Below are 63,496 nucleotides of genomic sequence, written 5' to 3' on the forward strand. Positions count from 1 at the left end.
AGATATAAAAACAGAAATAAATTTATGAATATGTCCGACTAATTTTAGTTTCCAAACATTTCTACATCTGGAAACGATCCAAATACAGAAACAAGAACTGCTCCCAAATGGGTAATTCACTGTCCAAGATTTCACATTTCTCACTAGCTTCAATATCTTATAGTATGCATACAAACTAGCAAACATCCAAGAACTAACTAAAATCAGAAATACAAAAGTATAAATAATAGCACAAGTATTTAAAACAGTTTTGTTGTCGGCCCTAGACCAAAAGAAAATGAAGAACCAACCTGTACCCATTTAAGTACATTTGTTTTGTGATACCAAGGTGTCCGGGCCAGCTTACGCACACCTTGACTAATGGAAGGGTAGAACAACCTCTTTCATTACCCTCCACTTAATCTACGTGTATTGAAAGAGAATCAAACCAGAGACAGGGTGGGCCATCTAAGCTACCCTTGGTGTGTATCATGTACAATTATTACTATGTCATCAAGATAGATAATATCATTTGTGATTATAGTGTTAAGTTTGTTATCTAGGAAATTTGTGATTATTATTCAAAACACAGAAAGTTGAAGTTGGCCTTTATACCAATTGGAACAAGTGAAAATCTAAGATCCTAAATGCAACATGGAGGTAAATATTTTTTTGTAAACTGGTAGTATAAAGATACCTGGACAAAAGTACCTCCAGACGTTGGTTGTGTAACTTCCAAACATCAGAACCATATTTTGAAATCAGGTCCAGGTTCTCTAACCTGCAATATGGATCACCCTATATTAAAAAATAATTTGAGGTGTATTCAACAAGATTCAGGAGCAAAAGAAGAAACAAGTCCATTAATAATATAAATCTGAACTGGAAACAAAAGAAAAGGATACAAAGATTAAATCAAAGATTAAAAGACATACATTACAATATATAGTTCCAAAGAATGTAACAACCTAGCAAATTCACACTCGAAGGAGCTTCATATGTTCAAGCTTGTCGATTTATCAATTCAAAATTGTAGAACCAATCTTGATGGAACCTCCTCCGTTTCATTAGGGTCATAAGCGCTTTTATGATTTTTTAAATTATGAATATACAATTGGAATAAAGAGCATATTTTCCCTTGAACTTTATCAAATAATGAGCAGATTTATCTTTAAATTATTTGAAAAGAAAAATTGCCCCATGTATTTAAAAATCAAAACAGTTTATGCTGTTTAAATTGCCCTTGATATATTTTTCCTGGAAATATCAAGAGCATGACAAACAAAATTTCCTGTGGGCTAATTTGCTCCCAATTTCAATAAGTTCAGACTCTTTAAATAGTTCATGGGCAGATCCGCTCTATTTCAAAATGTTCAATTGGAAGTATGCTCTTTAATCTATGTATAATTTTTATTGTATGTTTTATTGTAATAAGATAAAATGAACTTGATAATATAGATTTTAAAGATTATACTCATGATAAATTCATTCAAAGGTATTACACTATTATGGTTAATTTCTTAAGAGGGTAAACTTGCAAGCATATTCGGCTTGTTCAAAAGCTTCAGAAAGGAGTATTGCAGAGTCCAAGCTTTTGATAAAAACCAAGGTCCAACTCTAACAAGGCCTACTTATATATAATTTTCATCAGCAGCCTACTAACAATGTTTTAGAATAGCTTGTACACAAAAATAGTATTCTTAACAATAAATAATTGCCAAGTGAAACAAAAGGCAAATAACAATTGGGAAAACCATGTAGAATATTATTACCTGATTACTTGATGTTGTAGTAAGCGTTGTGCTTTCTGAAGTGCCTGCTTCCAAGCGGTTTCGTCATTCCTCTTATTGACAGATGGTGTCTCGAGTCCATATCGTGACATGTCAAGTGGAACTGGAGGTTTTCCAGCTCTGACACGCTCATATTCTCTAGCAAGCATTGGATGGTTCTGGAATGAAAATAAATAAATCAGACACCTAGGTTTCTAATTAGTCTTATGTGCCTGTAGTATTAAAAGAAAATTAGAGTTCTCCAATAAACTAAAAAGATGAGACACTTCAACTGAAGATTAGGATTTTATAAGGTCACGAGATAAGTTCACTAGGCCATGAAACTATTAAAGACTTATTCCAAGGGTTTATTCCAGCATCATTTATTAACAAGATAATTTACAATAGTTTGACCATGTGCCAACTTTGGATTGCTCCTCTTATACCCTAAAGAATTAGCATTGTGTTCACAACAAGGTTAAAGATGTTAGATAACCTGAAACATGAAACTAAAGCATATACCATGATATTATTTATTCCCCAAATGTTATGCTTCATATTTTCAGCAACAGTTCCAATATACCTACATTTTAACACTTAAATACAGATTTTGAAAAGAAAAAACAAAAGTGTATTCTACCCCTCTGCTCCAGTGTCATATGATAAAACTTTCTTATAAAATGTTGTTAGGATTACTAATGAAGCAAACATGATACATTAAAGCTAACAAATTTGCTGAAAAGAAATGCCAGAACATAAGACCAGAAGATATCAAGACATTACAGCTCTAGAAGTGACATTGGTGTCTTCGATCTAATATTAGCTCATGGAGTTGTGATCTGTGAATATATGAATACCCTAACACCAAGCAGCCAATGGTCTCTCAGGGAGATTAAAACACAGCAATAGTGATGTCAACCAAAAATAGAAGAGACAAGGGCAGCACAAAGCACAAAATAATTCATAAGGAATCTTATGACAATGGTCTCATTGTTTGCGTTTAATCAAAATCTCCAGACGAGGCTACAAGCCTCTTAATTAACCAGTCTCCTTAAAAGAAAGATGATTTAAGCTAAATCTAACTGTTGAGTGAGTTGGTAGTCATAAACTACCAAGAACAGAAAAAGGGGTTGGAGTTAGGAACAAAGAAAGATTTTTAGCAAAGAAACCTAGAGTAGAAAACAAAGAAACCAAAGAAACCTCGAAGTTGGAGTTAGGAAGAGGAGGAAGGTCCTTGAGAAAATCAGAAGGCTTTTTGGAACTACGACGCATCTCTTCCTCAACCAACCTGTCTACTTCATCCTTCACCCTTGGATCGCCATAGTCATCGTCTATGTAAGGCAAAGCGTCCATCATTTCAGCAGCAGCCGACCAAGAAGAGCGCGGCGGCTCGATTGCTGGTGGAGCTTCGAGCATTAGAATGTCTCCATTGTTCACCTTCGACATTCTTTCTCTTGCTAGCTCGCAAGTCGGCCGTGTGGTCGTCGATCAATTCAACAAGGTCTATTAGACCTCACTGGAACGTAGTTATGATTTATTAAATAAAAGAAAATCAAAACCCACTGATTCTGCTTATGCCTCAATAAATAAATAGATGTGATTAAGGTCTATAAATTACTCCATTAATAAATCGAAAATACCTATCACAAAATTTTATTTTTTTTATTATTTATTGATATATTTTTGAGAATTAAAAGAGAATTAGTATGACTTCATACTTTGTAATTTTTTTACTAAGTTAAATCGATTATTATCACGGGTTATCTTGGTAGACAATTATAAATTTACTAATTAAAATTTATCTATTTTATTTTATTATTTTCAATCACTTAATTTATTCAATTAAAATATTAAATATTTTAAATTAAATTTATAAATTTTAAATACAAAATAAGATTATAAATTTTTAACTAATTAAATATCTAAATAATAATTTTTTTTTATTAAAATGAAATTTTTTGATTTTAAGAAGAATGAAGTGTTTGATTGATATGTTTCATTTTAGAACATTGATTTGATTACTAGGAGGAATGAATCTTATTACCTCTACCATAATGTTCATTTTTCTACGTTCTCTCATAATTATAATTAAAATAATAATAAATTTTTTAATTTATTCATTGAAATAAATTATTTAATTATTTAAATAATATTGAGAAATTATTTAAAATAAAATATAATACTTGTAACCAAACATATACTTATTCTCATTCCACACATCTATCAATCTCATTCTTATTCCAATTCCCTTATTTGAACTAAGTGTCCCCTAAATATTTTACACCAAATAAGTTAGAGTCCAATAAAATCTAATAAAATAATTAAATATTTATGCTCCATCATTTATTAATTATGTTAGTTAAATTCCAAATATCATCACAATTTTCAAAAATATTTAATCACAATGTTTAACTAAATGACAAATAAAAATTAATTTTAAATTTTCTAAAACTAAACCTATGGGGGTTATGTTGCATAACAAATATACAAGATCATGCTTCTTTTCAATATTTTATTTTAATTAGTGAACCTTATACTAATCCTACATTACTTATGATAATTATTTTGGAAGGAAATTCTTTAGAATACAAGATGAACTAGAATATTGAAGATGACCTATATTTGACTAATAGTTGGAAATGCAATAACTATTTCTTTGAAAAAAAATCAGGTAGTCTTTGGATAACACAATTAGACCCAACTAATTGTGACTACCAAAAACAAAATACTATTTAATCTACCCAAACTAATCAAGTTGTGTTTGGGTTGAATTTCTGGTATACCCATCATTAGCTCACCCATGCACATATCACAACTAGAAAGATGGCTCTTTTTGAAATAGAGGCAGCCAATATATTTTCTTCAAGAAAATTTCTGCATATCCAAATTGACCTGAAATCTTGCATAGAATAACTCGTCTCATTTCTGATATGTACTTTTGACATGGATACTTTGAGAAACAATGATCATTATACAATATATGTATGTTCTTGCATAAAAATACCTTCCAAGCTTTGCCCGACAAATATTTGGTTAAGGCGCTCACTATGCAACCCATCTCGAAAAATTGTCACCTATACTTCAACTCTATCATATATTTGTGCAACTTGCATAACCAGAAAAGAAAAGAAACAAATACCTAAAGTACTTCATATCCTTACACAAATCAACTCAATGTCTTCTTCTCCTTTTGAGATTTCTCTTATTTCTTGCAATGTCTATAAAACAACCGAGAGTCATATCATCGTCAGCTACACCTTTCATTATTGCATGATGAATTGTTGGCTTTCTTTGACCTATAAAACAAGCGAGAGTCGTATCATCTTCAACTTCACCTTCCATTCCTTCGCCAAAGCAATCATGAGTTGGTGGTTCACTACTATTTCCTTCCATTCCTTGGCCAAAGCAATCATGAGTTGGTGGTTCACTACAATGTTCGGCCACTGCCGGAGAACTTATTAATTTCCTCTTGCGTGAATAGACAATAACGTCCCCCAAATTCTCGATATTTTCCCCAGAAATTTTTGTATCGCCATTATTTACTTGATCGATGTGTTTTGTTACGGTTCGACTACAACGTCTGGTAGGAAGCTTCTCAGGCCTTGTCGAAGCTTTATTAGTCAGCTGGACACATTTGTCTTTCCTTTTCCGTTGTTTAGGAACCTTCAAAGTAATATTTTCCCCGGGAGTTTGTGTCAATGTGGTCTCTAAAGAAGTATTGTCTTCTTCTAAGACACACTTTTCCTTCCTTTGACGTGGTTTACGAGTTCTCTTAGACCCTTTATCTTCTTCGTTAGTTATAGCCAATATACTTGAAGCCTCCCCGGGAGTTTGTGTAGATGTGGTCTCAAAAGAAACACTGCCTTCTTCTAAGACACACTTTTCCTTCCTTTGACGTGGTTTACGAGTTCTCTTAGACCCTTTATCTTCTTCGTTAGTTATAGCCAATATACTTGAGGCCTCCCTGGGAGTTTGTGTAGATGTGGTCTCAAAAGAAACACTGCCTTCTTCTAAGACACATTTTTCTTTCCTTTGTCGTGGTTTACGAGTTCTCTTAGACCCTTTATCTTCTTCGTTAGATATGGACAATATGATTGAGGCTTCACCGGGAGTTTGTGTAGATGTGGTCCCAAAAGAAACATTGCCTTCTTCTAAGACACACGTTTCTTTCCTTTGTCGTGGTTTACGAGTTATCTTAGACCCTTTATCTTCTTCGTTAGTTATAGCCAATATGGTTGAGGCCTCCCCGGGAGTTTGTGTCGATGTGGTCTCTAAAGAAGCATTGTCTTCTTCTAAGACACACTTTTTCTTCCTTGGCTGTGGTTTACAAGTTCTCTTAGACCCTTTATCTTCTTTGTTAGTTATAGCCAATATACTTGAGGCCTCCCACCTGTGGAAGCAAAGACAAAACCATTACGTACCAACTTATTATTTTTTTATATGGATCCTGATTTAAGAAATTTACATATGTTATGGTTTCCTCACAATGCTATAAAAAATAACATGGTTATGATTGGAAAACAAATCTCTATATTAAATGATGCAAAAAAAACACACACTAAAATTTGTATATGATCTAGAAAAGAACTTGTATACCAAATACAGTAACACAAATTACACTATAATCTAAATCCTAATCTAGAGAAATCTTATGCCAAAAAAATCACTTTCAATTTTAACTTTGTCAATTTTTTATTAAGACCGTGATTGTAACAAAATACTAGTTTTCAAATATACTCCATGTGTAACTAACTATCAAGACAAGTTTTGCGCCAAGTCTTGAACCATGGGAAGAAGATATCATTATGGAGAAATATAACCAAGTTGGAAAATATCTGATCTTGTTATATAGGAAAATAAAGATTTTCAACAAGCTATTGTGATGAGGTAAAGTGCTTGTTTGATGTGAGTTATGTAATCTACCATTAAATCATTCAAAATATGAACCAAAATACAACATTACTCTTGCTTAAATGCTTTATAACTTAAAAATATTAAAATAATAAGAGGACATTTTAGCCATTTTACCCAAATAACCAACTTCTTACACCAAACAAGGTTATTTGGAATAACAAGTTGGTTATTCGAATAACCCGAGATCAAACAAGGCCCAAGAGGAATTAAGGGAAATCAGTTGGATCTTAGACCCAAAAGATGAATGGAGTAACACTTAACAATAAATAAAAGGTTTCTCCTTCAAAATAAATGAAGAAAAGCAACCAACATGGGCAAGTCAAGAATATAAGCTAAGGAACTTACTCAGGAAGATTGTTAACAGCATACCTATTTGATATTTTCCTACACAATATCAAATTACGATAAAGAAAATTAGGTACTATCAAATCTATGTAAATTTCTGACAAAAAAATAACTGACCAAAAGAAAGTAAAAGTATTGAAATTGAAGAAATATAAATTTAACTCGCACCTGCTTCTAATTGGCTTTTTGTTCCGAACATTTTCAGGTTGAGAAATAGATTTCATTCCTGATGGTAGAACAAAATCAGTAGGCCCAAGGGCTGGCCTTTCGGATTCACGGTCTACAAAGTTAGAAATTAGGGCTACCTTCTGTATCATTTTGGCTTCTTGGAGTAAAGGCACTTCATGCGGAAGCAATAACTTCCACCTCCTGATCATGAGCAAGAAGGACAAAAATACTATCAGCCTTGTATTGTCACAACCTCAACTGGAAAATTGCCAAAACTAAAATTGGAAGTGATTTTTTTCATTTGGTCTGCAAATTATTTTCTAAATCGAGATCCAAATTACAGTGTAATTTTTTGCTTCATTTGGTATAAAGATTTCTTTCTAGATCATATAGATTATTTTTTCAAATCAATGTGATTTTTATAACAATAACAAATGTATTTTTTTCTGAATCACATAAAAAAAATGTATACAAAAACAGCCCAAAGTTTAGCACATATGAGTCTTGATGGAAATCTTGGCCTAGAAGACATTGCCCCTGTTTGGAAACACTTGGATTCGGAACTGGAGCTGGGTTTGTACAATAAAATGTCGACAAATTTCCTTGAAAAAACTTTTGTCAACTGAATGTTGATTTATATGAGATAATATTCTGGAACATAACAGATAATATTCAGGAACATAACTTATTTATACATCATAAATTTGTTTGACGATCAACTCCCAAGTGTTTCCAAACAGGAAATAATGACAGATAGCATTGAGAAAGCTTCTTACCTACGACACAAACTATCAGTACGTCCTGGCATAGAAGCAGCAACCTTAGACCAACAGTGTCCATGCTCAGACATTGCTGCCAGCAACCTTGAATCTTCTTCTTCATTCCATTTACCCTTATTTAGAGAAGGATCCAAGGAATTGAACCATCTGCTTCCAAAGCAACAATTACCACAATTGCAATCACAGTGAAGAAAATGCTCAAGTTTTTTAGTTTGATTTAAAAATACCTTTCTCTACACTGCACTTGAGTTCTACCACCAACTAATTCGGCAATCCTTTTCCAATTTTTTGGTCCAAAAATCCTCACAGTCACGTCCAGTCGTACATCTTCAACTTCAGTCCAAATTCCTACTCTTTGCCTAGCTGGATGAAGGGTCTTCATCCATCTATACCCATCATGGGTAAAATTGTTGCAAAGTAGTAAACAAATTGTCAAACAACTGTTGCTACAGGCAACATCTAAGGAATAGAGACATAAAAAACAGGATCCTAAGGCAAAGAGAATATCAAACATATTGCTGAGAGAAAACACTTGAGAAACTAAGACCCTTGAGGAACTAGCAGAACAAAATAATGCAAATGAATTACTACACTTATTGAACTGACCTGTTAGAGCATTGTGTTCCAGTCCTCCCTTCAAGAGTGTAGGCAACAGACTGCCAGTTACTCTCACCATAAGTCTCCACAGCAGCTCGGAGTTTTTCATCTTCTTCTTCCGTCCATTCCCTCTTCATTATTGAAGCATTAAGACTTCTTTGATACCGTGTCAAGCACTGAAAAGGAGTTCGATTTGTTCCAAGAGATACAGCAATATCAATCCAGTTACAAACTCCATTTTGTTGAATAATATGTAAGAGCTTTTTGTCTTCAACTGTAGTCCAAGAATGGTTATTGATTAAAGGATCTTCACAGTTCAGCCACCTGCAAGAATTTATATGAAACATTCGTATTTTCATTAATGAATGCCATTAAAGTTTTATATAAATTTCAGAGCATCACAAATCAGTTTGATTATATTAGTTAGCAAATAGTGAATGTCGTTAAAGTTCTTAGGCCTGCGCATTACTTTATTCCATAAGAAGAGTATGGTTTCTCAAATCTTCATCAGAAACTAAAGTTCTTCCATATCCAATTTTCTGATGAGAGGAAATTTAATTTATGATTTAAGACAAGAAAAAATAAAAATAGGCAGATGAGCCAATTTAATTAAAGAAAATAACAGTCATCAAAGGATGCTTTCAGCGGTTACAATAATAAATCAGTTGTGGTCTGAAAAGTGCACAGTTATAAGAAACGCAAAAATAATTAAAACCTGTACTTAGGACCGTTAACTGACCTTGCTTCACATTCTGGCCCAGAACGACGACCTGGAAAATACATAGAAGCTAGTCGCTCCCAATTGACTTTGGGTAGAAATGACCTGATATTCTCGGGGGTAATTTCAAGATCCCTAATTGATGTGATGATACTATCAACATCATTTGAGTCTCCAACATAACTCTGTGAATCACTGTTAAGTGGATGTTGAGGATTATTATATTTCTGCCAAGTAGATATATGCCCATCGAAAATGAAGTGCAAAAAACAATGCAAAAATATAATTACAAAACATCCCTTAAACTCGTATTAGATGGTAAACATACCTTAATAGATCAACTGATTTTTTAAGCAAGAGCTCTTGAAATTGCTGTTTCACTCCTTTTGCAAGATTCTGCCTTTCTTCCTCAGACCACTTTTCTCGACTTAAAGAGGCTGGTAATGCTTCCAATACTTTCCTATATCTGCAAACTTGAGCATTCTCAATAGGGCCACAAATCAAAGGTAATGCTTTTTTCTCTCCCACCTGCCACCAAAAGTGACAGATGAAACTAAGATTTCCTTATTTTGTCAGATAAAATCATTTAATACAGCTTTATGGAGGGTAATATTATCTATAGGAAAAATACAAGCATAATAACATTCAATCTTTAGCCCATTGCTCCAATTTTTTTAGCTCTTAGGGGAGCTTTAGGAAATGATGTGTTTTTTCTTGACTATACAACCCTATCTCTGAATACAAAAAGAATTCATGGGTAACTCATAAGGTGTGATCAATGAGTTTGACATGAACATAACTGTTTTCATGATTTTTTTTATATGAGCAGTTTAGACACTTAGTTTTAAAAAGAGCCGAGGTAACACATAGTAAAATTACCTACTACCCAAGCATATTGAGTAGTAGAAAGCACATCAAGGTGCATCACTATACCTACTACCATCCTCAAACTGGGTATTTGTAGTATTATACCTACTACACATCTGTGAGTGTCAATAGCATTATTCAGTATTCTAATAGGTTCAAGAAAAAATAACAATTCTAACAGTTTGCCATGATGCTAGAAGAAATCAAACAAAGATGCATAATGCATTATGCTTAATCAAATATAAGCAGGTCAAAAGATGGATAAATTTTGTAACTACTATGGATACAAATGATATATTAACAAACAACACTATAGATTTTTACTTCTGATGTTGTGCACCTAATTAGAAACAGACATGTACTGCCTATGGGAATGATTTTATATGCAACAGTATTCATCTTTGTATTCTCATCATCTGCGCAAATTGGTTTTCTTAGAATAAAGGTATGTCAGGACAGTTAGAAAAGGAAACTGATTTGAACTTATGATGAGGCATAATTCAGCTTCAAGCCATATTGAGTAGTAGAAAGCTTATGGTGAAACTAAAACACTAACCTGATTAGGCCTTGGCTTTGGAACTGCAATCAGTTGGATACGAGCATCTTTCTTCTGTGACAAGGCTTTTCCAACTTGTTTTTTGCAGGAAACTTGAAAATCTTTCAAAATTTTAACACGTTCCGACAACTTCCTGTTATTTTCAATTTTCATTTGAATCTGAATGAGCTTGCTACGAAGAAGTTTCTGACAAGCTCTGTTCTTTCTGATAGCAACAACAAATGCATTTGCTTGCTTTGGGAACCCAGACTCACTAGCTGGAAATGTAGCAAAATCTGTTGTCTCTGATTTATGCGACACATCACATAATTCTAAACTCTGAGGCGTTTCATTGATATCTGAAGATTCTACATTACTTTCATATAAGGGCACCTCATTATGTGTTTTGTTGTTGTTATGAGCTTGGTCATGATGTCGGTCTAAATCACTTTCCGCAATGCCTTGTAAGCTGTCTACATCAAAATAAAACAAGATGTGCAAGTAAATAACATGATCCACTCAAAGGGGGTAAGAAATGAGGAAAATAAGGAACTAAGCCGGTGGTTTGAACTTAGACCTTGTTTGATCTTGGGTTATTCGAATAACCAGGTGATTATTTTCAAATAACTTCTGTTTGATGTAGGCTATGAAAAATTAGGTTATTTGAGTAAAAAGGCATTAGGGATATAAATATATAATGAATAAGCATTTTATCTTCAAACAAATCATGTGATAAGTAAATTACTGATGGGATATTAGGTTATTTGAAAATAATCCCAAATAATCCACATCAAACAACAAGGCCTTAGTGATTCTAAAATAAGTTGCTTCTTGTCCATTGTAACAATGAAGAAACTAGCCACATTTATGTACTTTCCATGTAGAACTAACTCTATGGAATAGCTTTTTTTTCCAAACCAAAAACTCACGGTTTTCTGTACTTTTGTGATCTACTGCAGTGCCATCTAATGCATAAAATAAAAATTACATATGCAGTGTGGAGTGTATGCAAATCTTGATTCACACAAGATAATGTCTAGTGTAGGGTTTAACAATTTTTAGGGCTACCCAAGCTTAACAACTAGCTTTGAGGTGCAGTCCATCGGTTAATATACTCCTGTATTACAAAGAACATATAGTAAACCTTTTTTCAAAGAAGCACTTACTCTTATCATAACACTCAAAACGCCTCTGGATTGCTCGAAGGGTCTCGAAATCGTCATCATCCTGGTCCGAAGAAGCAGGTGGAAGCATCATCAGAGGCAATCGCGAGATAGGTGTCTCCCTATTGGCGGATGCCGAGAACCGTTGTTGTATGTTGCGTAGTATTTCAAAGTCGTCCTCCTCATCCTCCTCCACCTCAGGCGTGTCCATGGGAGCGGCGGAGGCACCATCTGGTGCGTGTACATGGGCTTCGACATTAGCGGAGGAAGCAGAACCTAGGAGATTATCAGGATTTGTACCCGTTAGCATACAAGCCCTTCGTAGAGCCTCCATGTCTTCATCAAAACCATCATCGGAATCACTACCGGAGATGTCGCCGTCCTCGGCGACTTTAAAAGGCATTCCGTTGGTTTAATCGAAAGAACGAAAACGGAGATCTTCTGTAGGTATAAAGAAGTACATGGAGGTAGAGGGAATTAAGGGTTTAAAGTCAATTTATAGATTAGAAAAATCATATATTCACCCTAAACTATTGTAATTGGAATAATTTTACTATTTTATTAAATTTAAGACCAATATTACCCTCAAACTATCTTAATTAGTTTTTTTTTTGCTTTTGCAAGTTTTTAGTATACTAATTTTTTTTTAAAGGGATTAAAATTTACATTTGGTTTAGTTTCAAATTATTAGTCCTTTTATTTAATATTCCTTTTGGACAAAATAAAAAATAATAACTAAACATTTTATATTATAATTATATATATATATATAATTATATATATATATATATATAAGAAACAAAGAAGGTAACATCCATTAAAAATTTATATTATTTATCTTAATTTATATATAAAACATTATATTTTTATCTCATTCATATAATATAATATAATATATATATATATATATATATTTATATATATAATTATTATATCTTTAATATAAATATATATATATCCTTTATTCAAATTTATTTTTCAATATAATATTTATATAATATAAATATTATTTCTCCTCGTAATTATATATATATATATTATTCCATATATAATAAAAATAATTATATCTATTTTTATTTATTTCTTAATATATAATATTTATATATTTTTCGTTTCATTATATATTTTTTTTTTATTTATATAATTTTTCTCTTATTTTTTGTTTTCATATCTTTATATATAATACTCAACAGTGCTAGCTAATTTGTTAGTTAATATATTGAGTAATTAGTGGATAAATTTTTTAACATATATATATATATATATTTATAAAGTTAATTTCACACTAACAATACTGTTAAAGTGCTAATATTTTATATTTTTTTTTTTTTCAATTCCAGTTAATGTGAATTTGATATTCAGTATTATAAATATTAAAAAAATGAACGGTATATTTAAGTGCAAAATTGGAGCCACAATTATCTTTTTTTTTTTTTTTTTTTTTTTTTTTTTTTTTTTTTCAAACCTAACCCAAAAATAAATATACATTATGTTGGGCTAAGAACTAACACAATTTTATAATAAATTTTTATATTTATACGAGACCTACTTAGGGCCTCCATGACTTCGTCAAAACCATCATCGGAATCACTATCAGACCGGTGACTTTAAAAGTCATTCTATTTGTGTAATAATCTAAGACTATCTCCAACCGAAAAACTCATTTTTAAACTCATTTTGGTGTAAATGTCACATCAAACAGTAATTTTACTCTAACCGAAAAACTCATTCTCAAACCTAAAAAAATATTCTTATAATATTTTTTTTTACATCAACTTTTATAACTTTTTAATATCACCCATATCTTTTACAAACTTATAAATTACACCACAATATTATAATATTATCCAAATATTTTAAACTTAAATATAAATTAATTATAAATTTTTTTAATTATATTTAATATAATATATATATATATATTAAAGTAATTTTTTTAATATTATTATAATTTTTTTAAATTATATTATAAATTTATGTTATATAAAAAATATTATATAAATTAAATTAATAATTATATAAATAAACTTAATATAAAATATAAGATAAAAATATAAATATAAATAAATAAAACATATAAACAAATTAAAATATAAATAAATTAAAATATAAATAACTTATATAAATAAGTTTAATAAATAAAATTGATGAAATAAAAGTTTAAGGGTTAAAATGTAAAAAAAAATTATGCAATGTGCTACCGGATCAACACAAATATGCATGTTTTGAGGAGGGAAAATGGGATATCCCATTTTTTATTTCCGTTTAACGTTCAATTGGAGCGGTTAATCCCAGGTTTTACTTTACTCTAAAGAACAAAAACGGAGATCTTCTCTAAGTATAAGGAAGTTCATCGATGGAGGTAGATGAAATCATATATTTTCTCTAAAATATCGTAACTGGAATAATTTTACTATTTTATTATATTAATGACCAATATTACTCTAAAACTATCTTAATTAGTATTTTTTTTTCTTTTACAAGTTTCTAATGTAGTATATTTTTTTTTTAAAGGAAATAAAATTTACATTTTCGTTTAGATTCAAATTATTAGTCCTTTTATTTAATACAAAATAACATTATGAAAATAAAAGGCAAGTAAAAAATAATAATTAAAAAAATAGTTAAAATCTTATAATTATAACATTTATTTTAATTTAAAATATTTAAATAAATAAATAAACAAAAAAATGAAAATAAAAATAAAAATTGAAATGTAACTAAACATTTTATATTACACACATGTATATATATAAAACAAAAAAGATAACATCCATTAAAATTAATAGTATTTATTGTAAACTTATATATAAAATATTATATTTTTTCTCTCATCCATAATATATATATATATATATATATATATATATATATATATATATATATATATATATATATATATATATATATATATATATATATATATATATATATATATATATATATATATATATATATATATATATATATATATATATACTTATTTTTATCTATACATAAAAAGTTTATATATATATATATAATAATTTAATATATATATATATATTCTCTATTCAAATTTATTTTTCAATATAATATAAATATTATTTCTTTTCAAAATTATATATATATATATATATATATATATATATATATTATTTTATATATAATAAAAATAATTATATCTATTTTTTTATTTATTTCTTAATATATAATATTTATATATTTTTCGTTTCATTATATATTTTCTTTTACTTTTATACTTTTTCTCTTATTATTTGTTTTCATATCCTTATATATAATATTCAATAGTACTGATTAATTTGTTAGTTAATATATTGAGTAACTAGTGGGTAAAATTCTTACCTAATATATATATATAATTATAAATTTAATTTCAAAATAAAAATACTGTTAAAGTGCTAATATTTTATATTTTAAATTTTTGACCAATTCCATTTAATTTCGTGAATTTGATATTGGGTATTATAAATATTAAAAAAATAATGAGTGGCATATTTAGGTGCAAAATTGGAAAGAAAATTATCTTCTTTTGTTTAAGACCTAACCCAAAAATAATATACATTGTGTTGGTGCTAAGAACTAACACAATTTTATAATAAATTTTTATATATTTATAAACCATCTTTCTCCTAATTTATTTATATATATATATATATATAATAACATTATAAATTATATAAAAAAAACTTTTATATATACATATTTTATTATATAATATATAATGATTTTTTTATTTATAATTTTTTTTATTAACTCACCATATTTAATATAAAATATATAACTTATCTTCTTTTATATATTTATATATTAATTTTTGATTTTTTAATTATTTTTATTTATACTTAAAATTTTTTTATAAAAATAAAATAAATATTAGATAAAATATGAAATAGTTTATAAAAGCTTTTTATATATATGAAATAATTTATAAAAGCTCTAGATTGATCTGCTTTTCCGCACTTACAAATCAGTTTTGTCCTAATTTGTTCCTCCACATCAAAATAACCTACCCTCATTGAGGGTTAATTCTCCAACTAACCAAGAACTGACAAAGGTCAAATAACTGAACTACGGCTGGGAATAATAATAAAATTTAAAATCTCCTTTTGTTTTCTTTTTTATCTTTATACCCCTTTTGTTTTTCTTTAACCGTCATTCTTTCAACGGGTTGACTCAGCCAAGGTTTTAACCCAATGAATCCAAAATTGTTATGTGGATTGACAACTCGATGATTTTGAACTCTCTTTTTGAATCAGCCCAAATGTGCACCCTACCCCGAGTTACGATTTTTTGAAGTTCACTCTTTGTTTGGCTGTCGATATTCTCATAGTTTCTTCGTCTGAGACTTTAAACATCCATAACTTTTGGCTTGAGTCTCCTCAAGGAATGAACGAGTATGCATTGAAAGTCCTGAGACTTGCCTATAGCTCCCACATTTTGAGTTTTGACAAATAGAGTTTGTATCGCCAAGGAAAACGACTATACTGTGACTAATCTCCACATGCACCAATCTTGTTACGGGCAACCTAGTGTGAACTACACGATGAACCACGAGGCCTACTTGGTACCATTGGAAAAACGACTCAAAGATCTTTTCAATGATAGTTCATTCACCCAAAATGGTCGAATAAATTGAAAGATATGCATTTTTAAAGTGAACCATGCCTTAAGTTAGCTCCTAGAACTCGAATCTAGAGCATATGTTCACTTGCATCAACTTGGAAGGTGACCTAAACGTCGAACCATGGCTCCTGTGTACACTTTTCGAAGCCCATTTTCTTCAAACTTTTGTCCAACTTTAGATTCCACGCACGAGGAGCTTGCCTTAGGCCATACAATGCCTTTTTTAATTTAAGCACCATATTCTCCTTCCCTGTTGCCTTGAATCCTTCCGGTTGAGTTACTTACACTTCCTCTTCCAGTTCTCCATTGAGAAAAGCTGACTTTACATCGAGATGATAAATTTTCCAACCACAATTGGCTGCCAAGGCAAGAATGACTCGAATTGTGTCCATTCGAGCAACTGGAGCGAATGTTTCTTCGAAGTCAATGCCTTGTCGTTGCACATATCCCTTTGCAACTAACCGAGCTTTGTGTTGGATCACCTCACTATCTGAGTTTTTCTTGAGCTTAAATACCCATTTGAGTCCAATTACCTTGTGTCCGACTGGCAATGGGACGAGAGACCACGTCTCATTCTTCTCGATGACTTCAATTTCTTTAGTCATTGCTTCTTCCCATTGTGGTTGTCCAACCGCTTCATTGTAGCAAGAAGGTTCCTCCATCTGTGCTAACATCAAGTCTTCAAAATCAAGTGTCACTCGAGGTGTTTCTTCCAAGATATCGGTCATGTTCTTGTATCGAACAGGTCCTTCATCACTCCCAATGTGTCCACCTGACCATGGAGTGGGTAAACCATCGCCTTGGTCTATTTGTTCAGTCACTTGCTCGAGCTGTGGAGGATTCGAGACAGCCTCTTGGAACATTTCTGAAGTATACTGTCCTCTTGTCGATCCACTCTCAAATGGGATCGTTCGAATTCCATCATGCTCGTGATTAACCTCTTCGTAAACTTTGAAGGGTTGATCACTCTTTTCATTTTGCCAATCCCATGCTGCACTTTCTTCGAACACAACGTCACGACTCACATGGATCTTGTCATTTTGTGGTTCGAGCAACCTGTGTGCCTTACTTCCTTCTTCGACACCTAAATAGACAAACGACTGACTTCTGTCGTCTAACTTTTTTAGATGGGGAGTGGTCACCTTGGCATGCGCAGTACACCCAAAAACACGAAGGTGCGCTAGGTGTGGCTTCATTCCAGTCCACATCTCAAATGGAGTTTTGTCTCGAACAGCTTTGGTTGGAACTCAGTTGAGAAGATAGACTGCATGACGAACTGCCTCCCCCCAATACTTGCTCGGGACTGCCATGCTTTTGAGCAACGACCTAGCCATGGCCATCACTGTTCGATTACGCCTCTCCACCACACCATTTGGTATCAGAGCATCAGGTGAATGCCCAAAATCATCCGGTGGGATCAAATGTCGAAGGGTGCAGGATCATCAGGAGCGCAGCAAAACAATGGCATATTCCACTATCCGCAGCTAACACACACGAACTACATCAGTTGGGTGATTCGTGTACAGGCTATGATGGAGGACCAAGGAGTATGGGAGGCAGTCGAGTCAGTAGAAGGCACAGAGATTGACGTCCGACTTGATAAAAAGGCGAGATCACATCTTCTACAAGCACTTCCGGAGGATCTTCTAATGCAGGTGGCAAATAAGAAGACGGCGAAGGAAGTGTGGGATTGTCTCAAGACGAGGTTCGTCGGCGCAGACCGAGTGAAGAATGCACGATTACAGACATTGAAGAGTGAGTTTGATAGGATGCATATGAACGATAGTGAGTCGCTCGATCAATATGCTGGTCGACTCACATCCATATCAGTCAGGTACTCAAGCCTTGGAGAAACACTAAATGATATTGCGATAGTAAAGAAGCTCTTCGACACCGTGCCAGAAAGGTTTATCAGTGTGGTAGCCGGCATCGAGCAGTTTTACAACCTCGAGACGTTAACATTTGAGGAAGCTGTTGGAAGGCTGAAGGTCTTCGAGGAGCGTACGCGCAAGAAAAACACAAACTTTGGAGGAAACGAAGGACAAGTGCTACTCACTCAGGAGGAGTGGAAAGCACGGTTTAAAAAGGACGAGGAAGACTCATTGAACCAGTGGAAAAAGGATTCCACAGATAGTGGGACCCGTGGTCAAGGAGGTAGAACCCGAGGTAGAGGCCAAGGGAGAGGAGGCCGAGGAGCACCATCTCGGAAAGACAAAGAAGGTGGTTCAGGTGGTCGAGGAGCTCCTCGAGACAAGAGTCACATTCGTTGTTTTAATTGCAACGAGATGGGACATTACTCAACACAATGTCGAGCAAAGAAGAACGAGGTATCACACCTTACCCACGCAGACAACGTCGAACCAACATTACTTATGGTAATCTCGGAGGAGATTCCTCCAATCAATGTGGTCATGCTGAATGAAATGAAGCTGACTCCAGAAATTCTAGAAGCTAAGAACGATGAGACATCAAGAGATGCTTGGTTCTTGGACAATGGCGCTAGCAATCACATGACTGGCGATAAAGAGAAGTTCTTTGAACTAGACGAGGCAGTCACTGGAAAGGTGAAGTTCGGAGATAGTTCCACGGTACAAATTTGTGGTAAAGGTTCTATCATGTTCGAATGCAAAAATGGCGACCAGTGGCTTCTCGAGGGAGTTTTTTTCATTCCTTCTTTAAAAAGTATCTAGTGAGTCTCGGGCAACTTACCGAGACAGGTCACAGGGTGGTGATGGATGGAGAAGAGCTTGAAGTCTTTGCTAAGAACCCTTCATGCCTTATCATGAAAGTGAGACGAACGCATAATCGACTATATCAAATTTGCTTGAAATTAGCAAAAACGGTTTGTCTTTTAGCTAATCTTGAAGATCCAGCATGGTTATGGCACGCTCGTCTCGGTCATGTTAACTTCCAAGCACTAAAGTCCCTCATAAATAAGGGAATGGTTGCTGGTGTTCCAAAAATTTCTCCTCCAAAACAACTTTGTCGAACATGCCTAGTTGCAAAACAAACGAGACAGCCGTTTGCGTTAGAAGCCAAGTTTCGAGCGAAAAAACCACTCGAATTGTTGCACATTGACTTATGTGGGCCAATCACGCCATCAGAGGAAATCGATACTTCATGCTGATTGTTGATGATAATTCCAGGTGGACGTGGCTCCATATGTTGAAAACAAAGGACGAAGCATGCTCTTCGTTTAAGAAGACGAAGCAATTGGTCGAGAATGTGACCGGACTTCGAATCAAAGTCCTTCGTTCAGATAGAGGAGGTGAATTTTTCTCGAGGGAATTTAGAGAGATGTGTGAAGAAGCAGGGATAGAGCGACAATTCACAGCACCATACTCTCCTCAACAAAATGGTGTGGTGGAGAGGCGTAATCGAACAGTGATGGCCATGGCTAGATTGTTGCTCAAAAGCATGGCAGTCCCGAGCAAGTATTGGGGGGAGGCAGTTCGTCATGCAGTCTATCTTCTCAACCGAGTTCCAACCAAAGCTGTTCGAGACAAAACTCCATTTGAGACGTGGACTGGAATGAAGCCACACCTAGCGCACCTTCGTGTTTTTGGGTGTACTGCGCATGCCAAGGTGACCACTCCCCATCTAAAAAAGTTAGACGACAGAAGTCAGTCGTTTGTCTATTTAGGTGTCGAAGAAGGAAGTAAGGCACACAGGTTGCTCGAACCACAAAATGACAAGATCCATGTGAGTCGTGACGTTGTGTTCGAAGAAAGTGCAGCATGGGATTGGCAAAATGAAAAGAGTGATCAACCCTTCAAAGTTTACGAAGAGGTTAATCACGAGCATGATGGAATTCGAACGATCCCATTTGAGAGTGGATCGACAAGAGGACAGTATACTTCAGAAATGTTCCAAGAGGCTGTCTCGAATCCTCCACAGCTCGAGCAAGTGACTGAACAAATAGACCAAGGCGATGGTTTACCCACTCCATAGTCAGGTGGACACATTGGGAGTGATGAAGGACCTGTTCGATACAAGAACATGACCGATATCTTGGAAGAAACACCTCGAGTGACACTTGATTTTGAAGACTTGATGTTAGCACAGATGGAGGAACCTTCTTGCTACAATGAAGCGGTTGGACAACCACAATGGGAAGAAGCAATGACTAAAGAAATTGAAGCCATCGAGAAGAATGAGACGTGGTCTCTCGTCCCATTGCCAGTCGGACACAAGGTAATTGGACTCAAATGGGTATTTAAGCTCAAGAAAAACTCAGATAGTGAGGTGATCCAACACAAAGCTCGGTTAGTTGCAAAGGGATATGTGCAACGACAAGGCATTGACTTCGAAGAAACATTCGCTCCAGTTGCTCGAATGGACACAATTCGAGTCATTCTTGCCTTGGCAGTCAATTGTGGTTGGAAAATTTATCATCTCGATGTAAAGTCAGCTTTTCTCAATGGAGAACTGGAAGAGGAAGTGTACGTAATTCAACCGGAAGGATTCAAGGCAACAGGGAAGGAGAATATGGTGCTTAAATTAAAAAAGGCATTGTATGGCCTAAGGCAAGCTCCTCGTGCGTGGAATCTAAAGTTGGACAAAAGTTTGAAGAAAATGGGCTTCGAAAAGTGTACACAGGAGCAAGCGGTGTACACAAGAGGCAACGGTAATACCCGAATTATTGTTGGTATTTACGTGGATGATCTTATTTTAACAGGTGGAGATCCAAAGGGTGTCAAACTTTTCAAAAAGCAGATAATGGGGGAGTTCGAGATGAGTGATCTCGGATTGCTTTCATACTACCTTGGAATCGAGGTAGATCAGTTCGAAGGAGGTGTATCGATCAAGCAGACAACATATGCCAAAAAGGTGCTGAACCAATTTGGAATGCTTGATTGTAACTCAACAAATGCACCAATGGAGCATAGGGCTCAACTCTATAAGGATCCCGAAGGACAACCGATTGATGCAACTGAATATCGAAGAGTCATTGGTTTTCTGCGATATCTCCTTCATACAAGGCCAGATCTTTCTTATGCTGTTGATGTTGTCAGTAGATTCATGGAGAGGCCAACTGAGATACATCACAAGGCAGTGAAGCAGGTGCTTCGATACTTTCAAGGCACTATACACTTAGGTCTAGTGTTTCGAAAAGGAGGCGGTGACGAGGAAATAGTGGGTTACTCTGATAGTGATCTCGCAGGTGACCTAGATGACCGGAAAAGTACGGGGGGCATGGCGTTCTACATTAACGATAGTCTTGTTTCGTGGAACTCCCAGAAACAGAAAACAGTGGCATTATCCTCATGTGAAGCAGAGTTCATGGCTGCAGCAGCGGCAGCGTGTCAAGCACTTTGGTTGAAATCATTGTTGTTTGAACTAAGTGGTTCGAAACCTAAGGCAGTGAAGCTCTACGTTGACAACAAGTCTGCACTTGCACTCATGAAAAACCCAGTTTTTCATGGTCGTAGCAAACACATCGACACGAAATATCATTTCATTCGAGAGTGTGTTGAAGGAAGTCAAATCAAGGTAGAGTTTGTTCGAACGGATGAACAGAAGGCCGACATACTTACGAAAGCTTTGCCAGCATCAAAACTGGTGATGATGCGACACCTGATCGGTGTTCGTGATCTCGAACCACGCCAGGACTAAGGGGGAGAATGTTGTATTACTCCTGGCTGTTACAACGTTTACAAATAAATGGAAAATCTGCATTAATGAGGAAAACGGCAGATTTGCAATGATGAGGAAAACAAAATATTTGCAATAATGAGGAAAATAGAATATTTTCAATAAATTTCATTAAATTAGAAAATTAAGAGTTTTTTTTATTTTAGTATAAATAAAGTGTATGTTGATCTCATTAGAGGAAGAAAAATAAGAGAGAGATAACAACTCTTGTAATCGTTTTTTAAGATTTTATAGATATTTTCTCAAAGTTTTGTGAGTGATTCTATTTCTGGGCCAACATCGAGACCAGTGTAATTTGAAAGATATATGAATTAGCTTTCTAACCCAAGTTGAATCACTCGAATTCATTAATCACAACTCAAATTATGAATTTTTGAACGAAGTAGTGTCTAGATTGATCTTCACTTAAACACATTCAATTTATGTCGATACTTCGTCTAATTAAAGGACCCCAATGCAAAATTGAGCCGAAATAGTTTTTGTATAGGACTCATTCCCCTTTCCAAAACACCCAAAATAATCGGATTCCGCATAGTATTAAAGCCGGGATGAATTTTTGAATTTTCAAACCTATGGAAGGCTTAATGATACCTCCAAAGGGTTCAAATATCCCCTTTTGAATAACTCATTTTCAAACAATCCATCACCTTCCACCAAAATTTGAATTTTAAATGGACGATCAAACCCTTCAGTTGGTTATGTTTGACTCTTCTTTGACCCGGCTTGACTCGCTATTTTGCGAGTTGACTCGTCGGTTTGACTCTTTTTTTTTTATTTCTCTCCTTTTTGAATATCTTCTACACACAATCGCAAACAACAATATTATACTTAAAATTCATAATTTTTCAAAACAAAAGATAAGAATGTGTTACAAGTTCCAAAAACCGTGTCTTTATAAAAAAACATCGTTTTGACCCATAAATAGGCTCCAAAATGACCCTCAAATACATTTTCTCCAACAACAATATTATATTCAAAGTTCACGATTTTTCATGCCGATAATTTTGAAGGTATGAAGGTACTCATGACTCGAGTATTTTTGTAATTCAACGTTTAGATCATTGTTTTCATATTTTTCTGAGTCGATTTTCAAAAGATATTTTTATGTTTTTGTTCTCCTAGCCCAATAAACAAGTATGAGCGTTATATTAAACCGGGTTATTTATTGGATACCCGGGGTGTAGAAATGGAGTGTCTACAATAACGATAATTTTCGTAATGAGATATATAGTCCACATTTCTAATGTAATCTTTTATAACCATCTTTCTGCAATCATTATTAACCTCCTTATTTGTGTTATTATTGCGTCAAATTTTTGTAGTTGAGAAATATTTTCGACCACCCAACAAAGCATATTCAAATGTGCACCTATAAAAGCTGAACAAAAATTATTACGTAAATGCAAGAACAGTGAAAGCTCAATCCCAACTCTCTTATCTGGTGCAGAACCTACCCTAGAGGCCGGATTTCATCTCAAATCGAGGTTCTTCTTTCAAACCTAGCTAGGGGATTCTATTCATCTCTATCAATGACTTAACCACCTTCCCAAATTCAATTCATTCAAGCATTCGCTCCGAGTCGCCAATAGGAAGTTAACTCCCTCCCCCTAGGGAAGTAAGATAGCAGCTAAAACCGCTTCTTCCACGAACAACATTGATGCATACCGGTGAAATCACTTTTTACAATTTTCACGGCTTCGATAATTCTAGCATGTGGATCAAAACACCCTTTCTATCCTGATAAACCTGTATAATATAGAAACCGAGACCAATTGAAAGTTGTTTATTCATTAACTAAGGCGTAGGCAATTGGATAATGCATGTTATTTGAATTAGAACTCATTGCAATCAATAACTTTACGTTAACTTTACGTTGTATTTTCCTTCAGTAAAAGGTATCATCTCAATGGTAATAACAGGTCGGTGTATTTTCCTTCAGTAAAAGGTATCATCTTAATGGTAATAACAGGTCGGGCAATGTTGTTTTTATTTGATTCAATCTAGGACAATATGGAATTTTCTCTAGATTTTGGATATAGTGTTTTTCCTTGATTCGTCTTTCTCTTGTAACTAAGGTATCTTCATGGTCCTTACCCTTGTCGGCTAGTTGGAGCAACAAAGTGCAGTGTCTATAATGACTTTCAGAATGTCATTCAAATTGACCTCCACATTTTCTAGTTGTAATCTTATATCCAAAGAACCTTCACTTGAACAAGAGTCTCTAAACCAAGGAGTTGGTCATGGAGATCAATTCCAGTTCGACAAGAGGGCTGGGCTGTAACATTAGACTTAGATTTCTTTCGACACCTCCCTCACAACCTTATCACATAAGCTCAAAATATAAGTGAATGAACTTTCTCTAGGATATCTGGCTTTCTATCCTCGGTGTACTTGGTAGACATTTTGTCCACACCTTGTTGAACCAAGGCAGTCCTTATCCTCATTCTCCAAACTCCAAAATCAAATTTTCCTGTGAACTTATTTATGTCAAAACGAGCAACCATATTAACCAACATTTTCTATCAAGATTGTGTATTGCTTTTCTAGATTAGGTATGGTTATAGTAGATATATTCAAGATAAACTCTAACAACTTTTATCTAGTTGTGACTCCCCTCAACTTGACTTTGATACCACTTGTTGAGAAATAACTAAGGTATAGCAGCAAATCGAAACACAAACACCAATGCAATCAACAAACTTGCTAAATTAAAAACAAGAACGCTTGGTGTCAACACAATTAATCTGATAGAAAGAATAGAAAAAGAAAACAAACAAACATTAAAAATACACACCAAGATTTGAAGTGGTTTGATTCAAACTGACCTACATCCATTGTCAAGGCAGAGCCAATGCTTTTACAATGAACAAATGTGTATAATACAAGAAGAATCGAACATGATAGAAGATGAATACTCGAATAACACTCTTGAAGAGATCGTGGTCTATGAAATACTAAAAGATTAATGTCATGTAGTGGGACAACTTGCATTAAGTATAATTTGAATTCAAAAGTGGATTTTTGTCCAGCTGAAAATCCTAAGACTTCTTGACAATGACTCAAGACAATCCAAAAAATTTCACAATTTTTCTTGGCTTCATTTCGAATCTAAAACATGTCTCTACACTTATAAATCATCATTCCTAATAGGACATTGAGTTCACCAAAATATGAATTAGCTAATTGTATCTTGAGAATCTCAGAAAGCACAAAATTAAACAATTCTATAAGAACATGAAATAATTAGTATAATAAAGGAGGACGGCGAAAAGCATAATATAAGAAGAGAAAACTTAGAAGAAGTTGGGAAGAATGAGAATCAGAGAAGAAGAATTCAATTAGTTCAGTCAGTTATTGCATCTTTACTACTAGCTCTCTTCTATTGATTCATTCAGGGAAGAAGAAGCAGTTGATTCACTTTTGCTATAGTTTAACAAATAATTCTGGAAAAAATATACATGTTTACTTTTACTTTCACATTTTTAGCTCCAGTTATTATTAAGATTTAACAAATAACTCAGAAAAAGTATACAATTAACACTGGTTATAATAGTAAATAGTGATATATTAAATGAGTCAATTTTTAATAATAAGTAATTTTAGATAAAATTAGAGTATCAAATAACAGAATTGAATATCAATGCTTACATTTTTTCCTTTGTCTAAGAGGTGAGAAAAAAGAACAATGTATCAAACTCCTCATTAAGTACATACAGAGTTTCCATTGTAAAAAAATTAGCAGCAAATTTTCCTTTGCCCCCGATTAATGATATTACCACTTTCGTGAAAAATAATAAAAAAATCGCCCCACTTTTGCAAAATAATGATTCAAACTCCCATATCTACACTTTCTGAATACACTATATTGAAAGTTCTCTTTTGTTTCTTCCTTTTTTTTTTTAAACATTAATAATAATTCCGCCAAAAAAATAAGAAATTACCAATAGTTTGTGGGTTCGACAGACTACTCAGGATTTAATCGCCAAACCCGAATGGAAGCATCTTCACCAGAGCTCACGACATTGTGTTCATCAATGAAGGCCAAACCATAGACCCCACCAAGATGAGCTCCCTTTATTGTGATGCGATTGGAAGCTGGTTTTTCAATATCATAGACTATCACACATGTGTCTAGTGATCCCGTTGCAACCATTCTGTTGTTAGGTGACCAAGATAGGCAGTTTATACGGGCTGTATGGAATAACATATTCTTAAGCTTCACCTGCATGAGAACAATATTTTATTGTCTATAACTGTCTCAACTCCCGCAATTTCTCAAAGTAAAATAATTTATATGTTAGTTGTTGAAACTATGGTAAAAAGTTTATATTGATACACAATATGTTTTACTAGATAGACTATAACTGTATTAAATTAAAGGTAAGCCTATTTATTATATGATATGGATAATTATATTTGTCAAAAATCAGTGATTCAAAAAATCAATTTGGATCATGATCTAGATAATCAGCATTTGTTGTGTTTGCCAAAATTCACTATAATCGAGATCAAGATCCAAAAAATCAATCTGTATACTCCATAATGTCATGTAAAAGACATTAATACCCTTAAACTAAAAAGGGTATTTCAATAAAGGGTTGACAAGTTTATCCTGTTTTATTTTGACCTTTTGTCCTGTGTAGATGAATTCAACTCTAGGCTACGTTTGGTTTAAGACTTAATTGCAATTGAGGTCCAATTCCATTCTTTGTTTGAGAGTAAATTGTAATTTAAACTTGTATATTTTCTTTTTATTGTGTTTTTTTCAAAACTCTAGCATGACCATGCCTCCCACTTCAATCAAAGTGTTTTTAGTTGGAATCGAACTGGCAAAACTCTTTCCACTTGAACTACCTCATGGATAAACTTATATATTTTCCTCCATCCCAATTCTAATATTTATTCTATAGAATTATAATGTTAGTGATTTTTTCAAAGATAGGATTTGAATTATACCCAATGCCAATTCTAAAAAAGTTGGAATTAGAATTTCAATTCCGATCAACCAAAAGTAACCTAAGAGAATTTGAGGTGCATTTCAATGCAATTCAGTTTAAATATTATATGCATGAACCATGAACCATGTGTCATGCTCAATCAAAATCTTTACTATGAAATATATATATTGTTTTTTGCTAGAAAGATATGAAAGTTCAATTGCAAGTACCTCATGCGAGACACGATCCCAGACAATAGCTTCTCTATTGGAATCACCCGAAGCAAACATGGAAACGTCAGGAGAGTAATGTATGACTGTAATAGTACCTCGATGCTTCTCAAGAACAGTCTCTTCTTTAAGCAAATCACCATCAATAGTATACAAGTGCAGTTTCCCATCCTGAGCGCCAACAATGGCTTCACTTCCATCAGGCGTTATTGCACATGCTGATGCAGTAAATCCAAGATCCATGGTTGAAGCAATTTTAGTTCCTCGGAGGAGTGTCACTCCTGTATCTGTACAAACTAAGGCCAATTCCGGAGAGTTAAGGGAAAGACACAAGTCTTTTGGCTGGTTACCGACATCAATACACTCTGCATCACCTAATTGGTCTCCAAGCAATGAATTTCTCCAGATCTGGACATAAATGAAAAGAAAAATGACCCATATTTTAATTTTAGGTTCTTTATCTTACTCCCTCAAATCCATTTTCTTTTCCAGTCTTAACAAATGGATGGAATGACTGGAAATGACATGTATAAGTAATAAATGGATCCATAAAGGTGATGAGTTAATCAATAAATTTCATTCTTTCATGGATCATGAAGCAAAACGTTTTAGAATTACAGTTAAGATTGATAGAATATTGATTATTGAGAATAACCTGACAAAATATGGAATATATTTACCAGAACCTGACACAAGAGTATAGCACTTGGAGGGAAAAAATAATGCTAGACTAAATAACTGACATAAAATTATAGAACTAAAACTTATGTCATGGTGGTAATGGTGTAAAATATCGTTTGGTGAAGAAGAAGAAGAAGAAGACAGAAGACTGTTAGATTTCGCCCAGAGAATCAAGGGAGGTGATAATGGTGCAGAATAATGTTTTGGTCAGTCTTCAGGAAATCCTAGAAATATTTAGTTGAAGGGGGTTGGTTGTTCTGTGTTTGATGACACAACTTATTGCATAATCTAAACAAATTAAGTGCTTAGTTAAATTAGGTTCTTTTGATAATTATTATATAAAATTACTGATTCAACTCAAATTAAACTAAAATATCTGACTTAATTCAATAACTATTAATTACTTAACTTGGTAATAGGATAAGAATGTTCAAAAGACAACTTTAACCCCTATAAATTAACCAAATTATATCCCTATAAGGGTAAAATAGTCTTTTAAGTATTTTTTCTGACAATAAATTCACAATTTTATCATATCAGCTTATATATAAAGTATTTCAAATTCAGATATTTTCATTTGTTTCATTTTTCATTAACTAAACTAATTTGTAAAAAATCAGTATTTACGATAATCTACTTAATTTATGCTTTATCAAGCGCACCAGTGGACTATTTTTTCAGGTTCATATATTCAGAGGTGAGAAGGATATGACTGTTTTATTATAACTACTTAATCAGGGTCCAAAGATTACCGAAATATATATATATATATATATTTACCTTGTTGTCAAATCCAGATGAAACGATTTCTTCTTCAACGGCGATGAAGCATTTAATTTGTCCATTTACCTTCCTATCTAGTTTTCCACTATAACCAACACCCTGGATCCATTTAACAATCAACCCTTCATAGCTACTGGACAACATAATTCTTGGTGAGCTCCCAAGAACTGCCAGTGCACAAATGTTCTTCATATGTCCAGACAATAACAAAGGTTCCTTGTCAAGATTACTTGCAGAAAACAAGCTAATAGTTCCACCAAGAGATACTGTAATAAGATTATCATCCTGCCAAAGGCATCCAACTAACATGTCATCAATTCCACCAGAGCCAGGAGATGTTATTGTTTTTATCACCTTCCCATTACCATCATCAGTTATCTCCCATATCTTTGCAGTCTTGTCAGCTGAGACAGTAACAATCTGCAAAGAATAATTCACATATATAACCGAAGCAAGAGAATTGACTGGAGTGCTTCAGTGGCTTTTCTGATACAGAATAGGTAAAAAAAAGCTAATGGGGCCATGCTAGATTGAACAAAGGATACATTGGATTGGATATAAGGCATTACCGCTTTAAGAGCAACACCAAGCCTTATCATGCCAGCATTACGACCATCAACCAACTTCAAGTAAAAAAAGTTTAAAATACACATTCTTCAAACAAATGAAAATCTTATTTTCCATGTGCAAGTACAGAAATTTAAAATATAGTTGACCCTGAGTAAACTAAACAATAAATGAAAATAAAACACATATACTACAGCCTCCTAGATAACAAATCATAAAGTGTTAGAATTTATTTTTTCCTATGTCATTTTAGCATTTGGGATACTTAGCATGTTAAATTTGTCTTATGTAAGTGTCTTTGGCTATTTCTTTTATAAAATTAAAAGAAATGCATTTTCACAAAAGAAACAAAATTATCATGAAGTGTTCCCATTTCACAACTTTTGAATTAAAACTCACATATGCCAACATCATCCATAAACATTTACAAATTCAAACAAAAATAGACATACAAATGTATCCATCTCTATCACGCCTTAAAACAACCCATCAAGAAATACATGTGGTAGATTTCTTAAGATTCAAGCTGAAATCGAGGGATATCTTACTCATGAAGAAAGTAGTATTCTCTTTGTCACATTTTATATCATGTACCTGATCTTGCACACATTTTCAGGAAAAATAATCTTCAAATTTTTGGACATGATGTTCAAGGAAATTTTACATAACAAGTTTCTTAAATGTTGGAGGTGTAAATGGTAATTTGATAACAAAAAGTACACAAATTTTATGTCAGTTAAAGGAAACACTTTTTATTTTTGTTTCTACATCTGAATCCAAATAAAAAACAACCAATACATTTTTTAATTTGTCTTTGACTAAGTTTAGTTTTCAAACGTTTCTGTATCCACATACAAAAATAAATAAACAGTGTTTCCAGATGGGTCACGTTAAAAGGTGGAAGTTATATCAATAAAAAATGAGACAGAGGGAGTAGTTGTTCATGTCAATCTTTCAATTACTGTTTAATGTTAAAATTTGTTTGGATAGTGTTAGTGGATTGAAATTCCCAACTCCAACAAAATTAAATGAAACACATCTTATACAGGAGCTAGTATGAGATTCTTGAATAGAAAATCAGGTTCATAAGAAACAAAAGAGACAGGTTCTGAATGATAGTCTACCTGCTGTTTACCATCGGGACTCCAGCTGACAGCATAAATGCTGCCAGTATGACCATCCTCAGAAGATAATTCTCCAATTTTATCTCCTGTTTTGGCATCGTATAAGATGCCTCTTTTATCAGAACTTACAGTGATGAATTTGCTCCCATCTGGTGAAAATCTTACACAATTTACAAAATTGGTATGATCCCTACACCACATAGAAAATTGCAAATCATCAACTCTTTTCAAGTAGATTAATGGAAATTTGGAGGTTAATCTCAAGAAAACTAGATGATCACTTTCCTGAAATGAATAACAGTTCAATCAGTTTTTGATCATGTTTTCTCTATCATGCATTTAAGAAACTTATCTGCCACCAATAGACGTAATGTACATACTTGTAACAACAATATTTTTTTTGCTTTGCTGAATCTTTAACTATCTTGATATTCAGAGATAGAGAAATCTAATATGAATATCAGTAAACTCCATGATATCACAGACATCTTATTTCTAACCTATGTTCATCATATATTTTTAATCATTGGTAAACACCAGAACTTCTCCTTAGAGAATGGGGCCATTTGTAAAATCAGACACTGACTTATTCTTATGGGTTCTAATTCACTAAATCTCAGTATACATAATTAGGTAATATACATGATCTAATTATATGTAAGTTTCTATTTCTAGATCAGGCTGCTTTAAAATATCACTCTGCATTTTCAGGTAATTGAGGGAGAAGGATTTGAACCACTTGACCAGTTCCACTGCCTAGTTATTTCATTGCATTCAATTTTGATTTCCCATTATTTTTGCACCTTCAGATTTGTGCGACTCAGATAGTCTTGCATTTAGGTTTTTCATCATTGCTTGCAAGATAAAATGTTTATACTACACAGGTTCAGTAAACAAACCATGAAAAAAGACATAGAAAGCATACACAAGTAATGTTCACCAAAACAAATCTATTAATAGTAGAAATAAGAATGATCACAAATTGTTTAATTTTAAGGTAGATCTTTGTCCTGAAAAAAAGATGGTCACAGAGTTCAACCTCCCTTATACCAATTGAATATTGTGGCAAACTATGTATGTATGTATGTATCATTTGTTATTCTAGATTCTTTTTATGCAACAACTTGACACTTCTGAATGATATCTTTACTTGCGAAAAATGGAACAAACATGACAAAAAAAAAAGACTGAGAAAAATAAAGATACACTATCAGTTGAAATGACATTGGGTGGAACATCATTCTGGCACACCTGTGTGAAAGCTTGAATTTAAATGGAGGTCCTTCATAAAAGTTCACCAAAAAGTCCTCACCGCAAGATACAATCCGAAAAGGCCTAGTTGGCTTAAATGCACAACTTAGTACCCTTCTTGAATGACCATCAAATTCTCCAACATTAGTTCCCGAATCCCACCTACACAAGGTAATTTTAATCAGGTCATATGAACATTAAAAAAATCCAAGACTCTGAAATTTGTGAATGAAAAAAGGAAAAGATAGGGTGGTTTTGATAACTTGCAACAAAATTTAAATACATTGAATATGAAATAATAAAAGTAAGTGTAAGGAATTCCCTTGTATGGAGTTTAACACAACTTACCTTCCATGAAGAACAACATAATAAAAACATTTAAGTTAGTTATCATATTCGGTCGCAAAAACAAAGTAAGTTAGATATCATATTCTTAGAAGACAAGTAGGGTTTTTTTAGACCAAGACCAGAAAGAAAAACTAGTCACATTGGGATTGGTACAACATAAAAATGCATCAATCTCTACCACAGCCAATGGGAATTTCAAACTAGTAGAAATTATTAGGTATATGTGTATTTTGAGTGCTTCAACAACTAATGCAGCAATAACATTTTTTATATTCTAAAGAAGATTCAACAGAAAAAAAGAGAGAGTAAAAGTTCACCATATAAATCTCTTACAATACATATAGGATCTATCTATCATGCAAAACTTAAAAGAAACAGAACATCAATAGCATGAACAACAAAGATAAACTAAATTTGACTTACATTTCCCCCATCTATGTTTATGTTTAAGGGAAGAAGATGTTAATGATGTTTGAAGTCCAATGGGAGCAATGCATGAATGAGAATTGAGAAAGTATTCAAACAATGAATTCATTTAAACATAACTTACATGAAAGCACGTAGAAGGGACTTGCCCTTGCCTTCACCAGAGGCGACAATTCTCTGTCCATCAGGAGACCACTGAAGATCGTCGATCCTACCAGAGAGCACCTTGAATTCGTTCTTGAGTACAAAATCGTTATGTGTCCCCCATATTCGCACGATACCCGAAACATCGGCGGAGGCGATCCATTCTCCGTTGGGAGAGTGACGAGCGACGGTTGCCTGATAAGCATGTTCACCGTAGACCTTGACCTGGAGAGGTCGATCAAGGTATCGAATGATTACCGATCGACCGTTGCAATAGAGAATTGAATTGGATTTCGAATCGCCCGATATCAAGATTCCTCTCCCTCGCTCCGTCGAAGGAACGCATGCATAGGTTTCTGCAAGTTGTGCCATTGTCGCTTCTTCTTCTGCCTCCTCCTCTTCCAGCAATCAATCACTTTCAGAAAATCCGTCTTCTCGGGCGTACTTGTCTTTCAACGTGCCACGTCCGCTCATCAACAGTTGGAACCAATCCTTACTTTTTTCTATGTCCTTCCTTTTATTACATGTTTTTAAATTAATAAATTGACTTATCTATGTTTAACCCTAATAAAAAAAACATTTACTTTGGTTGGAATCATGATCAGAATAAATGGTTCTGCATGGGATGATAATGAACCCCATTATCCGAAATTTGAAGCTTGTCTAACTTTCAAACAATATTAACAACAAGAGAAATTTAGTTCCATATCCATGTTGATGTGGTGTCTCTGAAACAAATAGTGTATGTTCTTGTATTCTGGGAATGGTTGTTTGCATGTGGTTCTATCTTTTATGTGAGTGATTAAACATGATTATGTTTGTTCAATAAGATGTTAAAAATGAAAAAGGACCAAACCAAACAAATAAGTATCAGAAATGGCATCAGATTAACAGAAGAAGCTCACTCCTCAGTCTCCTCCACAACCCATATATCATCCTACATTATTATAATAACCTTTTGTTATAATTTTTATTTTTAAAGCACTTCAGTAATTACCTTTTGCACAACTTTAAATGAATACCACATAAATTTTTTAAAAACATTCACTTAATATGAACATTAAAACATTGTACAAATCATTAACTTAAAAGCTAATATAAACTTGAAAACCAACTACAAAATTAAAAAAGTGTAGTTGGCCCTATTATCTCTTACTTTTGTAAATATGTTTATATTAAAAGCGAGCTAGAAATAAAAACAAAGTATTTATTTTATATCTGTTATCGATTTCCTTATTCATATAATGATTTAAAATAATAGGAAAGAAACAAACTATAATACCAAGAACAAATTAGGGTTTTGTCCTTAATAACATACATTTTCCCGACAACAGCGAGAACTTTGTTTCTCTATGTGAAAGTTGGATCGGGGCTCGAGCTTTGTTTCCGACGATGACGAGTAGCGTTTTGTTTCAAAGCTAGGAAGAATAAACCTTTTCACAAATAGAGAGGAGAAAATTTTTCAGAAAGAAGAAACCTTTTTTATTATTATTTATTTTTATTTTTTCTCTCTATCCGACGTGCCATGCGGATTCAATGACTTCGCTCTTACGTCCTGCCTAAATCATATTTCTCTAATAAATTTTAGATGCGTATATTCTCATATTACATCAAAATTTACAATTGTTGATTTTTTTTCTTTGTTAATATCAAAAGGTGTTCTATTTTTTTTATCACTAGTATTTAAATAGTGTTTTTTTTCATTGTGATGTCTCTTTTAAGAGGATTAAATTTGTTTCACTTATTTCAATCTAAATAATACTTTTAATACTTATTTATTTTTTCGTTTGTACAAGTTATCACTAGTAAAAAAGGCACAATAACGATGGTAAGTGTCGTCGGTATTGGGACAGTTGTCGGCATTGTCTTTGTTGTTAATTTCCAAAACACATATAACGACCGTTTTAATAATGTCGCCATAAAATGCTCTATAATGACTCATACTGTCGTTATATAAGACTCTATGGCGGGACTCTCGAAGTCACCATAAAATGCTCTATAACGACGACTCTCGCAGTCGGCATAAAATGCTCTATAACGACGATTCTTACGGTCGCAATAGAGGACTCTATGACGACCACTTTTACCGTCGTCATAAAGCCTCGCCATAGAGTAAAATATTTCATAATTATCATGTTTTAAATATAATTGAATTATCATATTTTAATATATATACTAAAACATTTATAATATATTAAAGCTAATTATAATATTCTTAAAACATCAACTATTAAATATATTTCATTGTTTTCAAAATCTAAAAACTCATCAAAATATACCACCAAATAAATTTACACCCCACAACCTACATAAATAAAATGTCTTAAATATTTATTAAAACATCCTCCATCGCTACATATAAAATAACTATAAATAATGATAAGAAATAATTGTAATCAACCAATATGATATTAAAAATACTAAAATTTAGACAACAAACTAAAATAACAAAAGTTAAAAAACTCGTAAAAATTTATCCCATCACCATGTATTCTGAAATAGACAAACTTAAAGACAAATATTTAATCATACCGATCACTTAAAACTAACATGTAAATATAGGTGAAAAAACAGTTAAAATTAATTCGTTTTGTCCGATCCGTATTAAATTCAAACTAAATTTATCTAATTCGCAATCCAAACCATTTTACTAATTCTTACATATCGGATATGGATTTGATAAAATATGGTTTGAACAATCCAAACTAAAATATATTTATATATATTTGTAAATGTTAACTTGAAATTATTCAATAATTTTAAATTAATTGAATTATTCAAATCCAATCCGAATTAAACTCAATCCGAATTTAATCTCGAAATAGTTAATCTAATTTTGTAATTCGGATTCGGTTCGAATTAGTTCGTCAAATACTCATATATTAGACTAAGAAAATTTAATTCATAAAAAAAAATAGTATTAATTTATAATGTTATAATTAATTTTGTTTATTTATAATTTTAATATAGAAAAAATAAATTGTTAACTAAAAGGAAATAAGTAAAAAAAATGCTAGCGCAAACAAATACCCCAAAAGACCACCATAAAAAAGTGTTCTCCCAAAAACTCAAAGATCCCTCCAAACAATCAATAATAATGTTGTTACAGGTGATAGCTAAACATTTCCACTTGCAAGCTAAAGAGTTCATAATGCATATAAGGACTACAATGTTAAAAAATGGACTCAATCGACCAACAATGACGAGAAACGAAACTAAAAGAGAGATTTAGATGAAAATATTCACCAAAATAAGACATAACTTGAAATCCACGTTCAACAAAAATTGCGAAAGGGTGCTCACTTTTTCTAGAATGTCGCCAAATCAAACTATTTACACATAATTTTTCATATTAATATTATGTAATGGCTATGGTGAATTTCAATCAGACCACCTTCCTTCTCTAATGAAGAAGGACTCTTTAATTTTAGGGGATCGATCATCCATAATTCAGAGAATGGACATATAATCTAAAAAATGTAATATTTCATTATAAAATTGAATATTCAAATGCTTGGATATTTCATTTGTAAATAACTGTTGTTTTCTTCCTCTAATTGCTCAATTGAATCTAGACTAACATACCTTGCCCAAATGAGATAGTTTGTTTTTATTTAATATTTATAATTAGAACAATTTTTGTTGTTGTTATTTTGATAAAAAAAAAAGTAAAATAAAAAACAAGTGAACTAATAGATTTCCTCTCAAATTTGTTTTAAATTTGAGTTTCAATTCATTATATATATATATATATATATATATATATATATATATATATATATATATATATATATATATATATATATATATATATATATATATATATATATATATATATATATATATATATATATATATATATATATAAGAAATACAAATTTGTTTTTGAAGGGAAATTTGAGGAAATGACCCCATTGATAGGCCTAAATGAGGATAGTGTGAGCGCATAATTTAAATAGCGCTGGTGACCCTTTTTTTAATAACAATTATACCCTTGCGTAACGCAATTGGATTCTTTTTTTTTTCAAATTTTTTTTCCGTCTCGCGATTGCGTGACGCAACTGAGGCATTTTCGTCCAAAAAAAAATTCATAATTAAATTTTTTGAAAAACAAAAAAATAAAAAATTGCGTCACGCAACTTCAGGCTGCGTGACGCAACTGGGGCATTTTCGTCCAAAAACAGTAAAAGGGGTCACCAACGTTTTTTTTAAGCTCTGTACTTTCCGCTATTAGGCCTTTTAGTGGGGTCATCTCCTCAAATTTCCCTTTGAAATGGTGGAATTTTTATTAAGTGAACTTTATAAATAAGGATTTGAAACTGTACCACATTATATAGTAAAGAAGAAAACATGACAAACTATCCAAAACCTGAGGTAAAAAATCATAAACTTAATACAATGTTCCAAATTGAATCGGCACAAAAATCCCTTACACATGAAAATCAAAGGGAATACTACATTCTTAATTTTTTATTTATTTTTATTTTAGGAAGTTAGTACAAGTTTTACATGTAATAATCACATGAGTCATGACCTTTGATTTCTTAAGAACATATTTTTATCACTTAAGCTCTTGGGCGCTTTAACCGGATGCAAAAATGTGACAAACTACCTACCCTCATCCCAAAATATTGTAACTGTAATAGTGAGTTAGCTAGGCATATAATTTTAATTTTTAAAAAAATTAATTCATTAATAAAGAAAAGGAAAACAAATGTTAGTTACAATAAATAATGAAAAAAATAAAATGAGAAAAAATGTGGGTCATGTCCTTCCTGGACTGTAATCTTCCACACCTAGGTTAAACGTTTTAAGTATATAATTTAATCTAGACGGCAAAAATCTTATTTTTATTACAAAAATATTGTTGATAAACAATGTATTTTTATCTTTATATAATTATACACAAGGCAAAATTGTCATTGCTCGTGAATCTAATCTAATCGAGTTTTCCAATCACAAAATAATAGATGCCAAATAAAACATCAATTAAAAAGCGCACATTGAAGCCATAATCGATATGAGTCAAGCATTTGTCGTAAAGATAGATCTCTCTCAACCACGAATCTCGAACTGAAAATTATTAGATCAGGTTATTACAATGAAGCAAAAAGTTTTTATTAAACTAAAATGAAATAAAAATTAGTTATGAAATTCCATGCATTTGGGCATACCTGCATCAAGGAATTGATTCAGTCAGTCAGATTGGCTTAAGAGGGATGAGGCATAGGTGTCCATGCAAACTCTTTATCAACCAAACAATCCCAAGGAACTTCCCTCAAATTCAATGTCTCTTCGACCTTAACTCAACTCCATATTTTAAATTTTTTTTTTTTTACAAAGGCTGATTTTTATTGCAATATATACCAATTAAGAATATCCTAATTTACAATTAAAAAGATTACAAATTTCTACAAATGATGAATGTATGCAGATCCTTCAAACCAAAACAAATTAAATAGGGTTTAATAACCCATAAAATTACTCCTTCTGATCATAATCAAATGACTTCCTAATCATGAAATACTTAATTCTCCCCTTTTACCATCTTCAGCCATGCATTTTATGCTAATTATTCTCCTTTTTTTTACCATTTCTATTTGAATCATTTTCATTCTAATAAAATATATGTATTAAGATGGCATAAAGTGATACACTGTATTTATATTAAAAATCATTTTATAAATGTCTTTGAGACAATTAAACAAAACAAGTTATATGAATTGAAAGCATAAATTAAAAAAATATGATCTTAAGCCATGAATAATAAAGAAACTTTTTCAAAGAGAATACCCTTAAACCTATTTATATAGATGATCAATGCGTAGAAATGTAGTCAAATTAGAGAGTATCAAGCATAAGGCCGAACAGACAATGAAACAAAGAGGAGGCGACGAGGCTATGTTTGCTTGACAAGATTAGCATGGAAACCAACTCACCAAATTCAATATGTCTATTGAATGAGAAGAAGCTCAGATCAACTGTTTATACAAAGGAGAGAATACTTGACAGTATTGTTTGCTCTCATGAGGGAGTATATATATATAAAAGATGTAAATTGAGCTGTGGTTGGTTTAATTCCCATTGTTGACTAACTGGTAACCATCCATCAACCATCTTTTCTTATATACAAATATTACCAACGCGTCAAATGGGAGATCGTAGAAAAAATATGGAGTATGATAGAACTTTCGTAAGTAATATTGTGATTCATATACATATAGAAATCTTATTACGAGAACCATTTGCAATTCACCTTATCCATCAATTTACCATTAAACAGTAATATGTGCTTATGTTTAAGGAATAAATAATTATATAACTTCCAAAGGTTGTTAACATTAGAAATCTGGTTAAAAAATCATTAACATACATTGTCAAAATTAGTTAATAAATGTCTCAATCAATTCAATAAAGCTAAACTCCATAAATTGGAAGAGCAGAATCATTATTTCTTGTATTTCTATTGGTAATTGTTTCTTACTCGAGACTAATTAACATATCATACATTGAGGTGTTTTATCGCTAAACTCCATGAATAAGGCTTATTTTGAATATTCTATTTATAAGTTATTGGCACTTCATGATTAATTTTCATTTAATCATTAATCCTGATTTCGATCCATTTCATGTTTAACTTGATTGAATAAGAAAGATTTAGCAAAAATAAGAGCACAGAATACTTTAATCTTGTTTTCATTTAATTACTTGTTCAACAACTTTTCTAATATAATGACTTTGTACAAATAAAAAATAATAATCTAATATATTAATTTAATATATGTTTGTATTAGAAAGATGTTTTGATTAGAGAAAGAAAAATTGAAAAGAAAAGAATGAATGCATTGTTTGCTAGAGATGAATAAATGGGTGTAGAATTAAAGAATTGAAAAGTAGGGGGAGATGTGTGGTAGGTATGCTCGTGAAGAAAAGGGAGGTTGAGAATTAGAAGAGTATGTTAAAGTATCCAAAGTGCTACCTACCATTTCTTCTTCCACATGCTTCATCTTATTATTGGGATCCATCTTCCTCAAATTCTCAAAACTTGGTTCGAGATCTAATTTCAAATAATTAAATTAATTTTTTCCCAACTATAATTTTATATTCTATTTTAAAAAGAGGAAGTGAGTACAAATTACAAAGACTTGGAAAATTTTTCATCTATGAAATATTGAAAAGGAGTTAAGTAATTCTTTAAATTATTTAATTTAACATTATAAACCGAAAATAGCATTGTAAAAACAAAAGTAGAGGTGAGGACCAATTAATATACCTTGAACATTCTTCAACCAAGACTTGGTGTTGGAAGAAGGGTTGCTCATGAACAAAATGAATGCCTCATTTTTCTAAGGAAGAATTTATTTGGGCAATTCAAATGTTGTATTACTCAATGAATAAGTAAATGAGGAATTTTGTTCATACATTTGTCAATGAATACATGTTCCAACAGATGACTCTTTTTCTTTTAGTAGGAACTATAGTATGGGAAATGGAGCTCAATGCAAGGAAGATTGTTTGGTATTATTCATAAACTTTGTAATAAATTTGCAGTTATTCTCGTAATAATAGGAGCAACATTTTCTAAGGAAGAATTGTTTTGGGCAATACACATTGTATTACTCAATGAATAAGTTGGAAGAAAGTCACTGAAAACAAGACAAATGACTATTTTTTTTTAACAATAGATATGTGCAACGAGCTCATTTGGTATTATCTATAAATTTCTTAACAAATTAACATGTTATTTTGGTAATAATAAGAGGGACGTGTCATTCAAAATTGTAAGCTATATACAAGATTAAGATCCACTCATCTAGTCAATAGTCTAGATCTCCAATAATATTAATTAGGCTAACCATATATAGAAAAATCCAAGATAATCATTAATTGATTACATTTATTATACACCGCAATCGAAGCAGGTGGACGATGTATGCTGAGATTGGATCAAAATCTTAAAAAAAACTCTTGGAAGCCCTTCGTGAAGATATCCGCAAGTTGAAAGCGAGATGGGATATGAAGAACTCAAACCTGACCGCATGAGACCTTCTCACGAACAAAGTGAATGTCCATCTCAGTGTGCTTGGTCTGTTGATGCTGAACATGATTACTGGAGAAATAAATCGTACTCATATTATCATAGTAAACAAGATTAACGATGGAAACCAGGCAATGAAGTTCTAGGAGTAAATTCCATAGCCAACAAGTTTCCGAAATCACATTCACAACTGCCTGGTACTTAACCTCGACACTAGAATGGGACAAAGTGGTTTGACGCTTAGCTGACCAAGAGATTAGATTATCTTCCAAGAAGACACAATAGCCAGACGTCGAACGATGTGTGTCCGTGCATCCACCCTATTCAATATTAGTGTAAGCCAAGAGGGATGTAATAGAGGGTGGAGACAAATGAAGGCCAAAATCAAGACCCTGAATATATCGGATAATTCTATTTAGAGCCTCCATGTGTACCTCTCGAGGATCATTCATGAAGAGACAAACCTGCTGAACTGCATACGTGATATCAGGACAAGAAAATATCAAATATTGTAGAACAACAACCAAGCTGCTGTTGTTTTTGGCACAATTAGAATCCCACATCGGAAGATGATGGGAGTGAAAGAAGTTTCTTAGTATATAAAAGAAACTATATTCACAATTAGAATAAATCACACATCGGAAGATGATGGGAGTTGGAGAAGTTTCTTAGTGTGTAAAAAAAACTCTTCCCTCTTTGGTTTATTGCACCCAATATTTGTATCTCTTCTTCCTTATTAATTGATAGCCTTAGTGCTCGGAGACGTAGGCAACATTTTGGCCAAACTCCGTTATCAAATTCTGTTAGTGTTCGTTCGTTTGTTTTCTTCTTTTGTGTTTCTGTTAGGGTTTTTCCCAACAAGTGGTATTAGAGCCGAAGGTTCGTCCTTGGCATGGTGGAGTCTTCAAAAGGGGCGTCAACTCCTTCGTCATCCTAGACGAGGAAACCAATACTGGTTCTCCAGCCAGAAAAATAATTTCAAATGAATTCAAAAATCCGGGTTATACCCAATTCAGAAAATGGTTTTTTTGAAAGTTTTCACATTTCAGAAATAAAACAATTCGAAAAAGAATTTTATGAGTTCTGTACTGCTAAAAATGCTTTAATTCCTTTTACCTCTTGGTTCATAAGCACTTATATAAAAAATTATATTTCGATAATTGAAAGAACTTTTAAATTAGAATCAGGGAAAACCTATCTAGGGACATATCCACCTCAACAACCTTTCCATATTGAAAAGGGAGAAAAAATAATAAATTTCGCGTCATACAAAAATTTAATTGAAAATGATACTCTCCCAATAACATGCAAGCATATCAATAATATGTTTGAACAACAAAACTACACAAGTCTGTTCCTAAATATTCTAGGAGAACAGTTATAATCCATGGAAAATAAAATTGAAAAATTAATAAAATTGATAAATGAAATCAAACTAGGTACGTTAAAAATAACTCCAAAAGAAAAGGAAGCTTTACCAACTTTCCAACCACCTCCAATCATATCTGATTTCAAACTAAGGCCAATGCAAGAATTTGAGAAAATTCTTGAAGAAAAATTTAGCAGGTTAAGTATTAAGACCTTAGACAAGGAAAACAGAGATCAGATTAATAAGATAGATAAATGGGCTGATAAGCCTATACAAAGTAAATTTTACTACAACAGACCAACACCAATGGATGTTTTACATGAAGAATACACAGATACAATTGATATTAGTTATTCAGGAAACAAAATTTATGAATGGAATATTGATGGATATTCAAACAAACAAATTTATAATACAGTACATAGGATGTTAATGTACTCAACAGTTTGTAAAAATAGTGATAAAACAATAGCGACAATGATTGTTGCTGGATTCACCGGACAATTAAAGGGCTGGTGGGATAATTATTTTTCCCAAGAAAATAGAGATTCTATTCTTAACACTGTGAAACAAGAAAACAATAGCCTAACTAAACATGCAGTTTATACATTAGCAATTAACATCATTGAACACTTCACGGGAAGGTTCAGTGATAATAGTGATACAATTAGAACATTATTACAGAATCTAAGGTGTAAGACACTTTCAGATTTTAGATGGTACAAAGATACCTTTCTAAGTAGAGTAATAGAACTACCAGAATGCAATAATGTGCATTGGAAATCCAAATTTATTGACGGCCTCCCTAGCCTATTTGCTGAAAGGGTTAGAAGAAACCTCAAAAAGAGTCATTCAATGATTCCATATGAAAACTATACATATGGTGTATTAATAGATACTTGTATACAGGAAGGACTAGCCTTATGTAATGAAATAAGGTTAAGCCAACAAATTAAAAGACATAGTCAAAATGAAAGACAACAATTAGGTCAATTTTGCCAACAATTTGGTATAGATAGCCCTACATCTAGAAAAGAGAAAAGGGTGAAATATAATTAATTTCACAAATATAGAAAACCACCCCGAAAATACTCAGACATAAAACATGATAGGAGGGAAGAAAAGGTTAAAAACAAGTCAAAAAATTTCAAAAATGGTAAGAAATGCTACAACTCTGGAAAATTTAGACACACATCAAAATACTGTTGGGCAAAGAAAAAAAAATTAATAATCTTGAAATTCCAGAAGACACAAAAAGATTAATAATCCAAACCCTACAAAACTCAGAATCTGAAGAATCTGATTCAGATTCAATACCTAGTAATTCTGAAATAGATGACCTAGATAATGAAAACATTTCGGAATCAAGCTCGGAAGACTCTGAATGTGAGCCTTGCCGATCAGGATTAAGTTGTCCTAAAAAAGAAACAAATAACCTAGATCAAAATATTGACAAATCAGAATTATATAGAATCATATCTCAATTTTCAGATATGAAAGTTAATGTTCTAACATCAAATCATGCTTTTGAATTACTAAAATCCATCAAAGACCCAGAATTAAGAATGCAGATCATAGATCAGTTTAATTCTGAATAAGGAACTTCATCTTCTAAATATGAAGAGCCAGAAGAAAAGAGGTTCAATTATAATAATCATAATAAATCTTACACTATGAGTGAAGTAATGAATCAACTTAGACACAAGATTCAAAACAAAGAAGAGAATACAACCCTCACAAATCTTTACAAAGAAATTAATAATTTAAAGGAAGAAATTAAGATATTAAAAAAGAAGAATATCATACAAGAGTCTAGAATAACTAAGCTTGAGGATAAACCTAGCGAAAATAATCAATATAATGACAACAAAGCAGAAATTGAAGAAAATATCTTCTCAGAAATTTTTTTATCCACAATAGAAATGGTTAAATCCCAAAAATGGCACATAAAAATATCTCTCCTAATAGATAATCATTATACAAGGTCATTTACTGCTCTTGTTGATAGCGGAGCAAATTTAAATATTATTCAGGAAGGACTAATCCCTACTAGGTATTTTCATAAAACAAGTCATACCATGTGGCATGCAGGGGGGATAAACTCCAAATCTAATATAAGCTTCCCAAAGCCTATATATGTACTGATAATAAATGCATTCCTCAAAGTTTTATACTTGCTAAAGATATATCAAATCAGGTCATACTTGGAACCCCATTCTTAAACACAATCTACCCTATTAAGATGATTAATAATAAAGGTATTACAGGAACCTTCCAGAAACATGATATTTTTCTAGAATTTATTGTGGAACCGTTTACTAAAATGTTACATAGTATATATGATAATATCAAAGCAAAACAAGATCAAATATCATTCTTAAAGTAAGAAATAAGTCTAATAACAATAGATGAACTACTAGAAAATCCTAAATTACAAGAAAAAATAGCTCTGCTAAAAGACCAACTTTCAATAGATATTTGTAATGAACATCCTAATGCATTCTGGGATAGAAAGAAACATATAGTTTCACTACCATATGAGGAATCTTTTAATGAAAAGAATATTCCTACAAAGGTAAGACCTTGCCAAATGAATTCAAAATATCTGGAATTATGCAAAAAGGAGATAGATGCACTATTGCAGAAGGGGTTAATAAGTCCATCACAATCACCCTGGTCATGTACGGCTTTCTATGTAAATAAACATTCAGAAGTCGAAAGAGGCGTGCCAAGGTTAGTAATAAACTATAAACCCCTAAACAAAGTATTAAAATGGATTAGGCACCCAATTCCTAATAAAAAGGATCTGTTAGATAGACTATATGATAGTTTAATATTTTCAAAATTTGATTTAAAATCAGGATATTGGCAAATTCAGATTGAAAAATCTGACAGGTATAAAACATCATTCAATGTCCCTATAGGACATTATGAATGGAATGTAATGCCATTTGGATTAAAAAATGCTCCATCCGAATTTCAAAAAATTATGAATAATATCTTTAATCCTTATAGCACATTTATAATTGTTTACATTGATGACATATTAGTTTATTCAAAAATAATTGAAACTCATTTTAAACATTTAAATATGTTCAAAACAATAATAACTCAAAATGGACTAGTAATTTCTAAACCAAAAATGGATCTTTTCAAAACAAGAATAAGGTTTTTAGGTCATATCATTGAAAAGAGAAATATTACTCCTATTAATAGAAACATAGAATTTGCGGAAAAATTCCCTAATATGATCACTGATAAAACACAGTTACAAAGATTTTTAGGCAGCCTAAATTATGTGGCTCCATCTATAAAAATCTAACAGATACATCAATCTTATATGAAAGACTGAAGAAGAATCCAAAACCATGGTCAAACCATCATACAGAGGCTATTAAAAGAATTAAAAATAAAGTAAAGGTACTTCCTTGTTTAATGATAAGTAACCCGAATTGGGAAAAGGTAATTGAGACTGATACATCTGACATAGGATTTGGAGGAATACTAACTCAATTAGATCCAGAAACAAAACAGGTCTATCTTGTCAGGTTCCATTCAGAGAAATGGAACAACTCTCAAAAGAATTATGCGACAGTCGCCAAAGAAATTTTGGCGATAGTCAAATGTGTTTTAAAATTCCAAGATAATTTATATAATCAAAAATTTATTATACGAACAGACTACAATGCAGCTAAATTCATGTTCCAGAAAGATTTTAAACATGATGTGTCAAAACAGATGTTCGCCAGATGGCAAGCTCATTTAGCCCCATTTGATTTTGAAATAACATACAAAAAAGGGATAGATAATAATCTTCCTGATTTTTTGACCCGTGAATTTTTAAATTTACAGGAATGAGCGGAAGGAGTTATGAATCTTTCTCTAATAGAGGAAGAGGATCCTCCTCTATCAGAGGAAGAGATCGGGGCAGAGCACCAGAGATCATATCTCAGTATGGTAAATAAAAACTGATAGCAATGGATCTATCCCAAAGTACGGACAGTCAAAAAGACAATCCAACGTACGCCAGAATACTGGGAGATGAAGAATCAGAATCTAATAATATTGGATTTATAAGAAATGAATATAAAGAAATTATATTTCTCCTAGAAGAAAACGACCTCAAATGGAGGAGTGAGCCATGGACAATAATGCAAAGGTATTTGGATAATACATCCACACCATCAAGGACTTACAAGACCCGAATGTTTTACGAACAAATACTTATTCAAAGTGGGTCATGTGAAATATCACATTTCTCTGGGGAAAACAAAGAAATTTATAATTTCAGCAAAATAATAATAAAAAAGACAATTTCGTTGGAAGATTGGGGAATATCCCCAATGAAAGAAAGAGAATTATCGTTTAATAAAACGACAACAATCAAATTTAATTATTGGGATTATTGTGATGCCTTTACTAAGGCACTATATTATGAGAATAATAAATATAAACATTCCTGGTTCATCAAGGTATGTGCAGATGTCTATAGAGGAGATATTCCCCACTGGTTCATAGACTGGTTTTACTATTTTGGTCCTTGCCCAAAGATTTTACCAGAAGAAATCAAGGTCCTATTTGATAAATGGAGCGATGTATCTCCCCAGCTTCTGAAAAAACAAGAAGCTAATTTATATATTGAAGGAATAACTTCATGTTTCTTTTTTACTGAATTTTCCATTCCATGGATCTGGAGATGGATTCCTGAATTTGGTTATACCAAAACAGGCATTCCCTGTCTGTTTAGGTCATCATTTTATAAATTTTGGGATAAAATGATGAGAATAGATCAGGAAACAAAGGAGCGATTCAGGAAGGAGACAATGGACCTCCTACACCAGCAAATAAGTATGTATGAAGAAAAACGACAAGTAGCGGAAGCACCGTCCCCGTTTGATTATATCTCCAAAATTTTTGAATGAGGTCAGAGAACTTATCAAAGAGTCAGATGATATCTGCATATATTGAAGAAATGAAGAAAGACTTTATGTCTAAATTTGAAGATGATAATAAATCAAACAAATTAGATTCAACTATGGCATCCGATTATCTTCAAGACGCTCAAAGTGATGTCGCCATTGAAGACATTTTCGAAGCAATCAAAGACACCTTGGTTGAAAAAATTTCAAGAAAAGACGTTGGATCATCATCATCCAGCCAATTCAAAATTTAAAGGGAAGCAAGATCCGAAAGAGGCGGGAAAAAACTTATCCCGGGAATCCTAGGAGGTACTGTTTGCAGAAGAAGAAGACAAGATCCGTAATTTGCGGAAAAAACTTATCCCGGGAATCCCGGGAGTCACTGTTCAAGTTTTTAACTTTTATTTAAATGTTTTACTATAAATAGTTGTTTATGTTGGGTTGGAAAGAGAGGCGAAAACGACCCCTGAAGTCTGTATTGTACTCTCTCTCTATAGTACTCTCCATCACCATCACCCAGTTGTAATATATTTGAAGTATCATCAATAAAAGTTTGGAGGACAGTGTGTTTATCCTTCAAGTCCGGGTACGTTTCCAATCTTACTACGTATTTAATTATTTGCTTTAAATGTCAAGCCTAATAGGCTAATCAAATTAGGTGTTGATCATGACCGCTAACTACCCTACCTAAAAAAAAAGAGTAATTAATAAAAAAATTAAAGCTTATCTTAGAAGTTTGAATGGACATCTGACATGGATATGAAGTGTCGATCCCTTTTATAAAATGGTACTTTAATTTTGTGTTCCTGTTTAGTCCTATTTAGCCACTGTTTAGGCATGTTGGACATTATGGAACTTTAAATTGAAGTTAAGTATTATAATTGGTTGATAGACATTTCTTTTTATCCTAAACACATAAGTTGTCCCTCGTCAGACTTTCTTTGTAAGTTCTAATTTTTATATCCGATCCTAAAAATATGGTATATATATTAACTTGTTTTTAGAGAATAATTATAAGTAGATTAGTTTTAACTAGGAAGATCTTCGTGCTATGCACAGATAAAAATATATTTTTACAACGTCGTTGTTGAATTAAAAATATAAAGTATTATTAGTCTAGTTGGATAAATAGTTGTACTTGTTTTTGTTAGATTGCGAGTTCGAAACAATCTAATATCATTTTTATTTTATTTTTAACCGTTTTAAGTTTATGGGCGGGTCAACCCATAATCCGACCCAAATATCCATTTACTCTCACATATATATCCAAATTAACCACAGCTCTCGACCCGACAATTCGGAATCCGGGCACTTTCAAAATTAAGCATCATTATATATATATATATATATATATATATATATATATATAGATTAGTTAGTTAAAAATGTTCCGCGTTCATCAAATTTGGTGTTAAATTTAAAATATAAAGTGTTATTAGTCTAGTTGGATAAAGAGTTGTACTTATTTTGTTAGATTGCGAGTTTGAAACATACCAATAGAATTTTTAATTTTATTTTTAACCGTTTTAAGTTTATGAGCGGTTCAACCCAAAATTCAACCTAAATATTTATTTACTCTCACATATATATCCAAATTAACCACAGCTCTCGACCCGACAATTCGGACACTTTCAAAATTAAGTATTATTATATATATTGATTAGTTAGTTAAAAATGTCTCGCGTTCATCAAATTTGGTGTTGAATTTAAAATATAATGTGTTATTATTCTAGTTTGTTAAAAAGTTGTACTTGTTTTTGTTAGGTTGCGAGTTCGAGACATATTTACATCATTTTTCATTTTATTTTTAACCGTTTTAATTTTATGGTCGGGTAAACCTAAAATTCGATCCAAGTATCCATTTACTCTCACATATATATCCAAATTAACCACAACTCTCGACCCGACAAGAATAATTATACTAGAATGTTCTATATATACATGTAATAACTGAATTTCAATTTTTTATAAGAAAATTATATTTTTTTCCCTTAAAACATAAATATATTATTTATAATGACAATTAATGTTCCTCGATATAAAGAGGCCGTGGGCTGTATATTTTATTTGAGAGAGATTGCATGCTGAAGCTATAGTTACTTTTTTTTTTTTTGCATGGTTTGTTTGATTATAGTTATTTGGGTGAGACTTTAGAGAGATTTTGTGGTGTGCGCGATAAATTAGATGAGAGTTATTTTGTAAGATTAGTTTGATATGGTTATACTTTTGAACAAAACTTGATAGAAAGATTGTTCTTATTTCTAGCAAAATTTACTCTTTTTTTATATTATAAAATACTTTTAAAATTTTGCTTGAATATTGTTTAAGAAGAAAGAAAAGACATTAATATTTTAAAAAAAAATTGTGTACAAATATCTAGAAACATCAATCTACTAAAAAATAAATAAAAATAAATATATTTAAAAAAAAAAGACAGAGATGTGAAACTAATAAAAACTTACAAGTCCTTACAATCTAATATAAATACAATGAAATTTTAGATGTTTATTTTTTTTTTTAATTTCCTCTCTTAACTGTGGTTATCATTAACTCTCTACTTTTATTAAACGAGATTCAAGAAAAAAGAAACACATATATAACGTTAACACAAAAATAACATTTGTTGTGAGATATAATTGACAATTACTACAAACCTATCATTTTAATACGAGTAACTTCAATTTTGTTTTAAGTTGTATGTTACCATGATTCTTAACAATATTTGGTAGATGATTGTTACAGGGGAAGTATATAGATGTGAACTTAGGTGGGCTTACCCTTGAATACAAAATTTATATAGATATAATTCTCAACCAAACAAATTCTTCTATAATTATTAATTCTAATTTTTATACCTTAATTCTTTTATAATTGCTTCATAAGCTATTTCATAATTTACAATTATTTCCAACCAAACAAATTTCATCAATTCATTCCCAACTAAACAAATATTTATTTCACTATTATTATTCCACTAATTATTTACATCAATATTATTTTATTTAGCTAATTCTTATTTAGTTAATTATTTACATTCATAATAATTTTTGAATGAGCTATAATCTTCTTTTACTTTATTTTTTTTCTAATTCTTTTACCAAATTTAACATTTTACTTAGTATAATTGTCAATTAAATTATTTATATGATATTTATAATTGATTTTATACATGTTTGATTAATATACAACCTTAAAGTTTATCATTATTTAGTTTTTTTTTTAAAATTTTGTATCACACTCTAATTGTTTGATGAAATTTTTTTTTCCCTTTAGTTTTGTAATATTTACATTCTAATTGTTCGATAAAATACTTATTTAATTTGAATATTTGAGTTTATCTTAAAATTAATCTAAACATAGTTTGAGAGTTAAACATTCAATTATTTATCAAAATAACATTCCATGATAAATTATATATATAGATATATAAAATATAAAACATCAATTTATTGTAATTAAATGAAAATCATTGATATCTTAAATTCTTAAAAGACTCAATCAAACTAGTGAAAATCTTACAACCAAAGTCTCTAAAATTCAAAATTAATATAGTGAAAGTTTTTAATGTTCTTTTTTAACAATAAAATTGTTTCCACACTATAAACTTTATATGATGCAGAATTTGAAAATTTCTACCCTTGTTGAATTGTGTCAAACAATTGATTGAGGATGAACGATCGAAAAGTGAAGACGAAACTTCGCAATAAAATAGAGGAAGATTTTATTGTTGACTATATATTAAACGAGATTTAACTATATAACATAAATGAGTTTTATGTTTTAAAATATTGTTAATCTCAACTTATTTAAACATTATAATATAACGTCTTTTATATAAATAATTTATTATTTAAATTTAAACCTACTCCAACTAAAATTCCTTTAATCCATCTTGATTGTTGCATAATTTAGTTTGGACCATGATACTGACCATATATACAATGTTCAAAACAGGCTACTTGATAATACAAATATTCTAGCTGAATTCTCCATAGCTGAATTTTTCCTTTAATTAATTAAAAAAAGGATATATAAAATATAATTTTCAATTTCATCTTAAATAGCTTTTTACTATCATATTAATAATTATAAAATTCAATATATTATATATTTAATTTTTATTTTAAAATTCATTATAAAAATAAACTTGTCAAAATCTATAAACAAACTAACACCAATCTGAGTCAATGAAACACTCAAATTGCGTTGGTTACCATCTTTACTTTAGTGCTTGATCGAAAATAATTTTTATTTTTGAAAATATCAAATAACTGATTAAAATTCTTAGCATTTTTTTTATTTATTAAAACATTTATATTATTTAATAAGTTATTTTTTTTTATTAATATTTTGATTAAAGATTTAAGTGATAGAAAATTAATTATGGATAGGTTTTTTTTTTTTTTTTTTTTTTTTTTTTTTTTTTTTTTTGTTTTTTGTTGTTGTTGTTGTAAGTATGTCTATTTTTTCATCTGTATTATTTAAAAAAAAATTAAAATGTTTTCTAAAATTTGTAATAATTAAAAAATAATTATCTAAATAACAAAGTTTTAATAGATAAATTGGCGTTTGTACTTATCTTAAAATCCCATACGATTAGGAAAATGAGTTAATTTCATTCCTAGCTTGAGTTGTTTGAGAAGATTCACGAAGATATCTCATCTTTCCATTCCATTCCTTTCCTTGATCAATTCTCTTGTTTCGGTAGAATAGAAGCAATGGCGAGGCATGAAGATCTTCCAGTTCCAATCTACACATCGCTTGAGCCAATCTATGGAGATGGATCATCACTCGCAGAAGCTCAACTTCGTTTCGACAACATCAAATCCAAGTTCATTCAGGTCTTCGGTCATCCTCCAGACATTTACGCTCGTTCCCCTGGTTGATTCTCTCTTTCTCTTTCTCTATTCATCTCTATCACCACCTTCGTCGATTTCGACACTTCTTTCTGAATTTTATCGCGTGTGTTTATGCAGGAAGAGTGAATTTGATTGGCGAGCATATCGACTATGAGGGGTACTCAGTGCTTCCAATGGCTATTCGGCAGGATACAATCATAGCAATTAGGAAGAAAGTAGACGGAGATCCCGAGAAGATTCTCCGAATTGCGAATGTAAATGATAAGTACAGCATGTGCACTTATCCTGCTGATCCAAACCAGGTCATTTTATTAACTTTATCTACTTTCTCAGTATGCTTTTCCACAGTCAAATTAGGATAAAGCAGCTCAATTTTTCTATTAAACCTTTTTGTCTCCTCATCCCTTATCATGGATTTTCAAGCTTTATGAGAGTTTTCTTTTCTAGTGATTGAGGCTTTTGATAAAAAATAAATTAAAATAATTTGATCTGCCCTATTTGTTCACGTTCTTAAAGATCAACTGTTTGTCAAAACGCAAAATGATCTAGAAAATGTTTTGGATTATGATTTTTATATCAAATGAAACTAAAAATCAAACTATAAGTTGGATCATGATCTATAAATTATCTGGATCAGGATCCACCATCAATATCAAACAACCTTATACCAAACAAAATTTGACGATTTTCTAATGAGATCGTAATTGTACTAGCAGTTTTCCAAATACTATTCCATTATTTAAAAGAATGTGACTCTATTGTCCTAATTATACACAATCTTGATATCAATCATATACTCTTGCAGGAAATTGATCTAAAAAATCATCGATGGGGTCATTATTTCATCTGTGGGTAAATAAATATTCTTCATTGCTTTGGGCTTGTCTGATTGCACTTGTAAAGTAGTTACTTTATGCTATGTAAAGGGAAGCCTTATGTCTTTATCTTTTATTCTTTTCCCATAATTTATTTTGAACTGAACTTGGGATGTTATGGTCAGTGATATAAACAATAATCATAAGAATTGTGGAGGAAAAAATGCTGAGCAAGAAAAGAAGATTGTGATGAATTAGATAATATATATATTTAAATAGAGCACTCCATTGGATTAAAAAGTCAATCCATGGGGACCTTTGTTATGTATTTGATTATTGTAGTTTTAATGAAGTTTTTCCTTAAAATAAAAACAAATCTATGCTTGATTATGAACTAGACATGGATAAACAATCAACCTAGGCAATACAAAATCAAATCTATCACCTGGACTTTTACAGGTACAAAGGCTTCCATGAATATGCCATGTCAAAAGGCCTTAATGTTGGACCACAAATTGGACTGGACATTATGATTGACGGAACAGTTCCTACAGGTTTAATTCATTCACAATAAAATCATCATCAAAGCTACTAAATAATATATGACATTGTTTTTGAGTTGCTTTCTTTTCTTCTAGGCTCTGGATTATCCAGCAGTGCAGCATTTGTTTGCTCATCTACAATTGCACTAATGGCTGCATTTGGCAAGAACTTTCCTAAGGTATACTTATATTTGTGCCTGCTATTAATTGCTTCGAAATCTGGATTAGGCTTGTTGTGAGCTTTAGAGTCTTAGGCGGCCCACAGTTTATCACTTAATTTAAATGAATAAGTACTCATTTGAATTTAAGTTTTTTTTTTATAATTATTATTTAAAATTACTTAATTATTTTGAATCAACTCAAATCAATCTAAATATTCTGATTTAATTCGAGAAGCTATAGATGACTTAACTCGGTATATGATAAGAGTGTCTAAACGGCAACTTTAACCTTATCACCTCTCCTCTACAACTACCTTTCCCAACAGAAAATTGCAATTAATTATATTACATCATTATTAGGGTAAAATAGTTTTTAATAACTTTCCGACATTAGTTCCATGTTTTATCAAATCAACTAACATATCAAGTACTTAAAAAATGTATTTCATTGGTTTATTTAACATTTATTTTTTAGAAACTTAACTCGGCATTTAATAACTTTCCAACATTAGTTCCAATTTTTTATCAAATCAACTAACATATCAAGTACGTAAAAAATGTATTTCATTGGTTTATTCAACATTTATTTTTTAGACACCTAACTCGGCATTTAAAATTTTGTATTCAACACTTAATTTTCAGTTTTAGTAAACACACTTGTTTGACCATTTCCAAAGCACATGTTATTTGTATTTCCTTTTTCATTTTTAACAGAAAGAACTTGCTCAACTTACATGTGAATGTGAACGACATATTGGGACACAATCTGGTGGGATGGACCAGGTCAGGCCACTTATTGAATTTCATTTATAGCTGTTCTTCACTTAACTAAAAATGATCTTTGATTTCCAATAGGCTATATCTGTCATGGCAAAAGCTGGCTTTGCTGAGCTGATTGACTTTAACCCAATTCGTGCAACCGATGTAGAACTTCCAGCTGGGGGTTCCTTTGTGATAGCCCATTCGTTAGCGGAATCCCAGAAAGCAGTAACTGCTGCTACAAATTACAATAACAGGGTCGTTGAATGCCGCCTTGCTGCTGTGAGTATTTTATAGTCATTTTTTAACGAAATAAGTTAATTGACTGTATATATATATCATGCCCTCATTTGTATTCAACAGATTGTTCTAGGAATAAAGCTTGGAATGAAACCTCAAGATGCTATATCCGGTGTGAAAACTCTTTCTGATGTTGAACAGTTGTGTGTATCGTTTGCTGGCAGCCTTGAATCTTCTGATCCTGTTGTTGCTGTTAAGGTATTTTATTAATTCATTTATTTACTTTTAATTTAGGATGCTAGCATGACCCCTCACAACCATGTCACCCACTTCAATTTAAGTCGTTCTGAGTTTATGAATTAATTTGTAAAGTTTGTTTTATCAGAATTTTTTGTTATATCTCAATTTTGAGAAATCTTAAAGTTGTTGTAACAGATTTTACATATGATTTGTTAGTTGGATTGCAATTCTAAATTTTTGACAAACAAGATTCTGTTCAGTTTTTATTTTGCTACATTGGTGTCGCCTTTTGTAATCCCGAAATTATTCTGATAGAATTGTTTTGGGAAGTAAGCCACAAATACTCGTGATCTATAATTTTTTTAGAAACAAGGTAAATTTCCGTTTGGTAAAAGAATGTAGTTGGATCACAACACCAGCATGGCCTAATAATCTTCCTAAAGTAATTAATTGATATTACTTCCTTTGTTGTCCATCTTTCCAAGCATCTGAAATTGTGTTGCACAGGAACACTTGAATGTGGAACCATATACTGCTGAAGATATTGAAAAGATCACAGCGAAGAGCCTGCAATCAATTTTTTCTGAGTCCCAAAGTTCTTTGGATGTGATCAAAGCTGCCAAGCAGTACAAATTGTATCAGGTGCTTTTTTACAAGTGTGAAAATATAAAATGTGTTCAAACAAACTGAAATTATTTGATTGAGATGAAATGGGTTAATTTAACCTTTAGACCTGGTTTAATGTGTGTTATTAACCAACCCACTATACAATCAACAATCTACTCATCAACTAAACCATTCAAATCATCAACCAAATACCCTATATTTAAAATAGTATAAAAAATACTCAATATTTATATACCCCTAATGTCCTTTTATTCAAATAAACCATAATAACCTGATTTTTCATAACCTACACCAAATGTGGTTATATGAGATCAAACAAGGCCTTAGTTGATTTCTTCTTGCTTTTCCATATTGGATGTCAAAAGCAATTAAACATATTTCTGCGGTTCTGAGTGTTAAATAATGGTGAATGCTTTTGGTTATAGTCTGATCAAGAACTTAATATGCTTTTTTCCCTATAGAGATGATACTGTGTTCTGAAAAACAGTTCAGTTTATTGACTCTAGAATTTATATACTGTTTCAGAGAGCCTGCCATGTTTATTCCGAAGCCAAGCGCGTTTATGCTTTCAGAGACACTGTATCCTCAAATTTGAGGTGAGTTCACAACATACTTGAGGTGGTTCATAAACCCTATATAATTATTTTTATCCCCTTTATGAAATAAAAATTATTTTTAATTTACTTTACATTCCAAATTTATTTATTATTCATATTAATATCACAAAATTATTCAAAGTTCACATTATCTAATGACTCCCCTTGAAAAATTTGTGCTGTCTTTTGGAAGATTGGCTAATGTTTTGGCTTTTCAATATTTTCTTCTTTTTTGGGTCATAATGCATATTATATATGAGTGAAGAAACCTTACAAAATATAGCATTCAAAGCAAAAGGAAGTACCAAAAAAACTAGGATTAGTATTACAAACACCATGGTTAGCAACCCAATCTGCTTGATTTGCATTTCTTCGAATCCATGACAAGTGAGAATCTTGATTAAGTTGAAAGATTCTACAAATATGATCCACAATTGGCTTATTTGACCATCTCCAATCCCTTTGAAAGCAGTAATTAATAAACTCATTGGCACTCATATTCAAAAAGAATAGTATGCAATCCATATCAATAGCAATTTTCATTCCGGAAAGAATAGCCTCCACACTAAAGCCATAATAGGATCCAAAAAGTTCATAGACTTTGTAAAAACAAATAAAAGCATACCACAATTATCTTGTTGCACCAAATTAGCTGATGATTTGTTTTGAGTGGTAATAATAGAAGCATTGAAATTCATTTTTAAAACCCATAGAAGCTTTAAAAACTGCATATTATTTGCTAGAATACTTGTAGGCACTTCATCTATGAGTTGTAAATTCACTCATCTTCTCCCATACAGCCCTCACAGTTCTCATAACACAAGGTGACCTAATTGATATACATCATTGCATCTTTCTTTTAAAATGTTCCAACAACTTCTCATAATTATAAGATCATGAGTATGTTTTTTGATTGGACTTAGACTCTTTTGACTTTGTATGTATAGTCAGATATATGTTCTAGTCTCTTTTCCTTTAGGGTTGTGTTAAATGAAGGGAAATGGAATTCAAATTCTTATGTTTGTTAAAATTATAGAATTATCATTCTTGAATTTTTATTTTATTTTTTTAATATAAGTAGAAATGACAATTTGAATAATATTATCTATCTTATTAAGATATCGGTTAATAGGAGTTAATAGGGGTGTTCAACCGGTCGGTTAACCAATTAGTCGGTTTCGGTTAAGTCCGGTTTTTCCCTTCATTTTACAAACCGGTTAACTGACCGGTGTTGGTATCGGTTTTACCGGTATTGGTATCGGTTTTACCGGTTCTGGTCAGGTAACTGGGAACTTCTAATTCAATTTTTTAAATTAAATACTAAATTTATTAAATGAATTTCATTAATTTGACAAGTCTACATTTATGGTAAATGGTGAAAAAGAATTAAATGAAGACTTAAATTAAATTAAAAATAAAAACTAAGAGGCAAACTCTATATTTTTTCAAAATTCAGTACTTTCAATCATACTATATAGATTATTAAATATTATAATATATCTAATATTTTTTAAAAAATAACTAATATAAATTATAATATATATATTATTAAATATTATATTACATCTAATATTTACAAAAATAACTAATATAAATTATAATATTTAAATAATGAAATTATTACTAGTTAAACCGGTAGAAAAATAGTTCAACCGGTTGATCGGAACTGTTAGAGCCGGTTAACCGATAAACCGGTAAAATGAATCCAGTTACCGGTTTGGTTTTCCGGTTATTTTGTACAGAGCCTATCTGTAAACGATAATTAATTAGATGTTTAGTTTAAAAGAATATATAAAATGAATAAATATTGGATATGCAATTCTCAACTTGAAAGAATTGAATTGAGAATTATAAAGTACAATTATTTATTTGAATCCAATTGGAATTACAATTCTAATTCTTAATTTGAAACAGTCCAGAAAACATAAGAATTAAAATTAAACACCAAATTTGAATTCCATTGTCAATGTTACCAAATGTATCCAAATTAGGGATTTAGTTGTTATACTTAGATTGGTGAGAATCACCTGCTTTTTCAATATCTATATGAAGCTAATTTCTAGATAAATGATTTGCAAAAAATAGTATCTGAAAGACTGGTCCTGGGTGAACTTTCTACTTGTAGTGACGAGGAAATGCTGCAGAAGCTCGGGAGCCTTATGGACGACAGCCACCATAGCTGCAGTGTTCTCTACGAATGCAGGTACAAATCCCAAACTATGTTAGAATAAAAACGAGATTAAGAAACTATTAAACATATATATTTTATGATGAGATCATCAGCTGTCCGGAATTGGAAGAGCTGGTAAAGGTATGTAAAGCCAATGGTGCCCTTGGAGCTAGACTGACAGGAGCTGGATGGGGTGGCTGTGCTGTTGCTCTTGTCAAAGAGTCTATTGTGCCTCAATTCATTCTCAAATTGAAGGTAAGTCTCTACTTAATATAATGTTGTGATACCACTTATTATAAAAATAGAGTTAGTATATCATTCCATATAAATTAAAGATATTAGTAAAACACATATTATACCTGAAAAATCAAAAGATGATCTTTCAAAAGTATGTTAAACCATATATTTAAATGTTACATTATTGGCTCTAAGTCAATTTTCAATTTTATCGTCAATAATATTTTCAATTTTCAGGAGGAATTTTATCAGTCGAGAATAGACAAAGGTGTTGTAAACCAGAAAGAGCTTGGTCTCTATGTGTTTGCTTCCAAGCCATCAAGTGGGTCTGCCATTCTTAAACTCTAGCTAGTTACTAAATATCAAAAACAGTTATTTCATCTGCATTAAATTCGTGTTAGACAATCTTAATTTATTATAAATTTGTTTATCGTTAGTTTGAGAAGAAGTATTTGTTTGGGCATGGACAATGTAAGTCATCCATAGGAGACTGGATAATGAATAATAATGAGAAGTCTTTTATAAATAAATAGATTTTAATGTTGATATGAACTTGTTTGGAGTTGCTTAAGAAGATATGTTCTTTACTTGTTTGTATTGAGACAAAAATAAATTTATGTTGATAATTGAAAAGATGAGAAATCCATATTTATAATCAACTTAATTTTTTTTTTGTTGATGGCAATTTTGTGTTTAATTCATATTATTAATTTTAATTATTGTATTACTAAATAATGAATATTAGTTATGTAAAATAAATTTAAAAACAGAAAAATTATGAAATTAAATTGAATGTAATAAATCTAACAAGAATTATATTTTCCTTCTCAAATCCAAACTAAGTAGTTTATGTAATTCAGATTATGGGAATAAAAAAAAAAAAAAAAATTTAAGAATGTAGTACAATATATTTGTTATGGTTATGTAAAATTTTAGTTTGCAAGAATAATTATAAAAAAAAAAGACTTTTGATTGATAAAAATATTCTTTAAGTTTTTTTATTCAATATAAGTATCTCTTTTATATATATATATATATATATATATATATATATATATATATATATATATATATATATATATATATATATATATATATATATATATATATATATATATATATATATATAAAAAATGATGCTTAATTTTTAAAGTGTTCGAATTGCTGGGTCGAGAGCTGTGATTAATTTGGATATATATGTCCCCGTAAATGGATACGGGGTCAGATTTTGGGTTGACCCGCCCATAAATAATTAAAAATGCTATAGTTATGATTCGAACTTGCAACCTAACAAAATAAGTACAATTCTTTAACTAACTACACTAACAACACTTTATATTTTAAATTCAACACCAAATTTAATGAATGCGGGACATTTTATCAATATAAGTTCAATTTTTTAACTAATTAATCTATATATATATATATAATGATGCTTAATTTTTAAAGTATCCGGATTGTCGGGTCGAGAGTTGTGGTTAATTTGGATATATATGTGAGAGTAAATAAATACTTGGGTCAGATTATGGGTTGACCCGCCCATAAATTTAAAACGATTAAAAATAAAATGTTAATTTGAATATATATGTGAGAGTAAATGAATACTTGGGTCAGATTGTGGGTTGACCCGCCCATAAATTTAAAACGATTAAAAATAAAATAAAAAATATTATAGGTATGGTTCGAACCTGCAACTTAACAAAACAACTACAGCTCTTTAACCAAATAGGCTAATAACATTTTATATTTTAAATTCAACACCAAATTTGATGAATGCGAGACATTTTATCAATATAAGTTCAACTATATAATGATCCTTAATTTTTAAAGTGTCCGGATTACCGGGTCGAGAGCTGTGGTTAATTTTGATATATATCTGAGAATAAATGGATACTTGGGTCAGATTGTGGGTTGACCCGCCCATAAATATAAAACGATTAAAAATACTATAGGTATGGTTTAAATTTGCAACTTAACAAAACAAGTACAACTCTTTAACCAACTAGGCTAATAACACTTTATATTTAAAATTCAACACTAAATTTGATGAACGTGGGACATTTTATCAATATGTGTTCAACTTTTTAACTAACTAGTATATATATATATATATATATATAATGATGCTTAATTTTTAAAGAGTCCGGATTACCGGGTCGAGAGCTGTAGTTAATTTGGATATAAATGTGAGAGTAAATGAATACTTGGGTCGGATTGTGGTTGACCCGCCCATAAACTTAAAACGATTAAAAATAAAGTTAAAAATGCTATAGGTATGGTTTGAACTGACAACATAACAAAATAAATACAACTTTTTAACCAACTAGGCTAATTATAACACTTTATATTTTAAATTCAACACTAAATTTGATGAACACGGAATATTTTATCAATATAAGTTCAACTTTTTAACTAACTAATCTATATATATATTTAATGATGCTTAATTTTAAAGTGTCCGAATTGTCGGGTCGAAAGCTGAGAATAAATGGATACTTGGGTCGGATTGTGGGTTGACTCGCCAAAAAACTTAAAACGGTTAAAAATAAAATTTAAAATGCTATCAAATTTTTACCGTAATATTTTTTTCACGATTTTTTATATTATTATTCGTGCAAATGCACATGATATATGCCAGTAATTTATAAAATGTAAACTATATAAATTTATTTAAACTAATATTTTTAATATTTTCATTTTGTTAAAAACTTATATTTAATAAATACTAGTTATATAAATATTATCATATTATGTGGTTTAACAAGGAAAATTTATATTATCTGCTTGAGTTCAATTTTTAAAGAAATATTTATTTTATATTGCAATTGTTTTATTTTCATTTTTGAATGGTAGTATGTTGATTTTTAGTTTGTTCAATGATAGTGATAAGATGAAAGAAAGAAAAATAATATTGAAAAAAATAATTAAAAAGAAGTTAGATAGATAGATTTTTTAAAGTTATATATATTAGTAAATTTTTATTATTCAACTCATTCTAATTAGAGAATCAGTGTGATATTTGTTTTTATAAAAAAAAATATCAGTTCATTCCATTAAAAAGCCCAAGAAAAAAAAAAAAAAAAAAAAAAAGTAAAACATGACTTTTGAATAAGCTAAATAAGTCATAGCATTAAAAAAAAGAAAAAAGGAAATCAGTCTGATATTGAGTTCGTTGAATTTATTTAAGCTAAAATAATGTTGTTGTAATTTTTCTTAAATGTAATATTAATATATTTTGTATTAATTTAACACATTTTAATAAGAAGAATGAGTTAAATATTTATAAAGCTTTTATCAAAAGCTCACTACATTAGTGGCCTCACCTTATAGAGTTCAGATCTTCTGCTACCGATTGCCGTGTTCCCCTGTGGCGGACCAATCAGATTGCAGCATTATTAATTTAATAATAAATCAATCTGGGCAGGAGACGGAGGGAGGGAGAAACCGGAATCCGGGTTTAGGCCCGGGTTCACACCAGACGCCGTTAACGGAAGCGCCTGTTAACGCCAGGAAATAATATAATATTCATATGATAAACAGATATGATATCTTCGCTCCGGGACCGTGTCAGAGGGGAGGGTGAGATACGATGGGAGCGAAGATCTACACGCCCGTTGCACTTACCCTCATGTAAACCCCCCATACCCACCCATGAGAAGACCGCCTGCCGTTCATGAAAATACACTTACACGTCTATGTAAAGACCGAATTGACAGGGATATTATATTTACGTTTATTTAATATTAATTTAATTTATTAAAAAACACATGCAGCGATATAATATTCGCTTCAATTAATTCAATCTTTTTTTTTCAAGGAATTTTTATTTAACTTTTGTATTTAATTTTTTTTGCCTCGAGACTCTTTGGAGCGAAGATATATTTGCTTCAATTAATTTTAATTAAAACCTCATGTAAACCCCCCAACCCACCCATGAGAAGACCGCCTGCCTGCCATGGAAAGACACTAACCCGTTTATGTGAAGACCAAAATGACATGAATTTTATATTTCCATTTATTAAATATTAATTCAATTAATTGAAGATGACATGCAGCAACCGAACAATTCTTCGCCTCAATTACTTTTCTATTTTTTTCTTTTTTTTTTATTTCATTTTTTTGGGCTGTAGACCCTCATGAGCGAAGATATATTTGCTTCAATTAATTCTAATAAAAACCTCATGTAAAACCCCCCTACCCACCCATGAGAAGACCGCTTGCCTACCATGTAAAGACACTTACCCGTCTATGTAAAGACCAAAATGACATGGATTTTATATTTCCGTTTATTAAATATTAATTCAATTAATTGAAGATGACATGCAGCAACCGAACAAATCTTCGCCTCAATTACCGGCTCGATTTTTTTTTTTTTAATTTTTTTTCCGTTTATTAATAAATGTTAATTTAATTAATTTAAAATGACAATCAGTAAACGACCAAATATTCGCTTTAATTTTGTTTTTCGAGTAGACGATTGAAAGCGAAGATTTCTTCTTTTCAAATATTTTTAGCCTGACGTTCATGTAAAACCACCTCCCCTCCCATGAGAAGCCAACTTGCCTGTCATGTAAATTCACTTACCCGTGCATTTACATTCCGCGAATAAATCTTCGCTTCTATGAATAGTTTTTATTTTCCATTTATTTTTATTAATTTTTTATGAATTTACGATATCGAACGAATATTTATTCGCTTCCATGACTAGTTGATATAATTTCAATTTCCCGCTACAAGCCGACTCTCCCTCAATTTCATTTTCATAAGCAACTGTTCATATTCTTCTCTCTCTATCTCCCGGCGATAATCCAAACACTGAACGTCGAAACCCTAGATATTTCGTTTATACTACAAGGATTTCTTCTGAACATGTCGGGTAACCAAGGCAACAACATGGAAGTGGATCATCCCATCGACTCCCGAGAGGTCGTCTTGCAAGTTTGTAGGAGCATAAACGAAAACGAAACTGCACCCACTCCGGCATCCAACGTCAATCCCAGCAATAAACCAGAGAGGTATGTTAATCTTATTGTGTTTATACTAATTTTACACATGTTTATTCAATTTATTTCTTATAATACTGATTTATGCTATCCCACCAAAATTAATGACTTCGAGGACATATGAAAGGAAGAGGAAGAGAAATCCGAAGACGAATACTAAGTCGTCATCGACTGCTGAATCAGTTTCCACAGTTGCTGTCGAAGCTACTGATGTTGCTGCAGGTACTGATGAGATTTTACCACCACCTTTTCCCCCTAAAAAAAACCAAATGTTATTCCTACCTCCACTCCAACAGTCGATGAAGAGTTACCAGA

The 63,496-nt window shown here is 31.6% G+C and overlaps 4 protein-coding genes across 6 annotated transcripts in view; 1 reads left to right on the top strand and 3 right to left on the bottom strand.

Moving 5' to 3' along the window:
• The window catches only part of LOC124919985 (pre-mRNA-splicing factor SPF27 homolog), a 4,043-nt gene extending 794 nt beyond the window's left edge, over positions 1 to 3,249 (bottom strand). The window contains exons 1-3 of the mRNA XM_047460368.1: positions 2,949 to 3,249; positions 1,752 to 1,927; positions 677 to 760 (exon numbers count right to left, since the gene is read on the bottom strand). Coding sequence (XP_047316324.1) covers positions 677 to 760; positions 1,752 to 1,927; positions 2,949 to 3,194 — 506 coding nt within the window. The 5' untranslated portion in view covers positions 3,195 to 3,249. The remainder of the gene's footprint in view (positions 1 to 676; positions 761 to 1,751; positions 1,928 to 2,948) is intronic.
• A 1,403-nt stretch (positions 3,250 to 4,652) lies between these two features.
• Positions 4,653 to 12,286, bottom strand: LOC124919671. 3 transcript variants are annotated; one of them, XM_047459978.1, is made up of 11 exons: positions 11,838 to 12,286; positions 10,693 to 11,144; positions 9,598 to 9,797; positions 9,291 to 9,464; positions 8,561 to 8,875; positions 8,182 to 8,340; positions 7,952 to 8,101; positions 7,176 to 7,376; positions 7,008 to 7,046; positions 5,144 to 6,138; positions 4,653 to 5,092 (listed from the first exon to the last, which is right to left on the bottom strand). In XM_047459978.1, the coding sequence occupies exons 1-11, from the start codon at positions 12,235 to 12,237 to the stop codon at positions 4,920 to 4,922; spliced, it is 3,258 nt and encodes a 1,085-aa protein (XP_047315934.1). In that variant the 5' UTR covers positions 12,238 to 12,286; the 3' UTR covers positions 4,653 to 4,919. The 3 variants fall into 3 exon arrangements, with proteins under 3 accessions (XP_047315934.1, XP_047315933.1, XP_047315932.1); XM_047459977.1 differs by having other exon boundaries at positions 4,653 to 6,138; positions 7,032 to 7,046; XM_047459976.1 differs by having other exon boundaries at positions 4,653 to 6,138.
• Positions 12,287 to 26,025: 13,739 nt separating this feature from the next.
• Positions 26,026 to 32,987, bottom strand: LOC124920092 (actin-interacting protein 1-2-like). Its single transcript, XM_047460500.1, has 6 exons — positions 32,587 to 32,987; positions 31,689 to 31,850; positions 30,438 to 30,627; positions 28,744 to 29,166; positions 27,283 to 27,690; positions 26,026 to 26,337 (listed from the first exon to the last, which is right to left on the bottom strand). The coding sequence occupies exons 1-6, from the start codon at positions 32,976 to 32,978 to the stop codon at positions 26,080 to 26,082; spliced, it is 1,833 nt and encodes a 610-aa protein (XP_047316456.1). The 5' UTR covers positions 32,979 to 32,987; the 3' UTR covers positions 26,026 to 26,079.
• Positions 32,988 to 51,528: 18,541 nt separating this feature from the next.
• Positions 51,529 to 58,735, top strand: LOC124919672 (galactokinase-like). Its single transcript, XM_047459980.1, has 13 exons — positions 51,529 to 51,813; positions 51,909 to 52,093; positions 52,597 to 52,643; positions 53,066 to 53,160; positions 53,245 to 53,327; positions 54,024 to 54,092; positions 54,165 to 54,350; positions 54,432 to 54,566; positions 55,056 to 55,190; positions 55,701 to 55,771; positions 57,897 to 57,974; positions 58,055 to 58,196; positions 58,416 to 58,735. Exons 1-13 carry the CDS (start codon positions 51,651 to 51,653, stop codon positions 58,524 to 58,526), a joined length of 1,500 nt encoding a protein of 499 aa, XP_047315936.1. The 5' UTR covers positions 51,529 to 51,650; the 3' UTR covers positions 58,527 to 58,735.
• The last annotated feature ends 4,761 nt before the right edge of the window (positions 58,736 to 63,496 follow it).

The sequence above is a fragment of the Impatiens glandulifera genome, chromosome 1 (genome assembly GCF_907164915.1).
Source record: "Impatiens glandulifera chromosome 1, dImpGla2.1, whole genome shotgun sequence".
Lineage (NCBI taxonomy): Eukaryota > Viridiplantae > Streptophyta > Magnoliopsida > Ericales > Balsaminaceae > Impatiens > Impatiens glandulifera.

What these genes read in the sequence shown, in the direction of transcription:
- LOC124919671 (XM_047459976.1), bottom strand. Translation starts at nt 12,237, where the DNA reads ATGCCTTTTAAAGTCGCCGAGGACGGCGACATCTCCGGTAGTGATTCC. An exon ending in CAAAGCCAAGGCCTAATCAG is followed by an intron (nt 9,798 to 10,692) that starts GTTAGTGTTTTA and finishes TTTTGGTGGCAG; the next exon opens with GTGGGAGAGAAAAAAGCATT. An exon ending in GGAACACAATGCTCTAACAG is followed by an intron (nt 8,341 to 8,560) that starts GTCAGTTCAATA and finishes TGATGGGTATAG; the next exon opens with ATGGATGAAGACCCTTCATC.
- LOC124920092 (XM_047460500.1), bottom strand. Translation starts at nt 32,978, where the DNA reads ATGGCACAACTTGCAGAAACCTATGCATGCGTTCCTTCGACGGAGCGA. An exon ending in TCCCTTCTACGTGCTTTCAT is followed by an intron (nt 31,851 to 32,586) that starts GTAAGTTATGTT and finishes TACCTTGTGTAG; the next exon opens with GTGGGATTCGGGAACTAATG. An exon ending in GGGATCGTGTCTCGCATGAG is followed by an intron (nt 26,338 to 27,282) that starts GTACTTGCAATT and finishes GTTCTCATGCAG; the next exon opens with GTGAAGCTTAAGAATATGTT.
- LOC124919672 (XM_047459980.1), top strand. Translation starts at nt 51,651, where the DNA reads ATGGCGAGGCATGAAGATCTTCCAGTTCCAATCTACACATCGCTTGAG. An exon ending in GGTCATTATTTCATCTGTGG is followed by an intron (nt 52,644 to 53,065) that starts GTAAATAAATAT and finishes GGACTTTTACAG; the next exon opens with GTACAAAGGCTTCCATGAAT. An exon ending in AATCTGGTGGGATGGACCAG is followed by an intron (nt 54,093 to 54,164) that starts GTCAGGCCACTT and finishes GATTTCCAATAG; the next exon opens with GCTATATCTGTCATGGCAAA.